Source organism: Trachemys scripta, chromosome 1 (assembly GCF_013100865.1).
Source record: "Trachemys scripta elegans isolate TJP31775 chromosome 1, CAS_Tse_1.0, whole genome shotgun sequence".
NCBI classification, from domain to species: domain Eukaryota; kingdom Metazoa; phylum Chordata; order Testudines; family Emydidae; genus Trachemys; species Trachemys scripta.
Window position 1 is genome coordinate 142,820,780 of NC_048298.1, and position 57,514 is coordinate 142,878,293.

Genomic DNA, 57,514 nt, shown 5'->3' on the forward strand with positions numbered 1-57,514 from the left:
TATAGTAAAGAACAAAATTGTCAGACACATAGATTAACATAATTTGTTGGAGAAAAGTCAACATGTTTTTTGTAAAGGGAAATCATGCCTCAGCAATCAATTAGAATTATTTGATGGGGTCAACAAGCATTTGGGCAAGGGGGATCCAGTGGATATAGTGTATTTAGATTTGCAGAAAGTCTTTGACAAGGTCCCTCATGAAAGGCTTTTAAGCAAAGTAAGCTGTCATGGGATAAGAGGGAAGATCCTCTCATAGATTGGTAACTAATTAAAAGATAGGAAACAAGTGGTAGGAGTAAATGGACAGTTTTCAGAATTGAGAGAGATAAACAGTGGTGTCCCCCAGGGGTCTGTACTGGGACCAGTCCTATTCAACATATTCATAAATGATCTGGAAAAAGGGATAAACAGTGAGGTGGCAAAATTTGGAGATGATACAAAAGTATGCAAGATAGTTAAGTCCCAAGCAGACTGCGAAGAGCTACAAAAGAATCTCTTAAAACTGGGTGACTGGGCAACAAAATGGCTGATGACATTCAATGTTGATAAATACAAAGTAAAGCACATTGGAAAACATAATCCCAACTATACTTATAAAGTGATGGGGTCTAAATTAGCTGTTACCGCTAAAGAAAGAGATCTTAGAGTCATTGTGGATAGTTCTCTGAAAACATCCACTCAATGTGCAGCGGCAGTCAAAAAAGCGAACGGAATGTTGGGAATCATTAAGAAAGGGATAGATAATATGACACAAAATATCATATTACCTCTATATAAATCCATGATACGCCCATATCTTGAATACTGTGTACAGATGTGGTTGCCCCATCTGAAAAAAAGATATATTGGACTTGGAAAAGGTTCAGAAAAGAGCAACAAAAATGATTAGGGATATGGAACGGCTTTCATATGAGGACCAATTAATAAGACTGAGACTTTTCACCTTGAAAAAGAGATGACTAAGGGGGGATATGATAGCAGTCTATAAAATCATGACTGGTGTGGAGAAAGTAAATAAGGAAGTGTTATTTACTCCTCATAACACAAGAACTAGGGGTCACTAAATGAAATTAATAGGCTGCAGGTTTAAAACAAACAAAAGGATGTATTTTTTCACACAACACACAGTCAACCTGTGGAATTCCTTGCCAGAGGATGTTATGAAGGCCAAGACTATAACAGAGTTAAAAAACGAACCAGATAAGTTCCTGGAAGATAGGTCTATCAATGGCTGTTAGCCAGGATAGGTGTCCCTAGCCTCTGTTTCCAGAAGCTGGGAATGTGTGACAGGGGATGGATCACTTGATGATTAGCTGTTCTGTTTATTCCCTGGGGCATCTGGCATTGGCCACCGTGAGAAGACAGGATATTGGGATAGATGGACAGTATGGCCATTCTTATGTTCATATGATCTGCTTTGGTAGCCTGGATACAAGCGGGGAAGAAATTTTCACAAAATCCCAGAGCCCCTTAAGGTGGGTTCTGAAAGGGAAGCAGCAGCATATCAAGGTATTGATCGTCAGACCTAGCTAAAGTACCTGCAATAAGGAGGGAAAACTCTGAGCCAGGACCAGCTGACTGTGAAATATGACAGTAAATATGTTAGAGAGACAAGCTGGGTGAGGTAGTATCTTTTATTGGACCAACTTCTGTTGCTGAGAGAGACAGAAGTGGGTCCAATAAAAGATATTACCTTACCCACCTTGTTTCTCTAATATCCTGGGATCAACACGGCTACAACACTGCATACAACAGTGAATGTGTTGTCTGTTTCTTGTAAAGATAGCTGCGTTGGGAACTTCCAACAACTTTACTTGTTAACTTACTTTAAAGGTGAGGTACAATGCATTTTGTCAGCACCAGTTCTGGGTTCCCAGAAAGGTTTTAGCTGAGATGCCTTTGCTAAGAATTAGGGATAATTTGTGAGGAAACTTCAAAGGTGTCCCGCAGAGATATATTTAAAAAAAAAAAAAAAAACAGGAGTTTTTTCTTGGTTCATTTGATTTGTTGCTAATGCAGATCTATTTTGGCTTGATTCAGGTCTAACCAACCCAGTTATTAGATTGTAATACAGTAAAAAGAACAGGAGTACTTGTGGCACCTTAGAGACTAACAAATTTATTAGAGCAAAAGCTTTCGTGGGCTACAGCCCACTTCTTCGGATGCAAGTACTCCTGTTCTTTTTGAGGATACAGATTAACACGGCTGCTACCCTGAAACCTGTAATACAGTAAGTGGCTGAATTTTCTTTTCAGAGTAAGACAAGCTCAAGCCTGCCCCCTGCTGAAATTTTTGTTATTTGCATGCTTGGAAAGCAAGTATGTGGACCAAGCACTCTGGGTGCTCTTATTCTCCCAAGACCTCCTCAGAACTTAGTTGCTGACCTCTGAGCACAGTGGGTGAGGAAAACTCTTCCTGAAAACAAAAAAGGACATTCTGTTCCCAAAGCCAGTCCCAGATGATGGAACACCCTATTTCCATGGTGTAAGGATCTGTGTACTCTTGCTTTGAAACAGCAGGAAGCCAGGTAGGAAGCGGATGGGGAAGGTAGGCAGATGCTCTGCATTGAAGAGGAGACAGGGCAATGTTAGGGGTAATACCGTTTTCCTTATTATAAAAAAAAAATCCCATTTTAGTGCTAGAAGAAAACAACTTTCAGGGATTCTTTAGTATTGACACAAGAGCGCTCCTGCTTCTTGGACCCACATGGAACATGTAGCTATTGGCAGCTCCAAGGGTGGAAAGAGTCTTCCTCCTTCTCCTGTGTAGAGTGTGGGCGTGACCACCACATGATCCCCCATACAGATCAGACTGACTCAGTTCTGGAATCTGACTCTTTTTCGTGTAGTCCCAGACCTTGCAAAATCTTTTTCTCAGAGCCCTGTCCCTGCCCAGCCACCCCAATCCTTTCCTGTTCCAATTTATTGCATCCCTCTATGTCAGTGGTTCTCAACCAGGGGTACGCGTACCGCTGGGGGTACGCAGAGGTCTTCCAGGGGATACATTAACTCATCTAGATATTTGCCTAGGTTTACAACAGGCTACATAAAAAGCACTAGCGAAGTCAGTACAAACTAAAATTTCATATGGACAAAATGAAAAAGGAAGTAATTTTTCAGTAATAGTGCGCTGTGACACTTTGTATTTTGATGTCTGATGTTGTAAGCAAGTAGTTTTTAAGTGAGGTGAAACTTGGGGTACGCAAGACAAATCAGACTCCTGAAAGGGGTACAGTAGTCTGGAAAGGTTGAGAATCATTGTTCTATTATGTCATATGTTTCCATGCAGGGCACTCATGCAGCTTGGTTTTGGTGTTGAGTCTACACATTTGTGTGTATGTATATGCAGGTCTCAAAGGTGGTGTGTGTGCCTGTGTGCTCAGGTATGGTGTGTCCACACAGCTCAGCTTTGGTGTTTGCAGGGCCGGCCTTAGCAAGAGCGGGGCCCGATTCCTGGGGGCAGGGCTGGGGTCGCGGGGCTGGGGTCGCGGGGTTTGGGTCCGGGCTGGAGCCGCTGGGGCCAGGGCCAGGCTGGGGTCGCGGGGTTTGGGTCCGGGCCGGAGCCGCTGGGGGCAGGGCCAGGCCGGAGTCGCTCGGCCCAGGCCGGGGGTGCTCGGACGGGTCCGGAGCCGTGGGGCCCGAGCCGGGCCGGGGTACTCGGCCGGCACCGCTCGGCTGGGGACGCGGCCGGCGCCCTGGGGCCCGTGCCGGGCTGGAGCCGCTCGTCCAGGGCCGGACTGGGCCGCCGCCTGCCCCTTTTCAGACTTACCGCGAACATCTGATTCACGGGAAGCAGGGGAGGGGGAGGAACAAGGGGAGGAGGGGGAAGTGAGCTGGGGGCGGAGTGAACAGCTGCGGGGCCCTCTTAGGCGCGGGGCCCAATTCAGCTGAATCGGCTGAATCGGCTTAAAGCCGGCCCTGGGTGTTTGTCTATATGTGTTTGTACATACAGTGTGAACACGCACAACTTGGCTGCGGGGGTGCATTTTGGTGTTTGTGCGCATGCTGTGTACACATCCATCCCAGTGCACAGGTGTGTGCGCAAACAACAACCAGAGGAGAAAAGGGTGGAAACTGCCCTATTGATGGCTGGGGACAGAGGCTCTTCCCAGCAGGGCCAGCTCCAGGAACCAGCTTCTCAAGCAGGTGCTTGGGATGGCCGCTCCGCAATTCGGCGGACAGTCCCTCACTCCGCCTGGGATTGCGGCTTTTTTGTTTTGTTTTTTGTTTTGGCTGCTTGGGGTGGCCAAAACCCTGGAGCCCGCCCTGCTTCCCAGGTACCAAGGGGGCAGTTTCCACTTTAGAACCAAGGACGTCTCGCTGTCGGCGCTGAACGAAGCACTGGGAGGCGGGAATCGGTGGCAAGGATGGGGAGGGGCCAGGTCGGCAGTCGCCATGTTGGTGGTGGCGGCAATGGTGGGGAGAAGGGGCCGTCCGGAAGCCGCCATGTTGGTGGTGGCACTGGTGGGGAGGCTCAGACCGGAAGAGGCGGTGTTGCTGGTGGCCGTGGGGGGAGGGGCAGACCGGAAGCCGGCAGCCCGGTGGCCGGGCCACGCCGCGCTCCGGGCGTTGACAGCGGGGCGCGAGGCAGGATGGTGCCGGTGCTCCCTGGCCTGTTCGTGGGCGGCGCGGCGGCCGGGGCCCTGCAGGCGGCGGGGGTGGTGGCGCTGCTCTCGGTGGACGCGGAGGAGCCGCCCCCGGTGGCGGGGATCCGGACCCTGCATATCCCGGCGCGGGACGAGCCCGGCACCGACCTGCTGAGCCACCTCGACTCCTGCGCCGCCTTCCTCAGCGCGGCCCGGGCGGGGGGCGGTGCCGCCCTGGTGCGATGGTGAGCCCGGGGGGGGGCCGGACCCCTGGTCTGTGCGGCCGGAGGCTGAGCTGTTGCTGCCGGGCTGGTCCGAGGCCCCTTTGCACGGGCCTTAGCACCGGGGCTGGCAGCGCCTTAGTCCTTTGTCCGGGGGGAAGTGCAGAGATGCTGGAACGGGGGGGGGGAGAGCTGCACCCTCTGGCTTGAAGTGGTTCTCATCACATACTGGGTTTACAGTTTGGGTCAATGGCTCTCAACTCCCCCACTGTGCAAATTTTTCCAGCGTCCCTGAAGAAGTGAGATGTGGTCGGACCCTTCCCCTCTCTCTCCCCCCCCCCCCCCGCACTGCCCCCAGTGACCTCGGTCTCAGGAACAGGCGATCCCGTTTTCACCTCCCCTGCCAGGCCGTGCTCACGTTCTCCGCAGCCAGAAGCGGAGCAAAAAGATTAATTTCTCCCAAAACAGATCAGTAAAAATGGAAGTGAGGCTTGAAGTGAATTAATTCCCCTAGTGTATTTTCCCCAGATTTGTTCATGATCTTATTCTAAAGAGTTCTTTGTCTTTCAGCCATGCTGGAGTCAGTCGAAGTGTTGCTTTAGTAACGGCGTATTTAATGAAAACCAACAATCTCACCTTCGAAGAGGCTTATGCCACTATCAAAGCCATCAAATCAGATGCCAAGTGAGTTCTTTGCCCTGTTAAGATTCCTTTCTGTCCCTGTGAGGACTAATGTGTACGTTTGCCATAGCCTAGGAAATGTGCCTCTGATTTTCACTATTGTTCCAGAATGAACGAAGGTTTTGAGTGGCAGCTGAAACTCTATGAAACAATGGGCTGTAAAGTTGATGTGAGCAGTGCCATTTACAAACAGTATCGCTTGCAAAAAGTTACAGAGAAATATCCTGGTGAGTGAAGATAATGTCTGAGGTGCTGTGTGTTCAGGGGAGCTAGAGCCATTGTAGCTAAGAGTTATTGAACTTGCAGAAGGATGGTATATTATATTTCTTCTAGGGTAGATACCAGTTCCAGGACTGAAATATTAGCACTATCTGAATCAGCCTTTCAGTTACACACTGCTAGCTCTAATCTAGCTTGGTTTGGCAAATCTAGTGATTTATACTAGTGCAATTGAGAGCAGCTAGTGCTCAAATATGGTGATTTGTGCATGTAAAAACCTCGATGGTCTGAAAATTCTGTATGTTGTGTGTATAAAGTTTTGTACACTGAGAGCTATCTGTACATCAGGACAAGATCAAGACATGCTATCTGTAGCTACAAAGCTTCTTGTAATTGGCGCAGTGGAACTCCCCTTTTTAGGCACTAAGTGGTGAGGCTCATCTCTTAGGAACTTCCTAGGGAAGGGGAAGGTAGGAAGTGTGAAGACTGGGGCAAAGGCATAGTGCTTTAATTATAAATAGGTCATTAAGTTTGAGTCCAGTTCACAGATTTGTATCATTCACTCTCTGCAGAGCTGCAAGACTTGCCACGAGAAGTCTTTGCAGTTGACCCAACCAGCGTTTGTCAAACTCTGAACAGTGAGGTTCTCTACAAGTGTAGAAAATGCCGGTATGGAGCCTTTCATTTCTCACAAAGTGTTGCTTTGAAATAAACTGTTGTAAGGAAAATAGCCTTTGTAGCTTATTGGGTTTGTCTCTTTCAGAACAGGAATAAATCTTTGAAAAACTTTGAATCAAAAGTACGCATGATACTTTCCTTTGCCTAATCTTTGTTTTGTGATCATGAAGAATAAAATGCCTCTCAGGCTCTGAAGTCCTTTTGAACCTCTGGGGCTAAGTGTACATCTTCTGTAAGTAGGTGCAACTTCACTTAAGTTGCTTCTGCTTACATCAAAACTAAAACTGAGTTTTCTAAGTTGAAACTGTTCAAAATCTGACCCCCCCCCTTCCCCTCCCGAAGAAGCCTCTTAAGTCCGTAGGTCAGTTGTCTGGTCTTGTTTCGGCCTCTTTTTCTTAATCATTGGAAATAAGAGAGATTCCTATTTTCTAGCTGTACAGTTCCCAGACACATGTACCTAGATGATCTCATGTTTCATTAGCTAGGAGTTTGCTAAAAGTACACTTCTACCCCGATATAACACGGGTTCGCATACAACACGGTAAAGCTCTGACATGCTGCTCTGAGCAGCGTGTAAGGGTGCAGGGCCGGGGCAGAGGGTCTCGGGGGCAGTCAGGGGCTCCCCCCCTACAGGTGGTGGGTCTAGGGAGGCAGGAGCTGTGTGTGTGGGGGGGCAATTTTGGGGGCCCCGCAGTCCCAGAGTGGCCTGGGGGATTAGCAGGGGACCGGGAGCAGCCTGCTCCACTTCCCTCGCCCCGGCCCCAGCTGTGTTGCTTGGGGAAGGGAGCTTGGGGGAAGGGATCCTCACCGGCAGTGGCGGAAGCAGAGCAGCCTGGCCCCAGCCCGCTCCACTCCGCTAGCTCCCAGCCGTGGCGTTCCGCTTCCTGCCGCAGGTGAGTGCGGGACCTTTCCCCAACACTCTCTCCCCCCCCCCCCCCAGCAAGGGGGCTGGGACAAGGAAAGTGGAGCAGGCTGGGACCGCGTCGGTCCGCTGCCGGTGAGTGCAGGGAGTGTTCTTTCCCCAACCTCCCCGCACTCACTGGCGGTGGGAAGCAGAGCGATGCGGCTGGGAGGTGGCGGAGTGGAGTGGAGCGGGCTGGGGCCACGTTGCTCTGCTGCTGGTGAGTGCCTGTCAGGGGGCATGGGGTGTGGATAGGGGTTGGAGCAGTCAGGGGACAGGGAGCAGGGGGGTTGAGTAGGGGGTGGGGTCCTGGGGGTGATTAGAGACAGGGGTCTCTGGAGGGGGCGGTCAGGGAACGGGGGGGGCCAAAGCAAGTTCGATATAACGTGGTCTCACCTATAACGCGGTGAGATTTTTTTGTCTCCCAAGGAACGCATTATATCAGAGTAGAGGTGTAACTACATAAGAAACAAAGTGTAACTGTGGGAAAGAGGCCCAGGGCTGCAGGCATGATAGGATTTGCTGAGGTCGGGAGGCAGTCTAAAAAGGGACAGCCTTCACTGACCTCTTCAAATGAAAAAAGAAAATCTATACTGTATAACCCCATCCATTTGCTGCTGCTACTATTGCCTTGTACTTCACTGTTGTCCAGTTATCTTCAGCCTTTTTCTTTCTCTCTTTTGTTCTGAAGAATAGACGTTCCCTATTTCGAAGTTCGAGCATTTTAGCCCATGGTGAAGGAAGTGGACCAGCAGCGTTTGCTCACAAGAGGATTACAGATCCTGCTCAGCTTCGTAATGACAGTCGAGTTAAATGTACCTCTTATTTCATTGAGCCTGTACAGTGGATGGAGCCAGTATTGTTAGGAGTGATGGAAGGACAGGTGAGGAGAGCAAGCACTTCACATTGTTTATCTATGAAACTCCCTTAAGAGACGTTCTCACTTTTTTTTTAATGATTCTGTGCATCTGACCAAACTCCTTAAATCTGGTTTTACTGCCCGTGCCACATTGCTGTTACAGCTACAGTCCTTTCAGTCTCCACCACCTCAGAAGCTCATTAATAAGCTGTAAATGTCGTCTTCTCCCACTTCTTACAGCTCTAGGGCTCCCACATGACAATGGTCACCAAATAGCCACTAGCTGATGGAGGATGATACCCAGAGTGGGATTCTGCTTCAGGTATCCTCCATGACAATAGCTTATTAAGCCATAGGACACCTTTTAATAGCTCTGTTGAGTAATATTGTGATTATGCAGCAGAGATGTTTTTAGCGAAATCTTGCAGAATTTCACTTACCCTGTTAGAGATTGTGTGTGTTGTCTTGCTGAACAAGCATATCTAGGTTTTTTCCGTTATCACCAAAATTAAGGACAGGTAAGTAGATTTGATGCCTGGACTGCTGGGTCTTCATGACAATACTGCAAAGCTGAGTTAAACTATATGTTTGCTGCTTTCTCAGCTCCAGTTCTGCCAGAAGATTCTTCCTAGCTCTCTTCTGCCCTCCCAAAAATCCCAACTTCACCATGTGTGCAGTTCTGCTGCCTCTTTCTTCCCACATTCCAGAAAAACTTGATTACTTTACATTTGTTGAAAATGGCTTCCAGAGAAACTTGAAAACAGGTGCTGTTTTCATCGCTCTAGCAGTGGCATACGGTACGGTACACTGGCTTGCGCGTGAAGGTATCACAGGTCCTGCTACCTTGGGTCACAGGTATCGTTGAACTGTTCCTCTGCGATAGTCAGTTCAGAGTCCACATGAGGGAGAAGACGGGTGCTTGGAGACGATAGAGCAATGGGTTACCCCAGGGCTCTGTGATTTCTCCAACCCTGTTCAACCTTTACATCAGTGACCTGCCAACAATGGAGTCATGAAAGTTCATTTATGCAGATGACATCTGTGGTGGTACTCAGGACCAGACGTTTCATGAGCTTGATGCCACCTTAAACTGGGACAAGATAAAGTTAGCTGACTACTGTAAGACTTGGTGCCTCCAGCCAAGCGTCATAAAAACAGTCTCCAGTTTGTTCCATCTTCATCACGCCAGTGCAACACAAGAACTGAATGGTCAGAAGGCGAAGCATGAAATAAAACTGATCTATCTAGGTGTGACCTTAGACCACACACTGAGTTACCATGCCCACCCAAAGAAGACAGCAGCTAAAGTTAAGATGCGCAACACTCTTAGCAAACTGGCAGGTTCGTCATGGGGTGCTCATGCTCAACTTTGCGGACAACAGCTCTTGCCACCTCGTATTCGGTGGCAGAATACTGCGCACCAGTTTGGAGTCGATCGTCACACACCAGACTGGCAGATACGCAGTTACGTGCTGCCACGAGTATCATCGCCGGCACCCTGCGTCCGACTCCACACCGATGGCTTCCAGTTCTGAGCAATATTGCTCCTCCTCGTATCAGATGAGAAGTTGCCACTGGAAAGTTACTGAAGAAAGTACGTGCCAACTCAAGCCTGCTGCTGCACAATGACCTTTTTAAACCACCAGCTGCACATTTGCCGTCACGTCACCCATTATGGTCTCATCCGCCACACCAGGATGTTAGGGCGGAAACACTCTGGCGAGAGGAATGGAATCTGTTATAATCCCCAACCAGTCCCTCGTCACCAACCCCACAATTTGCCCACTTGGTTTTGACCTGCCCCGTTGCCAATGGTCCCTTTTGAGCAGTTTTCGGACCAGGCAAGGTGTCTCTGCAGTCATCCGGTATCGCTGGGGCCTTCGTGACATCCCTTTGTGCAACTGCGGTGCAACACAGACGGTGACGCGTGTTGTCGATGAATGCCTGCTGACTAGGTTCAGCGGTGGCCTAGAAGAACTGCATCACGCCGCTGAAGAGACCATCGCTTGGCTAGACGACTATGCACACGCTAAATAAATAAATGAGCCACAAAGCGCTCCTGATCAATTTCTATAAAACTTTCCCTATTGTCTTCCAAACTTTCTGTGCACTTTCCCAGGCTTATCTAATGGACTCAGGTTCTCTCCCCACTAGTGTTCATATGCGACCTTCATCTCCCGGTCATTTCAAACAGTTTCACTTTTGTAGATGCAAAATTCTTCTTTGCTGTAGCTTCTGCCATCTGGAGTAGCCTTCTTCTGTCTCCCCAAATCCGTTAGAATCCCAGCTTTGCCTTTACTTAATTATTTTTGTTTCTCTATTTATGCAACTGCATTCTACTATGTAGAGCAGAGGTGGGCAAACTTTTTGGCCCGAGGGCCACATTGGGGTTGCAAAACAGTATGGAGGGCCGGGTAGGGAAGGCTGTGCCTCCCAAACAGCCTGCCCCCCGCGCCCTATCCTACCCCTCCCACTCCCCCCCCGACTGCTCCCCTCAGAACCCCTGACCCATCCAACCCTCCCTGTCCCCTGACCGCCCCCTCCTGGGACCCCCTGTCCCTAACCGCCCCCCGGGACCCAACCCCATCGAACCCCCCCTTCCCTGTCCCCTGACGGCCCCTGCCCCTAACTACTCCCCTGGAACCCTCCCCCCAGGCCCCTTTCGGAATGTGGCCCTGTGAACATGGGCAGAGGACTCAGGAGGAGCAGGGGCAGCTGCAGAGAAGTGGTGGTTTCCCCTTCAAAGCACCGCTTCTCTCAGGCCGGCTGCATGGCTGCCCGGTGCTCCTCCTGAGTCCTCCGGCCGTGTTCTCCGTGCTCCCGCCACCCGCACCGCCAGCCTGCCTCCCCCCCCCCCCGCCCCCGCAGTGCCCCCCCCCCCCCCCCCCCCCCTTCGCGGCGGGTGCACCGGTGCTGAGCTGCCGGAGTATTATTTAAGGTACCTACATGGGAACAAATATTTAATAGTGGGCTCTTTGGTCTAGCAGAGAAAGTTATAACATGATCCACTGGCTGGAAGTTGAAGCTAGACAAATTCAGACTAGAAATAAGGTGTAAATATTTAACAGTGAGGGTAATTAATCATTGGAACAACTTACCCCAAGGGTCATGGTGGATTCTCCATCCCTGATAATTTTTAATAAATATTGGATGTTTTCCTTAACAATATGCTCTGTTAATTATTTTGGGGAAGTTCTGTGGTCTGTGTTATACAGGAGATTAGACTAGATGATCACAATGGTCCCTTCTAGCCTTGGAATCTGAAACTGTTGATGTGGCCCCAGGCTCTGTAGCTGCTTCCTAGGAATTCTAGTCCTGAAGTCTGAGGAGTGAATTGTTTGAAAGAGCCTTATATATGGTTGCTTGTGTTTATTGCAGCTTCTGTGCCCCAAATGTACTTCGAAGTTGGGCTCCTTCAGTTGGCGTGGTGAACAGTGTTCGTGTGGCCGCTGGGTGACTCCTGCCTTCCAGATTCACAAGAGTCGGGTGGATGAAATGAAAGCGCTGCCAGTTTGTGGATTCCAAACTGCCAAAACGTGAATGCTGGTACTTGCTGGCTTTAGTGACTCCCCTGAGGTTCTCTGAGAACTGTTGCCTGTTATAGTGTATCGCTGTGGTCAGCAGTCACCTCTTTCTGTTAGCATGAGGGTAGTTTGGCACTACCGGAACATACAATTGTAGCACAAGCTTCTAGTGTTTATGAACACGTGCATCTGTGCAAGAGAGTTGTTTAAGATGAGCTGGATGACTCTTCTTGGGGCTTCTTATATTTCATAGATTTGGGGAGCCATATGAATTAATAGAAAAAATCCACTGACATCTTTTTAAAAAAACATTGGTGAAATATTGCTGATCGTATAGCCTGTAAGTGTGAAGTGCTAATAAACTCCATCTAGTCATACCTATGGTCTTGCAAAATATTTGGTAAAGTGTTGGAACACATTTAACATCGGTAAATACAGAGCAAGAAAGGCAAATTTTGAAACCAGAGTGGTGGTGTGAAGGCTCCTTAGTTTAGAAAGACGACTGCATGTGGCTTTTGCTTGTGGGCTATCATTTCATAGTCGTATTTCTGTAAGACCAGTTCCAAAGGTCCTATGTGAAGGCAGATGTTTATGAAGTGTTCTGAAAAGGGAATGCATGCTGTATGATATGGGCTTATGACCAGAACACAGCATTGGGGAAGAGGAGTTCTGTTCCACTCTTCTGTAAACTGTGTGTGCGGCTGTGGTAAGCTACTTCTCCTCTGCCCCAGTCTCTCCAGTTTCCTCAGCTGGAAAAGGGAGGTGATCATTTTTTGTAAATCACTTGAGATCTCTGGATAGAAGGTGCTGTATATGTACTGTTTAGTCGTGGTGATGGTCTCTTCTGAGGTTGGTTCTTCAACTTTTGTTTAATTTAGATCAAAGAACTCTTTCAAGTGAAGTTAGTAAATGGATGTTGAGACAATGTTCTATGAATGCCACGTTGCAACAGGAAACTAAACAAGTCACTGAACAATTTTTCACAGGCCTCATAGGTAGCAGGGGGAGAGCAGTACTGGGTTTACAATGGTTCTGGTGGCGCCAGGTCCACACTTGGAAGGAGCCCACAAAGGGTTGCCACAGCCCAGCAATGTGAAGAGACAGCACCTTCCCAGCACCAGTTGAAACGCTCAGCATCCTGGGGAGCGCAGTGCGCATGTGCAAAAGGGACTGGGTGTTGCAGGGTGTGCTGGGGGTTGTAGTTTGCACATCACTGTGTTCCGTTGGGGCCCTGGGACCTGCGCTGCCAGCTGCACTACTAGTCCCAGAATGCCCCGTACCATGCTACCAGCCACCCCAGCTGAAGTGGTTCGAGCAGACCTAAAAGAAACCCCAAGCAAGGAAATGGTCTGGTGCAGGGACTGGGTTCCTGGGGCTAATCCTGCTGCATTCCCCTCCCTCTTGGAGCTCCTGGCTTCCCCCATCCCTGAATCTCACTCTCCTGGGGCAGTGGGGAGCTGGGGGCAGCCCCCCACCAGTGAACATGATGCCCAGGGGCTCCTGGGCACTGTCTCGACCCTGCACTTCAGGGTGGGGAGTGGTTGTCTGTGGTGCCTGGGAGCAGGGGGCGCGGTGACAGTGGGGCTTGTCAGTGCTGGCTGCTGTGTCCCCTGCCAGTGGGAATGCCCAGAAACTGCCCCCCTGCACTCCAGGGAGGGGGCACAGCCCGGTTTTGGGGAGGCGGGGCAAGTTGGGGTGCGATGGGGGAGCTGCCGGTGACTCCGTGTGGGGGGGTGTAGGAGAAGCAGGGTGTTAAGGTGGGGTTGGTGTGATGGTGAGAGGGAGGGAGGGGAGAGACTGGGTTGAAGGTGGGGGTTGGCTCAGTGTGTGTGGGGGTAGTAGAAGAGGGAAGTGACAGCCCTGGGTGAAAGTGTGTGTGGGGGTGGGCAGTAGCAGGGAGATTGAGGAGAGCCTTTGTTAGAAGGTTAGTTGTGTGGGATGAGGACAATAAGAGGGACGGGGGGGGGGGGAAGAGCCCAGGTGTGAAGATTGGGGTAAGAGCTGGAGGCTGGATTGTGGTAGCCCAGGGGTCGGCAACCTTTCAGAAGTGGTGTGCCAAGTCTTCATTTATTCACTCTAATTTAAGGTTTCGTGTGCCAGTAATACATTTTAACATTTTTAGAAGGTCTCTTTCTATAAGTCTATAATATATAACTAAACTATTGTTGGCTGTAAAGTAAATAAGGTTTTTAAAATGTTTAAGAAGCTTCATTTAAAATTAAATTAAAATGCAGAGTCCCCCGGACCAGTGACCAGAACCCGGGCAGTGTGAGTGCCACTGAAAATCAGCTCGCATGCCATAGGTTGCCTATCCCTGTGGTAGCCTTTGTGGTAAAGTATGTGTTTTCTCTCAGTGGCCCTTTCTCCCTGCAAAAGATGGGCACCAGCAATTTTCCTCCCCACACTCCGCCCCAAAGATTTGTAAACATTATTGTACCAAAGTAGAAAATGCAGCTTTCAAAAAATGTATTTACAAAACACAACTTTGGGGTGCAGGAGGTGGTGGTGGGGAGATGCAAGTGTGACACCACTGACTGTTACATTCAGGCTTAATATGTCTCATACGTGTGCTAATTAAGGACTTGTGTTCAGGGCCCCAAGCAGGCCCTGAGTGTTTTAAAGAAAAAAGACAAAACTAACAAACAACCTTCTCCCACACAAACCAAATTCAATGGTATTCTGGGTACATTGATGTTATCCCAGTTTGCTCTCTATGGGCTGAGTGGAGGTCTCAGTGTGGCTTCAAATATCTTATTTTGTTTTTGAATAAATGTTTTCATCCCCATCCCGGCAATACTACATTTACTATGGTATCAATGGTGGTGTCACACCAGGCCCACACTTGGAAGGGGCCTATCACAATCACATGGGGGCCCACAAATGTGTTTGGTGCAGGGCCCACAAAAAGTTAATCCGGTCCTGGGGGAGTGTCTCAGTTGTCTTCCTCCCTGTAATGCTTCAGTCTCCAAGAAAGAGGCTGGATAATCTAACCGATCTTTACCATCTGTACTTTCCAATTCTATGACTTCTGCACTGTACTGAGAATAAAGTTTACCATGGGCTACTACTAAAGGAGATGAGTCCTTATAACACATTACTCTGCTGAAAGACAACTTCTCTTGCTTTTTTGAGGATGAAGGGCCAGATCCACAAAGGAACTTAATGCCTAACTTTTAGGCACCTAGAAAATCACTGGAACAACATTGGGATCCACAAAGCCAGAGTTAGGTGTCTAGGCAATGAATGGGGAGAGATGGATTTCTGCAAATATCATGCTGGCTTTTGTGGATTCCAGGTGGGGAGCTACCTAAACTGGTCAATAGGGGATGCTGAGGAGAGGGGTGTGTCCTAAGGCCTGCCCCACTCCTCTCATGGAGTTAGTTATCCATCTCTGCTTGTGATCTATAGCTGGAACCCCTTCTCCTGGTGTCAGGTGGACTAGGCACCTAAGCTGTTTCTTGCAGGTGGTGGTGATATATCCCTGTAGGGTATGAAATTAAAGAATTAAGGTTAGCTTAAGTTTGATTAAGGAGGGGTATGTGTATAGATCTATATGTAGATAGGCCTGACTACCAAGTAGAAGGAAAGGCCTTGAAAATAATGAGTTATGGTCAGAAGGAATAAAGTAGGGAGGAAGTCTGGTTCAAAGAATGAGATAATGGGAAGTTTCTAAAAAGAAGACCTATGATTGATAAGAATGATTGCAGATCGTTTTAAATAAGACAAAAAGAATGTTTTAAAATGAGCCAACATGGCCCATCCCAACCCACCTACCAGTGTTAAAGCCTATATGAACCCAGGTGCAAAGGGAAAAACTGTTGGTCAGCAAAAAGGAGGGGAGGAATGAGGGAGGAAAGGCCTTAGAAAGAAAGGAGGTTGTAAATCTTATCTGAATTAAGACTAGAAGTTGGTCTGAAATTGGTTTTAACTGAAGTCAGTAATTGGCAATGACAGCACTTGTTTGTTAACGGGTATAAAAAGTAATAGTTAAAGAGTGCTTTGCTAATACCTGCCTGACCGTGTTGAAACTGCCCAATATGGGTCTAGGTTTGGTGTGTTTGTAAGTATCTTGATTAAATGCTTATAAATGTTTTGTTAGTGTTTGGATGTATTAAATTGCTATTATTTAGGCTTTTTAAGCATGTTCAGAGCAATTGTATAAAATACCATTAGGCCTTTGGACTTAAAAGACTTTATGGTTTTATTAGCGTCTTCGTTGTACCCTGCATAATCATTCCAACTCTCCCTTAACTTTTTGCCTAGTGGTTAATGCACTCATCTGGGAGACCCAGGTTCACTTCCCCCATCTGCCTGATGGGGAAAAAGGTGGAAGACCCCTGTTCAAATCCTCTCTGGGGGGTGCTATGGGATAACTACAGGCCTATGGGATATTCTGTTGTGGGTCTCCCTTAGTCTCTCCCCTTGAAACTGTTCTACTGTAGAACATCAGGCCAGAAGAGAATGAGAATGACTCTACAGCAGTGCTCCTCAAACTTTTTCAATTGTGCTCCCCCTTACCCAGTTGCATGCCCCTGGGAGCTGGGGTGAGTGGGGCACGGTGGGAGAGAGGGAGCTGCACTCTGGGGTTTGGGAGGATGAATGGGGCAGACAGGGGAGGGGCAATTGCACTGGGGGCAGGAGGGGGGAGCTGCTGATACCTCCTTTGCTGGAGCCATTCCTGAGTGCTCCTCCACCAGCAACAGCAGCTGCTGCTCCTCCCACCTACTGGTGGCAGAGGCCAGTTAGTGCAGATAACTGGACTTTTAGTGTCTGGGTGGCTGGGACTGGGGCAGAACTGGGAGTAGAGTGGGGCTGGGACGTGCTCCCTCCCTGCCCTCTGGGGGGCAGGCCTAGGCCTGCTGTGTCCCATCCCCCCTGATGGGACATGCCCCACAATTTGGGGACCACTGCTCTACAGCTTGCTGGTTAGGGCACCCCTCCCCCTGCTCTAATGACTATTTAAAGGTCTGTCATTCTTTATAAGTTTCTCTTTCAGTAGCTATTGGTACAAGGCTGTCAAATATAAATTGCCATCTTTCAATATCTACCATCACCCACAGTTCAATGGGAGGGAGCCCATATCTGCCCTCACTTTTAAGATAGTCTCAAAATGGCCAAAGATTGCCCTTAGCAGAGGGCCTCTGCCTGTATTGTAAGTGATGCCAAGCTGCCCTTTGAGAATATGGCCCCTGTGGGGAGAGGAACAAGTGAATGGTGGTAGGACCATCTTTGTGAAGGGTAGCTAGTGACCTCACTCCCTTGCAGAACTGTAAGCTCTTGGAGACAGCACTGAGCACAAAAAAGTCCTGGTCTTAGGTCCTGCATGAATACCAATAAAAGGTGGCTGCCATTTTTGAAGGAACAGTTTTTTAGGGGATGTCATGTCAGTGTCTGAAGTAAAAATAATCCCATTTTTCAAAAATTATTCATTGCTCCAGATCTACAAGATTCATCTACCCATTTGTAGGAATGCCTGAGCTGAGAGATGAGGGATAAGTCAAATAATTTCTTAAAGGATCCATTATAAACTAATTTTTACTCCCATACTAGCTAATGGCTTTACATGTAAATTTTCAAACGGTTCATTTATAGGTAGGGTATTCTTCAGCCATGCTGAATCTTCCTGCTTTAAGTGCAAAGCTTAGTAATATAGAGCCCCAACAACTGCTTCCATAGTATGAGGGTTGGGAAAGGTGAGATGTGATGGGCTGACAAGCTCCTGTTGCAGAAGTAGAGCCCAGTTTGTTATGCATGGACCCAGCACGTTTCCCTGTTTAAGAAGGGATCAATTGTCCAAATAAGCCAGGGTCCTCCTGATCAACCTGCATGGCTTATATTAAGGCAAGTATCACTATGCCCATTTCATAGCTATAGAAACAAAGGCAGAAAGGTACATGATGTGAGTAATAGGACAGGGTACACAGTCTCTTAACCTGGGAGTGTGGTTTTCTGATGCTAAAAGGCCAAGCTGGTGGCTGTAAAGGTCACTAGTTACATCTTGTCTTTAGGAAAATACAGAGACAACCTTTCACCTGTAGCCATTGGATTTGCACTGATTCGCTTTTCAAAGGGAAAGGGCTAGATGCTTGGGAAGAAGTTAAACTACGTCTGCCAAGGTAGTTTTAGGAGGGAGGTCCTCCTCATCCCTTCCTGGGGGAGCTGGATGGAGCAGAAGTAAGTAGCCATTTGCACAATAGACAGTCTTGAGATTGTGCATTGAAGAAAAGCAAGACTTGACAGTTGGGTTCTTTTGTGTTAGTTGAAACTTGAAATGTCAAGCATTGATCTGCTAGGGCAAGCCTAAAACTGAATTCCTGAATAAGCTTTTCATTTCCTGGGTTTAAATGTTATAAGTTTAAATAATGGATTTTTTAAATATCAAATGCCTTTAATCGCTTAAGATTCAAAGTGTCTCTAGACCCCTAGCTTTTTCTTGCTCTTACAGCAATAGGTAATACTAGATTAGAATTGTCTAGTCCTCTTTTACATTCATTTTCTTGCGACAGGATGCTTTTCCTTTCTGAGAGACAGCTTTAAAACCTAATGTGATTCTGAAAGCAGTAGTGTAAGGGGGTAGTAGTTTACAGTTTGCTCAGACTTTATTGGTAGTATGCTCTCTCTAACTTCTTAGAAGTAGTTTTGATTTTACAGGGAGGCTATATAGACCATGAATAGGAAGAGCCCACAAATACTTTAAATCCACTTTATTCTCATTGACTTGAATAGTTCTGCACAACTTTCAGCAACATCCATTATGAAATACAAGGAAGAGCAGGTCTTGGTTTGTTTTTTTTACCCATTCTTTCATTCCTTCCACATGTGTGGAGAAAAAATTTGTAGCAACACAGTGAAACATCAGAATTTCAACACTGAAAACAGAGACAAGACAAAAATATATATGTATGCAACTTTGAACTGGTCACACTTTAGGGCTAGGAACTGCACAATAAATATTACAGCTGCATTATTTTAAACAAGTTTATAACATCCTCTCTTAATTTAGAGAAATAGAACATCTGTCCTCTAGCATGGAATGCTACAAACACAGTACACTTGTGATAGGTATGAACTGAGGATTTTTGTATAGCGACTACTCATTTATACATGACCATGCTTAATAGGCAGCATACACAGAAATTAAATGAACTGTAAACTGTCAGCCATTCACCACCAGAGCACTAGGTTGAATATCTTTAATTTGTTTACTTTGAGAGATCAAAGAGGTTAATATTTGAAGAGCCTTTTAAAGTTTCAGCTGGGCTCTGTGCCAGACAGTGAGTTGGCATAACACAGGAAGTAGCAGAAGTTGGTCCATTGCCATTCAAAGCTAAATGATAGCTGGAATAAGTCTGGGATTAATGTGTGGCCCCCCCTTCCCCCCCAAACGTGTTTAATTCCTCCTGAAATACAAGTTCAAAAAGGTTGCCAACTCCCTTACTAATTTCTCCCATTGTGAAGCAATATGGTAAGTTCTGGCTCTAGCAGGTTAATGACAAAAGGCTGCTCTGTATTTAGTCCTCATCCCATATTGGCTCTGCCATTATTAAACAAGTCCAAGAAGCAGTAGCTCTGACGGCTTTGAAGACACCAAACACCTCCAGAGTGCAGTGCAAGAAAGAGTCACCAGCTCCTCGGGATCGCAATGAACCTTCCAACAAGGAAGATTAGCATTGAACATCCCCTCTAAAGAGGCTCTTGCATACCACAATTGGACAAACAAATTAAATCAAATTCAGGTATCTGAAGGGAAAGTTTTGGAAGCATGTGGTGACCTCAACATTGTACTAGAAGGCAAATGTTATGGCATGCAACGTGCCACTGAGGCAGGCTGGATTCCTGCTCCATATAAATGGGATCACCACATCTTGTCTGGTCCTGTAGTACAAAGTAGCTACACCGAAGCAGGCGAGTGTCATGCCATTTTCTGTTGGGAGTAGGAAGCAAGAGGATAAAATTCTTGCTGCCGATAGTTGAGCAGCTATGGCTTTGATTTTTTAATTAAAAGTGTAGTCCAACAGTCTTATTTAAATATTAGGTAGGAAAATAAATGCTATTTCTCAAATGCAGACTGACACATGGCTGCTTTCACATGTTTCTTTTAGTTAACACCTTGCAGAGTTCCACAACTACTGTGTTGTAATACACTTGCTTTAATACAGGCTCAATTGGAGGTTTAGAAGGGAAACTGTACCAAAGAATATGCTCTATATTGGTAGTAGCAGCTCATTGGAAAAATTGAATAAATCCTATTTCAAAGCAGGGGAAATGCCCATTCTTTGCATGATAGTCACTGGCTAAAAACTAGGCCCGTATGCCCTTATCACCACCACCTCAGAATGTACCATATCACTGCACTAAGAGTCTCACCTCCTCTGCTACTACAACTTACTTGGTTTACTTCCTCCAAGAAGCAAAAGCCTGTCTGTTAAGAGAGCACATCTATTTGGAAGTGGGAGGGGGGGAGAAAGAATCCCCCACCCTACAAGTTTACAATTGCAGTTCCTCACTTTCTCTCAGGCCCATTCACGCTAACTCCACCCACCATTTCAGACACACAGTGAGGCCAAACAAACTAAGAGGAATGTTTTACAAAGACTTACTGAGTATGAACTAGGACATGTAGGACTGTTATAAACTCAGGCCTTGGCTACACTGGGGCTGTACAGTGCTGCAACTTGCTGCGCTCAGGGGTGTGAAAATGCCCCCCCCAAGCGCAGCGCTGCAAGCTACTCCCCTCGGAGAGGTGGAGTACTTACAATGCTGCGAGAGAGCTCTTGCAGCGCTGGCGGCGCGACTACACTCGCGCTTCACAGTGCTGCTGCGGCAGCGCTGTGAATTGCCAAGTGTAGCCAAGGCCTCAGGTTCTCTCATTTCAGTCTTGCACAGTAGGGAAGCAGAGGGGCTGAGATGAGAAATTTAAATTGAAGGGGATCATTGGAATGGGGGCAAAGCCTAGTCTTCCAGACTACGGAATGCATTCTGCATGTCCTCAAAGAGCTGAGCATAGTCTGCCTTGATATTCGCCTCGCCGTCTTTCACTGGGTCCTGAAAACACATCAAGTGAAAAAGTTAGTCTTGAAAAACATTTGCTCCCTCATACAGTCTGACAATCCTTTACCACTGGCTTAACTCCTTACTGACCTCTGGGTTTATATCTACTCACTACACTCTGGAGAAAGCAGATGTTTATAGCCTCTTTAAATGACAGCTGGGTTTATGTCTCTCCCACATACCACACAATTAATAGGATAATGGAGAGTTTTCTTAGCCATTATCTAGGAAATTGGACCTATGGTTTGTAGAAACTTCTCAGATGAAAACTAAGTTTAAAAGGATTTAGGTAATGCTCATACTGGCAGTGATTCTATGTGATACAAGTGTTACAATGATTAAATACCATCTCCCCTCTAGCTAGAGCCAAATGGCATATGGAACTGTGGCATAAAAAAAAAAAAAAAATCAATCAAGCACATTAAGATTTATCTTCCTCACTGCGCAGAGGCCAAATTAAAACAAAATCCTTTCCACTGAAATTGAGCTAGTACAAGTCTGCAAGAACATGTCATGACACCTTCACTTTATACCAGAGAACTCTAATGCCCCAGCCACCCTCCATTTGTAGTGAGAAATGGAACTTGCAGCTACTCTCCTACTGAACACAGGCTATAAGGCCTCTACTTCAGAGAAGCCATTTAATGGACAGGATCGGACAATGGTATTATTGTGAGGGAGACCACAGATGTGTCTAGACAGATGGATCATACTTTTAAATCTATTCCCTCAACCTCTCTTTAAAGCTCATGTCAAACTGTGGGATGTGGACCATGTAAATGCTAATAGAACAGTTTGTGCCTCTCTTGAATCAGATTCCTTTTCATAATGTACTTTTATTTTCATGGGTGCTGCTTTTCCATTCCCGATTAGATGTGTGTTGTATGGACAATGCCCATCATTTATTGAATGTTTACTTGAAAAATGTGTTTTTAATGAGTCTGTTTTTAATGTTTTTAACACATTTCTTGTCAGAGACTTAAAATACAATACTATCTAATTTTGGACCTAAGCCACCTAGCAGTGCCCAAGGCCATTTGGTTGGGTTTGACCCCATTAACATAGCTGCTTTCTCTGTGGTCATCCATTAAGGCAGTTCTCAGCTGAAAGAACCAGGGCCATGTATTTGATTACAGCTTAGGTTTAGAGTCATAAACAGAGAGGCATTTTACATCAACCAAAAAAAGTAGAGCAAGTGTCTCAGTTTTTGGAACCATTTCTCCTCATATAAGAAAAATGTTTACAGGCAACCCAGGATAACGGCTTTGTAGATGCACTGAAGGCTTCCATAGGACTTTTTGTCTCCTTAGCAAAGCAGTGTCAATATCCCTATTCCAATGCAGCAGGTGGCCGTACAGAGAAGCCAGGGAGCCAATGCCCTGCTGCCCACAAACATACCTTGAATTTCATGGAAACGAGTCTCTGAAGGATTTCAGACATATTTTCTCGGATGATGGACCATGTGATCTTATTGTCACTCTGGGCTGTGGTCTCTACAGCTCGGCGCGCCATGTCGTAGAATGCAATCATGTTGGAAAGCATCCCCACTGTCTTATAAAAAGGGCAGAACCTGATGGAAACAAGATAGAACCTAGTATGAACAACTAATGACTTTCCCAGGCTGTAGAGCAGTTGAGAATATCTTTAATGAAGTGAGAGCTCTGGTGCCTTCATGACTAACATAACCCTCTCATTGAGGCTGGATTCTTTTGGTGGACGGAAATAAGAGTGCTGGCCTATTTCATCCCATAAAGCAACAATACAAAGCCCTGGATACACTCACTGCCAAGTGGCATAAACTGCCTATTGCAGGCCAAAATTTTTTTCAGAAGTATGACCCAGTGGCAATGGATCTTCAACTTCAGCCATGAGCAGAGTTGAAATCTTAAAATAGTGGCTTGGCATGATGGTGTGATCCTTGCATTACAATTCCAAGCTGTAGTGACACATTGTCACCACATATTGACACCACTGCAGCAAGTCACGTCATCTCCATTATTGTGGCTGACTCCATTTGGATACAGTGCATTTCTGAGTGTTTCCCTTCCCACCTCCCATCTGTTTGGAGGAATGATGGCAGCTCCAGTGTGTTTCCTAGCATGGCCTGGTGGCACAGGGAGTGCTCCTATGGCACCAGCACTCCACTCAAAACAGAGACCGGCAAAGCAAGTGGTGGTCTTGACAGATACCACAGAAATGCCATGTTATTTATGCAGTGCATTGTTGTACTATACGACAGGTGAGCATAGCAAACAGAATCCGTTCCCAAAACTTGGTCTAAAGGCACAAGCAGCTACAACAGACCACCACAAGCAAGTTGCCATTGGAGGGGGAATGCTTCACAGCACAGGTAGGTCTGGAGTTTGGGGAGGGGAGGGAAGGCTGAAGAACTCCATGGAAGGCTATTCCAGACACAAGGGATAGCATGGAAACAGGGTACAAAGTAGATAAGAGGAGCCATTGAGAGGGAAGATTGAGTGGAGCACCAGGGTGAGTAGGGGCTGTAAGAGGAAGTTAAGAGTTGTAGATGGGCTAGAGTTGTGCAGTGATAGTGGAGAAGAAGTAGCTTGAACCAGATTCTTGTGACACTCCTGAGTATCACTGGGGCCTATTGGAAGAAAGAAAGATTCTGATTGGGGGGGGGGGGGGGGAGAGAGAAATATCAGTTCAGACTAAATGATCCTCTTCTCCCTTTCTAGAGGGAGGGAGTTTATTCAGGCAAGGGGCTTGTTCATAGCACTGGTTTATTAGCAGTGTTCATTTCAATGGACAGACTGCTGGGGAAACTGTATTAATATAGCCAAGACCCTACCATGGGGCCAGAAGGGGTCTGCATACTGTGCCTCTGACAACATGGAGCCAATGGCCCAATGGACCACCACAGGTCCTATGAGCAGCTCTCAGATCACCTTGAGAACAGGTCCTGGTTGCCACATCAAACTGGATCCTATTCCCAAATAGGATTTCCATCTGAACATAATACACGGAAGAATGAATGGGGAGCACACAGCTCTCGGCCCTCACCTGTCATAAGGGCTGTAGCCATTCTGCTGCAGGAAGTCATCTTTGATCAGTTTGGCAACCTCCAGGGTAATTTTATCTGTTTCTGCCAAGGAAGCCTAGAAGGCAAAGTCCAAATTTAGTTTGGTGTCAAGTTCTGTGTATGGGAGCGCTAGGTGTTGGCTCCCTAACTCTGCTAAGGCCCATAACGCCAGTTACTTGTTTACACCATCACCTTTATCTACAGGCATGTGGCTTGCCTCCCGCTCTTTTCAGATCACTATAAATACAAATTATTTTGTTGCGTATTTCCCATTCACTGATACAAAGCCAATTATTCAATCAGCCACCAGTAGTTTACAAGCAGCATTAAACACAACTATTAAGTTTCCAACCTAGGTTGGGATTCCTGCAGATGCTAAGTAATGAGTTAAGTGAGAGATTCCTTCAAGATGTTAATTGCTTGCCTGCAGAGCAGCACGCACTAGACAATGCTTGCTAAGAGGCAGCTGTAGCTGTGATGTCAGCTTGCAGCTGATCAGGGAGCCAGCACTTCTGCTTTCCCTTCCCGGCTCTAGCATGTCCACACAAGGAAAACCAGACTCCAACAATGCATCTGAGGGTATTTCAGACCAGACCAAAAAAAAAAAAAAAAAAAGTCTGCTGCTAAGAGGCTGCAGCTAATCCCTGAAGCCAGTAGTTGCTTTTCCCCAGTGTGCCAAATGAAGTCAGTGATAAGAAAATTCTTAATAGCATGCTGTGCAGAGCCATCTATCCCCCTCCTCCTGAGCGATTATCTTGCACTGTTGGTCACTTCATCTTTGCCTCAATTTTATCCTCTCAAAAGGGGGTGACTGAGGCTTGAATGTTTGGGAAGTGCTTTCAGAGAGCCATGTGAGAGGCACCACAGAAAGTTACAATATAAAAGATAATTAAAATAGTGCCCAAGTAGCATGTTTAAGCACTCAAAAAAAGAAAAGAAATGCCAAAGCTGAAGACAAACATATGACCTAAATTACCCCTTGTGCAGGTGCACTATAGCAGTCTTATTCCATTTTCACAGGACCTCAGCCTTATTCAATATGCAGGTTGAATGGTGCTTAGTGAATGAAGCAGGGGTATGATACTTCTTTCCAAAATAACCTGTTATAACCACAGCAAAGAGCAAGGCTGCACCCATAACATGTTAAACTGCTTCCATTTTAACAATAAAAAAATAATTTTACTCTTATCTGGTTGTGAGTGCTGCCTTGCCTCACCCACCAAGCACAACCTGAACTGTGATCTTGTAACTGAAGACTACATACATTACAAAAAGGCAACCTCCTCCCCCCCCCACCCCTCCTACACACACACACACACACACACACACACTTTTTCCTCTTTTCCAGGACACACAGAAGCAGAGCTTAGAGCTCTGGTGGGCAGGCACCTTCTAGTGCAAGTGGCCCCTTCTGTGGCTGCTGGAGCCCTTCTTCCTGTCCATTACTTTCCTCCCCCAATTTCTTCCAATTAAAGTTAATACATGTAGGCTGGCTTGGCTCATGTGTACTATGCACATGTGAGCTACAATTTTTATATCAACTGAGATAGATGCAACAAAGTCAGTTTTCACTGGGACCCTGATGACACCTCTCCTCAAGAGCAGTTTCTCTGGCTAGGTTTAGCTTTCTACCCCAAATGCTGAGGTGCACTGAGAAACTGAAAGAAGCCTGTAGAATCGGAGGTCACTGCACACACCAGCTAATAGGTCTCCAACACTAGGCATGATGACTACACAGCCACTTTGTAGAGAACAGACAACACTCATCTAATTCTTTGTATCGTCATGCCACTGTTTTGTGTTAAACTCTAATGGGACAAAATTTAAATGCAACCCACTCTTCAGGCCTATACTTTGAGCACAGATTTTGGCGTGTCAGTGCAGTGCTTTGAAAATAGCCTTGTCAGGGTGCTGCAGGAGAAGGGGCCTCAGGATACTGTACTGCTGCATGGCTGTGAACTGGCATGTTACCAGAGGAGAGGGGCACTGAAAGAAGGGACCGTGAAACTTTCCAACATGTTTATTAAATTAGAGACTCAGCCTGCAGGTCTAGTTCAAAAACAGGGGAAACAAATATCAGGTCAGAATCACTGCATCCAGAGCATTTTCCTTAACAAGAAGTGCACTGCAGTTGGCTGCAGAGTTGTTTTGCAAGTGTACTCACGGGCTGCTGGCGTGGGGATTTCTCCTATTTCTAGACTATTCCGAGGGCTGCTTTTTGGTTCCAGCACCAGAGCAGTAGAAAAGACTGAATTAAGTACAGCTAGTGGCAGACAAATCTACTGTTTTTCAGAAACACTTCTGTCTGAAGCATCTGACAACAGCCACTGTCAGAAGACAGGATACTGGGCTAGATAGACCACTGGTCTGACCCAGTATGGCCATTCTTATGTTCTTAAAAACTCTTATTACCTTCCCTCCAGCTCTCAGTGCCTGCACACACACTCTGGCTAACAGTAGCCCCATCTCCCCATGGATAGTGTCTACAGTCTATGCCAGGAGCAGTGAAGTGGAGGCAGACCAGTTCTTTGGAAAGCCTCGCTAAGACACCATACTCCTCCCCACTCAGAGTGATCATTGCTCACTTTCCCCACAAGCTGCACAATCTCCGCCAGGTCCTCCTCTTCCTGCAGGATCTCCTTGGCCTTTGTCCTCAGAGGGACAAACTCTGTGAAGTGCTTGTCATAATATTCATCCAGGGCCCGTGTGTACTTGCTGTAGCTGATCAGCCAGTTGACAGATGGGAAGTGCTTGCGCTGAGCCAGCTTCTTATCCAAGCCCCAAAACACCTGCCAAATCCAAACAGATTCATAAGTTTCCCTCCCAGCAGAAGCCAAGTTATTAACGGAAGATGGTCAATCTCCCACACATTTCTGTATAATGAATACAGCAAAGACCATCCAGATCCTCCAGACAGGCTTGAAAGAGAATCTTTCCTCCCCACACTAACTGGAGGCCCTTAGATACCAAGATCCTCCCCCACTAGAATGTCTAGCATGCATTGAGTTGATCATTTCATGATGGTGGATCCCAGCTCCAAACAGAATACTTATCCTAGGGTCAGGCTGGAGGGATTGCCTTGCACAGGACAGATTCCAGCCCCGCTGCCTGCAGAATTAAGTGGGGCCCTACTAACTGCCAATACCTAAAATCAACCTCTCTTCCCAAAACACAGCTGTGCTGTAGGTTCACCCCTCTAGAAAACAGTCCAAGTCTCTATGCTCCTTCATTTAGGGATGCAGCCTCCTCTCTCTCCATCTTAGTACAAGGCTGCCATCCTTGCATTTGCCCTCTGTTTGAGGGACATGAATACTCCTGGGGAATCAGCCAACAGTGCGTGTCCGGAGTAGGGAGGACACGACACGGGGATGGGGTGGGCTTCCTCCCCACTTCCTGATGAATCCTGGCTGCATCAGGTCTGAGAGAACATCTTACACAGGGGCAGGCCTTGATACTGCCAGAACATTTCAAACCACCCTTACAAAACCCCCTTTCTGCAAACCAAGCCATTCACACCATGGCCATTAGGGCACAATGGCTGTCACTGTACATGCAAGCACTTCTGATGCAGTGCATTCATTTCAAACCCTAGTGGAGTAACTAGGAGAATACAGCTTCAACACAGACTGCAGTAAGGTGGCACGTACCTGAACAATGCCCAGAGTGGCAGATGTGACAGGATCTGAGAAGTCACCACCAGGGGGAGATACACTGAGCAGGAAGAGAGAGAAAGGAAAGCAGTGATCAGCAGCACTGGTGCAGGGCTAAGCTGAAGCTCCAAACCCAGCACCATAACTCAATACCAGTAGCAGCCAGATTTGCCAGCCTCCATGTCTTCCTTGCAACAAAATGCCCCACTCATTTGAAACCAAAGTCAGAGGATGCAGGAAGAGGAAGGATCCTGACTGGTTTTACTCTTGGTGAACAGTCACATTTTCCTGATCCAGCATTAGCAGCATCAGGCCTTCCCAATTCTTGGTACAAAATAGTATTCATCAATCAAGAGTCAAGGTTTCAGAGCAGACAGCAGGACATCAGGATTCTGAACTCTGATCCAAACAGTGTGTTTAGAATTCAAAAACTAAATCTGAGGAGAAACAACACCTTTCCTGAGCACAAAGTCCACATTTGGGACCAATTACAACTTTCCACTGCAGGTAACATTGCCCTGCCACGTATTGATATCCATTCATTTCCAAACCCTAGGCCATACAATACAGTTACAGGATCTAGTTATTTGTCGAGATGATCCAATTGACATCTGACCCCAGCCTCATGACTCAAGGCTGTGACCCAGGGCTCATTGCTGAGGATAAGGTGTTGGAGGGGAAAAGAGAGGATTCTCTCAAGACAGCCTGGGGTCCAGAAATTTAAAGTGTTTGGGGGGAGACAGTTTGACACAGAATAAGAGGTCCATTCTTGTAGTGGTTAATATCACTTCTATAAATTGTAGCACCAAGTCATTATACAGATGGATGATTAAGGCTGAGAGTTTGTCATAGAGGTCACGGATTCCATGACTTTCCGTGACTTCTGCAGTGGCTGGTGCTCCTGGCTCAGGGAAAGTTCCTGTCCCAGTTGCACCGGCCGCTGCTGGGGCAGTCTCGGGCCACCGTGCCCCCTATACTTCCAGCAGCAGAGTTTGGGTGTGGGAGGGGGCAAGGGGTTGGGGCATGGGATGGGGAGAGGTGGGCTCTGGGCAGTGCTTACCTGGGGGGGTTCCTCAGAAGTGGCAACATCCCCCTTGCTCAGCTACTAGGTGAAGGCGTGGCCATTGGCCAGGAACCACGGCCAATGGGAGCTGCGAGGGCGGTGCCTGCAGGCGGAGGCTGTGCTCAGAGCTGCCTGGCCACACCTCTGCCTAGCAGTTGAGCGAGAGGGATGTTGCCACTTCTGGGGAGCCCCCCAGCTAGGGTGACCAGACGTCCCGATTTTATCAGGACTGTCCCGATATTTGCTGATTTATCCCGTGTCCCGACCTACCTTTGGTCGGGACGTCCGGCACAGGCGGAGCCCAGAGGGGGCTCATGCCCCCCCCGCCCAGACTCCGTGGAAGAGACAGAGCGGAGACAAGCTTGCCACCCGGCTGCAGGCAGCGCTGGGGTCAGGCAGGCTGAGCTGCGCCCCAATCCGCAGGGCAGCGTGAGCCAGCTACTCTGTCTCGCAGGGCTCAGCTGCCGCTGCGGGAGGTGCTGCAAGGCGCAGAGGTGTTAAACTCCCCACCCTCTGGTTACCTGGTGGGCTGGGGACAACGTGCTCTGCTCTCCAGCCAGGTAACAGCTGTTCTCACAGCCTCTGCCTCTTCCCCCTTCTGTGTATGGGGTCAGCGAGAGAGACACGAAGTGAAGATCTGTGTCCGTCAGCGGACGAGAGCGGTTACGTGGGAGAGTGTTTGTCCCATTTGCAGTGTGGACCCAGCTGCTGCAGGGCTCTCCAAGTCACCCGCTTATTGCTGGCACCTTGAAAGACTCAAGTTGGCAACATGATAAGCTGGTGCTGGGGGAGCCCACCCCGCTCCTGTAGGGACTGACTGTTGTGGAGATGAGCCTCCCCCTCAGACAAGCAGTGCTCTCCCTTAAAGAGGCCCGCTTGGCTTCGCAGCGTCCCCTCCCCTTCCTGCAACGCCTGCGAGTGCGGTTCGGACGCAGAGTCGCCGCCAGAGCCTGGGCTGGCCTGGCACAATGGGCAGCTGGGACTAGGCTGCGGCGCCGGGAGGCTACTCGCCGGGACTCCAGGCTCGCCAGGGCCCGGGACTATGGGATAGCGAGTGCGACGGAGCTGGCCAGGGACAAGCTGCAGCCCTACTGCCCGCGCCCAGCGGGGCCTGGGAGGAGAGAGCGAGGGGAGTGGAGCTCTGGTGGCCTTTTTTTTGCTCCAACCAGTAGAACCATCTACCACTTTCAGATAAGCAAGTGAAGTTGCTTTTAAATTTAAAGGTTTCCAGCTCCTCAGACAGGTATACAGATGTCTAAGTTATTAGGACATTGAGCACAGAAGAAAATCAGAGACATTCCTGCAAGTCTAAGGCAAGTTACCTTCCTAATGCCACATTGAAACTGCTGTCAGCCCATCTCCCTCCTCCCTTTCACCAGCGAACTGGCTACAACTGTTGCCTCACTCTACAGAAACTGCTCTCACAAAGGTCTCCACCATCTCTTCCCTGTCCAAGTCTCAAGAGCCTATACTTTCATCCTGCTCAGCCTCTCTGCTGCAGAGAGCATCAGAATGACAGGCAGGGAAGCTGATCAGGTCACTCCCCTCCCTCAGCTTGATGCCATAGTGGTAGAGAGTCTGTGGAGGGATTTTCAAGCAGTGTGTCACCACTATCAAAGCTCTCCATAACTCTGCCCCTCCCTACTTATACAAGCTTCTCTTACATCACAATGAGTTCCTGTCCAACCCACACTGGCTTCTCTGCTCTGCCTGTGTTCCCACTCTCAATCACTCATGTGCCAGCTTCTCACATAATCATCTACATACCATCTTCCATCCATGCTGCCCCTTGAGCATGGTACAGTCTCCTTGAGCTCACCCACAGGCCTCTTATCCTCTCCACATTTCAATCCCTCTTGCATACTGTTGACAGGCATGTTATTCCCTCCCTGCCCAAACTCTGCTTCCTGTCACTCTGTCCTTAGACTGGGAGTTCCTCAGGGAAGGGGCCATTTCTGCTTGCCTGTCTGGGAAGCATCAAGCCACTGCTCCCATCACCCACCCCCGAGAAGAGCTGCAATCCAGGGAATGCGGAAAGGTTCAGTACTTACGCCCCGACGATGCTGACACTTCCTTCTCGCTCGGGGTTCCCCAGACACTTCACTCTGCCAGCTCGCTCATAGAATGAGGCCAGACGGGCACCGAGGTAGGCTGGATAGCCACTGTCTGCAAGCATCACAGAGAAACTACATCATGCGAAGGCTCAGCATCTACAGGAAGGCTTCCTGTGGCTGAACACCAAGAACAAAGTCTACTCACCAGCTGGCATTTCAGCTAAACGCCCTGAAATTTCCCTAAGGGCCTCAGCCCATCGGGAAGTGGAGTCAGCCATCATACTGACATTGTAGCCCATGTCCCGGAAATACTCAGACAGGGTGATTCCTAGAACAAAGAGAAGAGCACACTGCAGGTTACAGTTCAGACAAGTACTCTGGCTCATACACCTTTCCTAGAAGGGCAAGAAGCCTTTTCAGGGGACATTGAAATACTCATTTAGATTTTGATGACAAGGGAGGCTGAAAGTTATTCCTTTTGGATTCCCAAGAGTTTTCTCACTGCTTTGGTACCTTCTCCCTCTCTGCTCCTATTCTCTGAACACAGATTTGCTCCCCCTTGGTGAGCCACGTGGACTGTGCCCCCATTCTTGTTCTTCTGGTCCATGAGATTCAAGAGCTATGCCATTAGTTAACTTGTGCTTCTTTTGAAAGGTTGCCTCCGAGGCAGTGTAACAGACAGGGAGGCTATTCCCAAAGTGTGGCTTTAAAACAGTCCTTTACAGCAGAGAAGGGGATTTAAAGCTAATGGGACGCATCCTTTGGTTTCCAATCTGGCAGACTACAATAACTTTAAGGGAGGTCAGGTTTTGTCTCAAGTATTTGACAGCATTCAGTAAACAGCTTGTATTTTAAGATGAAGGGCATAACCCTCATCCCACCAATTTATGGGGGAATGTAAAGAGAGATAAAAAGGTCATAGCTGTATTCTCCACAGTCAAGAAACCATACTCTTTCCAGAATGAGCTAAGCTTTACAGAGTTGATACCAAACAACTACAGGATCAGAGCTGACAAAAAATCCACACTAGTAGCAAGGATTAAAACGGCAAATGCAATTCCTTGGCAGCCTATGTCTAAGAGAAGATCAAACTACTACACAAAACCTATTGGGTAAGTAAGGTTTAGAAAGATCAGTTTCTGAAACTAAGCAAAGTTAGTAAGCAGAGAATACATTGGAATCTGGATATACCAGAGGGCAAGATGACACCCATCCCGGGTAGCTTTTACTTCTCTTGTAACTCTTACCGGTATAAATAGAGGCTTCTCTGGCAGCGACGGGCATGTTGGAGGTATTTGCTACTAAGGCTGTTCTCTTCATAATACTTTCTACCTTCCCATCAACTTCCATTGTGAGCTAAAAAGGCAAAAAAAAAAGCAGCACATGAATCTGTATAACCCTACAGTGATTATCCCCCCCACTCCTGTGCCAGCAAAAGACCCAGTACAAGAGTATTTGCCCTCACAAGTGGTCTAACAATGAGAGCAGGGGATTGGACTTTGGGCTCGTGAGTTCTATATGCTGTTCTGTTACCGAAACCCCAAGTGACTTTGGGTAAATCCCTTAATTTACATGCCTCGGTTTGCCCACCAGTGAAAGGGTGAGGACAGATTTACTAGAGGTAAAGCTTGTTCAGATAATTGGATCAATACCACTTAGAACAGATATAAATGCTTTCACCTTCAAAATGGTGTACAAACAATTGTACTTTGGAACCTTTGTGGACAATATGTAGATAGGGAAACGGAGGCAGAAAAGGTAAATGACTTTCTAGAGCAGGAGGTGGGATTAGAACTCACAGCCTCACTCCTGTGCTCAGACCATGTCCTGTAAATATGCTAGATGAGCAGTATTGCTATATTAATGCTCTCTGGTTCTTACGTTTGCCATTTTGTTGGCTTATTTTAGTATTAGCAGTGTTACTGTTCAGTAAACTTGTGAGGGAAATGCGGAGCATGTTGTCTTTGTGAATTTAATTATAGTCTTCCTCAGCCTCCCCGTGAGACCAGAAAAGAATCTATTTACATGTTTGTGCATTGTGCTCTGTAATTTCTAGAAGAAGCTAGCTCTCCCAGGAGACACATCTGTCCCCCCTACTATTGCATCCCCATAAAGGGACGACTCAACTCTCCCAATGACAACGAAGGTGGATTTTTTTGGGGGGGGGTAGGGAGGTGGAGAGGGAAGAACAGGGAACTGCACAGATATTGCTTTGAAAACGTAGGCTATAGGAAGGAACCACAGTAGTCAAGTTAATAAATTGATGTGCAAAACAGTCTTAATGCTACATTAGGGTTTTGATTTAAAAATAAATCAATCACACATGAGTTTTCAATTCCATAAATTACACCCCAGGCAATGAGACCCACCATTAGGCAACCGCAGTCAGAGACAGGGATTCCCTTTCCCCTTATAAAGGAGCACTGAAGAGCACATTGTCACATTGTCTGTATTATCTCGCAATAACACCCCTAGGATCTGATTTGCAGAGGTGCTGAGCATCTACATTCTCAGTTACTTCAACACTAGTGTATACATACAAAGGGGCAGAACTCAACCAGCTTTTGAAAAGATTTTCTTCATGGGTGCAACTAAAACCTCAACATTTATGTAATGTTGCCTATTATTTTGGGGGGTTTTTTTTGTTTTGTTTTTTTAAATGTTTATCCCAACGTTAGTTCAAATGTTGTGTTGAGAGCTCCCAAAACTGACATCCTTCCCTAGATGGGACAATGACAGCTCTTACTATAGCACAACAGATTACCACGCCACATTGTGTCTGGAGGGACATGAAATGAGGCCTGCAACAGCTGAGGGTCTGACAGTATCCAGTGGTTCAAAGCCACCATATCAACAAGACACATGCAACACCTCTGTTCCCAGGAACATTTGGAAAGAATCCTTGCATCCCATACTGACCTCTGGGAAATCTCTGAGTACTTCAGACATCTCATTTCCTCGTTCTCCACAGCCTACATAGATGATAACATCACTGTTGGAGTACTTGGAGAGAGACTGGGAGATCACAGTCTTTCCACAGCCAAAGGCCCCGGGGATAGCAGTAGTACCCCCTTGTACACACCTGAGGAAAGAAGAGCCAGACTGGTTTATACTGAACTCAGACAAAGACAAGCAATGTCCTGTTTGCATATTGGAGTAAGTTTTCTTCTCAGACCTCTGAGGCTCTCTCAATTCACTTGCCTAAGACGGCAAAGATGGCACATGGAATCAGGTTTACCCCATGTCATGAGTACATGCGATATTTCAACAAGCCAGAACAAAGGGAACAGGCAGTCCCTCCCCTACACCAACAGCACCTACCACTGTTCCCAGAGTAACTAGCTAGTGCTGGGACAACAGCTGGAACAGGTTCAGTACAAAAAAGTGTTTCACTAATGGAGATGTCTGAGGAATGAGCAGGCTGAACATCCAACTTAGAAGCATCACTGAGAGAAGAAGTGACATGAGACATTAGGCCAATGTTGTCAAGCATAGATGCCTAAAGTTAGGCACTTAAATCCATATGCAGGCACCTAAATAAGTGGTATATTTTCACAGGTGCCAAGCCTCTGAAGTCACTGGGAGTTGCAGGTGCCTAACTTTAGGCCTCCAATCTGGAAAATGTAGGCCCTTGTACAAGCTGCTTTCTCAGTGATAAGATAAGTGATAACTGACTATATCTGGAGACTCCCCAGTTATAGCATTTACTAGGCCTGTTTTATTATGACATTTTCCTCCTCCTTTTGGTGCACAGGGAAATTTTGGTTTTGCCAGGGATTCCTCTGAAGTACTTGCATCACCATTTTTGGGATGTTGCTCTGGGGCATAGGAGATTTATATACATTTTCCACTCCTCTTAAAGGAATTCTTGTACAAAGATCAGACCAAGCCCCACGGAACCCCAGGTGGTACTTACGGGAAGAGGGCATCAAGGACCCGTTGGCCAGTTAGTAAGGGATGGTTGGCTGGTAATTTTTCAGTGACGGGACGGATTTGACGTACAGGCCAGACCTGTACCATAGTGAACTTCTCCTTCACACCTTCAAATTCCAGCTCCAAGACAACATCCTACCAGAAGGCAGCAGACACCCGGAGTAAGCAGACAGCTAGATGCTGGGGGAATGTGCAAGTTCTCATTCTCACAAGTCTATACAGAATCCCACCAGCAATGCACACCATTAATGACTAGTTATTCTTTAGAGCCATAGGCCTTCCAGTCACCCCAGTTACTACCCCAGCCTGCAGGAAACCCACTTCCCATATTTACAATGTCAGGGAAATTACTCCTGGGGGAATTCTGCACCACTGTGCATGCGCAGAATTTATGCCCCCTGCAGATTTCTTTGTTTCCCAGCAGAAAAATGACTTTCTGATGGGGAAACAAAGGGGAGCCACAAGAGCTGTCACGTGACCCTCCACAGCAGTATGTTTTGGGTTCCCAGAGCAGCCAGCAGAGAAGTAAATCACTGTGGGGCAGAGGGTGGGACAGGGTGGCCCCTACCCTGCGCCGGGCTCAGCTGCCAATCCCAGCTGGCAGGACAGGACTTCCTCTTCCCCTGCATGGCATCCAGGGCCATGTCAGACCAACCTCCAGATTTCTCCCCTAGCTGTAGGAAGCTCTGCAAATTCCCCTCACCCCATGCTTCCTGCACCCATTGCTCCTCAGCTGCTGGGGGAGCGATCACAGTACAGTGAGCTGCTCCATCTGCCCAACCCCCATGCATCCAGACCCCCCTCACACCCAGACCCTCCCACCAAGCCTCAGCCCCCCCCTGCACCCAGAACCCCCTCCAGACCCACTCTCCCTGCACCACCCCAATGAGTATCCTGCACCTGGATCCCCACCCCACTGAGCCCCACTCCCCCAGCATCTGAATCCCCCTGCCAAGCTCTATCCCCCCCCCCACCCCCACTGAGTCCCAATCACCTTTACCTGGACCCACCGGCAGAGTCCCATTACTGTTGCACCCAGAACCACCACCCCCAACAAGCCCACGTGCATCAAGATCCCCCCTGCACCCAGATCCCCTACTGAGCCACCCGCACCCAGACTGTCCCACACAGAACCCTCTCCATCCACACCTGGACCCCCCCCACACTTGGATCCTGCCTTGCTGAGCCTGCCTGCCCACACCTGGTGCACCTGGCATAGAGGGGCAGGGCCCCGGGGTCTTTCTGGGGCTGCCCCAGTCCTTGCACTGTGTCGGAGTTGGGTGCAGTCTCACCGCTGAGTCTGTGTCAGGGGAATGTGGTGGTGGGGGGGGGGGGGTGCGGCACAGTGATCTCATGTCTGTGCAGCCAGTGGCCTGTGCTCCCCAATGCCATGCTGGGGCTTCCACATTTATTTGACAAATAAAATGTGCAGAATTTTAAAATATTGTGCGCAGAATTTTTAATTTTTTGGCACAGAATGCCAAAGGAGTAGGAAATCAAGTGTAAGCACAAAGCCTCAGCTTCAAATAATCGTGACACACAGTAGCTAAAGAAAAGGCCATTGTTGATTCTGCATGTACTTGGGACACTGCAGGACCACCCACAGTGGAGTGGCAAACATGGTGTATTTAAATGGCATCCGCTCCCGCACATGAGCAAGGCTGAGTTTTCACCATATGGAGCAGCTTGATTTCACAAGGTATTAGAGTGATCACTGTTGGCAAGTTGGCAGCAGGTGACCTGCATCTCCAAAACCCAGCTGCAAGAGTGTGGAAAGCACTAGCCAGCACCATCTGGAAAACTTACTGATGTGTCGTAGTTCCCTGGTGGAGCAATATATGTTACCGTCCCCCTGTTCCGTGGGGGCAACATGATTTTGTGTTTGATAAGGGAATTTTCATTCACCAGTCCATAAATATCTCCCCCAGTGATGTGACTGCCAACCTAGGATCAGGAGAAGAAAGTATTCCTTTAGTCATACAAATGAAAGCTTCAGGTTTAGAGAGAGAAGCACAAGGCTTTATAAAACAGTCCTTAAATCTAGCACCCTGACTGTCTTCTGTGTAAGGCACTGTAACAGCCCAATAGCCTGTTTGCATCTTTTACTAGCACTGTGACAGCCCTGCTAGAAATGTGCTATCAGCCTACACAAGAACCGCAACCATTATATGCAATGAGGCTTGCAAGGCTCAGACAGCTGTGTGATTATGGATGAGTAGTGGAGATTCCCTGGCCTCCTTTCTACCCATCAGCCAGACTAACTTGAGTACAGCAAAGATGGAATGCGCCAATTTGTAGACAATGGAAAGTGAGGTACTAGAAGAAGGCAATCAGATCAAAGGTCTCACGTTTCAGCAGCGAGGCGGTCTTCAGGGTTGACAAAATAACTTGGCCAGAGCTACACCACCCTCTCCCAGAAAACGGATGCGTTAGAGAGCTATAGCTATCCTATTTGCTATGCCCAGCGTGTTCCCATTAATTATCTTTATTGTACTGTAAAGACATCCAGTTTAATAGGTACCACTGTATTTACCAACTGTGCCACCTAGCATCACATTAGTGGTACAGGCATTCACTGCCTGCTCTTTCATAGCCACTTTGCCTTAATCCACCAGTATGCCCACCCTCAAGCTCACTGGACTTCTGTTTCACAGACACAATGTATCTGAAAATGTGACTCACAATTCATCACTCTGCACATTCTTCCCCCACACTGCAATGTGCCTGGGGGATTTTTGGCAGCTTTGTCATAGCCTACCCGCAGGTTTTTGGAAGGTGAAAAGTCCCATTTGAGGTCTTTGCTCAGGGCTGACACGTTGACACCTCTGGGGATGTAGATACTTTGGGTCTGAGTGCTGATGTCTGTCAGAGGCCTCTGGATACCATCAAAAATGGCCCCCATAATGCCAGGGCCAAGTTCCACTGAGAGGGGTTTGCCAGTACGGAGTACAGGATCTCCTACAGAGACACCAGCTAAAGAGGTCGGTTCAGGAAAAGCTCATCCACGCATTTACCAAAAGACATTTTATCTCACTAATTCAACTGCTCAGATTGTGCAATGCAATGTATCGTAAAGGAGATAAGCATTCAGCCTCTATTCTCATATCTCAGCCTGGAATAATTCAGATTGATGTTTTCACTCTCCAGAGGAGACACTAAATATTTTCCTTTATGACCATTAGTCCTGAGCCACAAAATGGAAAAGTTTACTGGAAACCCACAACCATATTTAGAGATCCAAAGAGGACAGATAAAAGCTAGTTCATCTCTAAAGAGCCTCATGTGACTTACGCCTCCTGGGGAGGGTAAGAGAATGAGTCACAGGTGACAGTTGCCATTTAATGTGCTATAGGAAGGTGCTCACATACCCTGGTGATGAGGGCTATATAAGGGCTCTTCCCGTGTGAAATTAACCCGTGGAGTCAGTAAGGCAAGAAGTCTATTCTCCATTTAAGCCCTCAAAATAGAACTTCAGCGAGACTTCATGACCCACATAATACTTTTGCACAGAGATGGAGATGATGTAGCCAACTCCAAGTTTAATGGCTCCCTCCCTGATGTTCTCCCTCCTTCAACATCATTATCTATTACCAAAACTGGATGGTACATTTTTGTAGCAAGCAAGTTTGGATCAACAGTATGGATTTCCCAAGGATACATGTGCAATATGCTTATGTTTAGCAGAGAAATCAATCCACCCAAAGGATGAATCCTTCCCAATTTTAAAGCTGTATTAGGATATTTTAACAGTACACACTTTTTGAAACCAAAGCAAAAACCGCCACCAAAAACTGAATTTGCTTGGTAGCTCTGGTGTTTGTCATTTGTATTTGCCAATGAACAAATACAGTCCAGTTACCAAGTTCAAGTGTAACTGAAGTTAGACATTAAATCAGGATTGAGGTTTAAGGAGACGTGAGAATGATGGAAATTCTCTTCAATATCCTCAAAAAACCTTATTGGGCTTGTACATAACCTCTCTAGCGGGGGGGGATGTGATGTGTGGGAGTTCAAAGGACTATACTGAGAAAGGCAGGAATGAACGTGGGACCCCAAATAGGTTTCCGGGGAAATATCTACAGATAGGTTTATACAAATTCCCCACCTCCAGTCATGCCAAATCCCAGCCTTTTGACGGTACATCTGAGGAGAGGATGACATTCTGCTGATTACCTGTTCCAGGAGTTGGTGATCAAAGGCCTGAGCTATAAAAGAAACAGACTGATCTGTCCAGTCTGCGTTCTGGTTCTGTCTGAGATAGTTACAAACTTGTAATGATGGGGAAAGTCCAGTGGGTTTTGAAAGATGGACTCCTACTAAAGCCCGAGACTGGAGTTGGGGTGACCCTGGTGAGCTTTTTAGCATGTGTATAGATGCTTTTATTGTTTTTAATGTTTTCTCTGGTATTGCTTTTACTTTTAGAATAAAGGTGCTGGTTTATATAGAGCTGTATGGTAACTTGTAACTGCTGGCCATTTCTCTGTTCATAGCCTCTGGAAAGGAAGCAAAGCCCAAACACTGGCCTGTATAGGCAGCCTGGATTGCTGGGAATATCACAGTGTAGGCAGGGAACTGTGTAGCCTGGAAATACTCTGGTCAGAAGGGAGTGAAACACAGGTCTCTGTCCAAGAGAAATGATGGCTGAGGAACCAGGAGCCTAGAGTGGGTGCCCTTCTTGGGCCAGAGGGTGAATACAGGTGCAGTTGCCTTCAACTGTAACAATAGATACAGGATATATTATGCAAGTCTTATAGAAGCAGCGGTGTACTTTGAAGACGGTCTCATTACCAGGGTTGTGCAATTATAACAATGTAATCATGCACTTTTTACACACGCTCCATCAAAACCTATGTAAGGGATAAGGAACAGAGATGGCTTCTGCCTATGACCACTGCAATCTAGTCCCACTGAGGTTTGTTTATTTGCTCTACTCTACTCATCATCCTACCTGTTAGGATTACTTAGTTTGACAGGCCTCAAAGACACCAATGAGAAGGATACAGGTTTCTTCATACACCTGGATAGTAGCCATATCACCCTCCAGCCGGATAATTTCTCCCACCAGCTCACAGTGGCCAACTCGTACCAACTCGTACATAGCTGCACCTGCCATGTTGCAAGCAGTGACCACTGAAAAAGAAAAACACCTGGGTGAAACTATTTCACATCTTGTCTGAAGAAGTCAGCTAACCCAGCAAAGAATGTAGAGTGCTGGAAAGCAGAGGTCTGGTACCCAATCAGTCCATGTAAGTAGTAAGCGGGTCCTGGAGGGACAGCTGCAGAACTTATGAGCCAAAACAAAAATGTCCTGTGCTTATTACCCCTGTTCCCTGGGTCCTATGGCCAGCCGCCATTAGACCTTAGTAATCTATAGACAGCTGCAATTCATATCCAGGATATGCCCTGTACTCACCACGAGACTAAGAAGATTTAAGATTCTAAATGACAATCCTCCCAAATCCCTGCTAAAAAGACACTCCTTCCCCAAAGCCCATCATGAGCACATTCACCCCTGGGAAAAGTAAAAAAGACACGACACTCCCACTATTCTGACATCAGACCATCTAGTATATTGTCCATTTAACTTATGGAGTGTGCTGGGGCAGGGACTGTGCCATTTTATTACTACTATTTGTATTTGATAGGTTTGATTTTGCAGGAAAGTGACAGATGATTTTTAAACAGATCTTTGAAGTTGATAAAGCCTTTGCCACCTGATTAGAACTATTTTAAAGTGGATAATATTTTGGCCCTAAGCTACCTCACTATCCTAAATGACCAGAAACTAACTACAATAATTTAATACATTGGCTTATGAATGAAATGTGACTGTTATGTTGAAGAGATTCCTAAAGTTGTCCTGCTTTCTTCAATACAATGCCCTCTAATACACAGGGTTTGACACACAGGAAGACACGCATTCACAGTGGTTGATTTATAATAAATAAAACTAATACATAGTAACACCTTACTGACATTTCCCATGCTGGTGACTCTCAATTTCGTACATGCATGTAAAGCAGCCGACAGCTCTTTGAGGGCTTTGTGCTAGGTAGAGTATGTGTGAGTGTGGGGGGGGGGGGGGGGGGAAACAATTAATCACTTGGAAAAGCTTCACTGTGCTTCCTCCAAGAGGACAAAGATCCATGAAACAGTTTTCATAATACAATGTTGAACCCACGCCTTCCCCAACCGAACAGCACCTACCGGGTCCTGAGACTCCATGGACGTAGCCAAACACGCTTTCCCTATCTTCATCTCGGATTTTGGGTAGCTTGGAAAAGTTCATCTTGCCCGTTTACCTGCCCAATAAGAAGACAATCAACAGTTCATTCTCTACAGAGCAGGAACAGACCTAACCCAGTGAGCAGCAGACTCCCCTTTTCAGCTCCCCTCTCCCATTGCTTCCAATTAACAGAAAACCCAGTGCAGGAGCCTCAAAATTCACGTGGTCCGATGCACCTTAATTCCCACCCCTTCCACCACTATGGATTCATGGCCAGCTATAGTGAATAGCAGTTTGCTTATTTTTTTACTTCAGCAAGACATACCAGTAGAACAAGCCTTATTACTAACAACATTGTGACACTGGCAATACAGGGCCCCAGGTGCTTATTGTGGAACTATTTCCACCCTGATTTTAACACCACTAAGTACAGCAAACTATGCTCTGAATGTATTATTTTAAGCCCAAAGTTCATCTCCCACTCCTCTCCCCCTTGCTGTAAGGCTCACTTCAATCTGCAACATTTACAAGAATGATAAGTGATTTCACAACTTTCAAACCAGCATTTCTGAGCCGCATAAGTACTGTATGCAGCCTAAAGTACCACTATGCCTGGAATCCCCCCAGTGCATTTTTACAGCGTCACAGTTTAGTGTTTGTTATGTCTCTGAGATTGCTACGTCAAATGTATTCCTTCTACAAGTCAAGTGATGCCAACACCACAGCATCCAGCTGCTATACGCTCCGTTGTTAGACAGCTGGATAGATTCTGCAGGGTTAACAGGAGGCCTTACACTTACGGATTGGGAAAGACTTCAAAATAGATTTAGAGCTTAAACACAAGGATTTGCAAAACTCCTCACTGACAGGCCACAAACAGACTGCAGATCCATGTCCTTTCTGTAATAACTGGCAGTTGGGCTGCTCTGTGCTTGAGGTCTTGATAACAGCGTTTAAACAGCTCTTTGCTTTGTCACCCATCATCCTGCTGGTTGTGTGTTACCTTGGAAACTCATGGCAATGTTACTGATCTAAGTGGGCATCACTTGCTACCCGTATGTTAATTCATTCCTAGAACAAATCCAAATAAAGTGTTGGGAAAAGCCCTGGAGATTGACTGCTCTGTGTACCCAGAGTGCAGAACGGATACAGCCAAGAGCAGTTCATCCCCACCATCAAACCAACCCTGGAGAGCTGAGTTTAGGCTCAGAGCATACCCTATGCCCAGTGTCTCTGCTTAGACAGTTAACAAAGGGGTTCATCAGGGCTTGAAAAACTTGCCCCCAAACCTACTAGACCTGGTGAAAGATACATGTGCTGCTATTCCATCTGCACATACACAACACCTATCCCACCCTCCTTGCAGGGCTCCCCTTCCCAGTCTGCTCTCTAGGGATAGTAGGGAGAAGACTGCTGCTCTCCAGGGCACATAGGGCTCAGTCTCCCAGTTCTTCCATTGTACGTGGGCCCTCTGCTTCTCCCTAGTCTCACTCAGCCAGAATTCCTACTCACCCTCAACAAGCAGGTTTTCCCAAGCCCAAGTGCTCGCTCACAATAGTGGGTTGTGTGATGTGGATACCCATTTATTCATTTCCCAGGCCACTGAAGAGATGATCATGACTCAGTCCCTACCAACTTGAATGGGAACTGGTAACCTAGAGATGAAAGGCTGGGTGTTCCATTTCTAATTCCTAGAGCTATCTAATCCTTCTGGCACAAAGTGTCCTGTGACCATGCAGTAGCTCAGGAACAGAGTGGAGTCCTCAGCACTATGAGGCTATACTGTGTAGCTTAGCATTAGAAGCCAATTTTAAAAAGTTTGTTGAGAATTCCATCAGCTATTTCACAACTTTAAGAGGGCGTCGGCACCAAAAGGCCACCTGAAGCTCAGGAGTCACAGGCAAGGGAGTCAGTGCAGCAGTGGCTCCAGCTGTGCTATTCCACATGCCCCACTGAAAAAGCAGCAGGACTTAAAATCCCACCCAGAACATTCACTCCAAGAGATCGTTCACCGACGGAAGCTCCAGAGCCATTAACACTACTGCAGGGTTAGTTCCTACCTACACAATCCTTAAATCCGTGTGCTGAACCAAAGACCAATCTACATTCTGATGTGACTGAACCATGAGAGGTAAAAAGTTGTTGCTCCTCATCCATGCTCCCACCTAGGTTAACAGAGGCATAAAGGGACTTGGATCAGGTCACACCATTCTACGTCGGCTCCTTCTGGAGCTCAAACACAAACTGTTCAGATCAGGAAAGTCAGTTGTGAGCCACAGCCAGTGATGTTATTTGAAAGGGTTTAACTCATCTTCAGTCAGAGCTTTTGAAGAGCCCACAGCATGAGGCAAAAGCAATCATTCCAAGGACAGAAACACATTCATTTAGACCTGCAGCAAAAGCCTTCTGGGAGGGATAGCTCAGTGGTTTGAGCATTGGCCTGCTAACCCCAGGGTTGTGAGTTCAATCCTTGAGTGGGCCACTTAGGATTTGGGGCAAAATCAGTACTTGGTCCTGCTAGTGAAGGCAGGGGGCTAGACTAGATGACCTTTCAAGGTCCCTTCCAGTTCTAGGAGATAGGATAGGAAAAACACCCTACCTAGATCTTGTCCATCTTTCAGACAGAGAGACAATCTCCTCCCCTTCTCTTGCATCCCCACTCCCCCCTTGCTTCCCTGTACTTTGTCCAGAAGGCTACCAAAGTCATCTTCCTCACTCACCACTCTCTCCATGTCAAAGGTTTTGGAATCATTCCATTAGATTGCCCTTGACCCAAACATTTCAAGTGCCTCATCCTGACCTCTAAGGATACACCTACACTGCAGCTGGGAGGTACGACTCCCAGCCCAGGTACACAGACTCGCACTTGCACACCTCGAGCTAGCATGCTAAAAACAGCAGTGGGGACATTGTGGCACAGGCTGTGGCTCAGGCTAGCCACCCAAGTTCAAACCCATGGGGTTGGATGGGCTTGAACTTGGGTGACTAGTCCAAATGGCTGCCCATGCTGCACTATTTTTGGCATGCTGACATAGCGTGGTCTGTCTGGGCTGGGAATCACACCTCCCAGCTGCAGTGTAGACATGCCCAATGTCTGCACAACACTGGTCTGGCTTACCTCTCCAAAACCAACATCCACTGCTAAGGCTTCCAATACCCTGGCAACGAAACCTGCTTCAATACTCCCTTCGGATCCTTCTCCCATGTGGTCAGAACCACCTCCACATCCTGGTGCACCAAGCCACAAGGCCCAGAAGCACGGACACCTTTCTCAAGGGGCTACAATCCTTGAAATACTGAACACTATTCAGAAACCACTGCTCTCCATCCCCCCCAGCTGAGCTTCCTGGTAGCTGGTGGTCAGGTTGGTTCTGTAGGTTTTCATCTTAGACCATACGGTCATCTCCTTAGGGGGCAAGGATTGTGTCACTATATTCTGTACTGTGCCCCCCACATGGGAGGCTGCTATCTGCCGGCCAGCACTGCACTACAAGCGCAGATACTGATTGTGTTTAGCATTTAGCCACCACCATCACCACACTACCGACCTTAATCAGCCAAGACCACCTTACTATGTTAACAGAGCTGGACACGCAAGGATTTTACTAAATTCTTTTAGTCCCTTAAGAGGACTCCCCCAGCCCCTGGGGTTAAACACTACACACAATTCACTCTTCCTTGGTTACCCGCATTGTGAGCAGAGCAGTTACTTTTTAGTCTGTTACTTATGGATCTGTTACACAGAATGTAACAGACAGAAAAGCCCCAAACCCAGTAGTTTTCAACCTAGATTCCCCCCAGTAAAGTCACTTGGCTGCAGAGCTGTCCCCCAAGAAGTGAAAGGTTTTCTGCTGCCAGTGTAAGAAAGCACCCAATATTCTCTGTCATGATTACTATCTTTTGCCTTTTAAATTTGGCATGTAATCACTGATGGAGAGACATTCAATGCTGTTCAAAATTTGAGCCCTATACCCTGGGACAAAAATCTGTCTTAGAAATTAAGACCCTGATGAGATGATCATAAAATGCCTTTTTGTAGCAGGAAACAAATGACTAGATTTATCATACCATAAATATCAAAGGATTTCTTACCTTGCTTTGTAAGGGAAAAGGACAGGCAAAAAGTCCACAGGCCAGATGAAGCAACCCCAGATTTCAGCACTAAAGTAGCAGCATTTAGTAGCAAATGACTGTCCTTCCCAAAAGGCCCCCCAAGCCTCCTACATAGAAGGATGCAAAAAGCCTGCTGCAGAGGGGGAAGAAATTCCATACACACAGCAAAGACAGTCACCTGACTTGATGACTCATCAGTCTCTCCCCAACAGCACTGAGAATGCTGCAATAGCAAATCAAGCTGCCCGAGGCCCATCTGAGCTCTTGTTCCTAAATACAGCTTCATTTTATTAACAGTCAGGAGGTAAAAGGAACATCACCATTGGTAGCAAGTTCCTCCTGCAATGGTCTCTAGGGGAAAAGCCAGTACATTCAGCTTTGGAAATTAACATCCATAAACAAAACCCTTAAAGGATGCATAATTTTACGACATTTTCTACTATCTAAGTCAGTCTATACAATCAGTGAATTCACTTTCAGATTCCATACATCAGTTCCAGTGCAAAGTTCTATCTAGCTATTTCTTGGTGGTTTTACATAGCTATGCTTGCACATCAAGCAGCACAACAGTAATTAGCTGAACACGAGATGCTAATTCTAACGTAGTTTTAAAGGACTGTTTCTTAATGCTCAACAACAATCAGCAGCCTGTGAATGGAACACAGCTGATACAGTGAAGAAACAGGAGAGAAACTGCAATACTACTTATTGCTTAAGTGCTTAAAATAGGGAATGAACTCATGGTAAGATAAGGAATAAGTCCATATGGTGCTTTAGTGCTGTTAAAATTAAAAGCTCTCTCTTGCTTAGCAAACAGAAGAAGGGTATTAGCTATGGAGACCAATGTTCTTCTTGGAGTAACAACTGCTAGAATTTGCTGTGGAAAACAGTTACATGACAACAGCATGCTCTGCACTGCACAAAAGATGGGAGGACGTGAGCCCTGTCCCAAGGAGCCAGTAGGTCTTTGAAGAAGTCTCCACCTTAAAATAGTTGCCTCAAAAACAACAAAATAAGTGTAGTTACTAACCCTTCTCATTAGGACAACAGCACAGATGCTGCCACTCCACCATGCACATAGCATGGGACTGACATGAAGAATCCTGCTGGCCCAGTGGTTTTGCCTTAGTAAGTTACATGCTGGGATTCAACCTACCATGGTCATTTCACCAAACTGAGAAGGCAGAGGTTTGTTTCAAATGCAGTGAAACTGTCTGATCAGTTTTGATTCCCACCAGGAGACAAGCTTACAGGATCACAATCCAGGAACCCTTACTGAATTGGCACCACAGCACACATTTGCTGAACTAAGAACAAAAAAGTTTTCCACAGAAGTTTCTTCAGGCTGAAGAGGTTCTCACCTTGTACTGAGTTACTATAGCTCCCAACCCATCAGCCAGACTCAGCTGAGAGTGTTTTGTTCACACAGGCCTATGGATTCTGTTGTAAACAGAGTGCCCCTATAAAATGTGTCTCCCTATGCTCATTTAGCCCATTAGGAGAGTGGAGCGTAGCATGCTGTGCAAATCCAACTGTTCAGCAACTTCAGGGTGTGTGGTCAGGGCCCTGAAATTAGTAACAAAAACTATACAGTCATCATTGCAATTAGTTTCCCATCACTTGGCCAGTTAATACTTCCCTTTCCAATAGAGGGAAACTTTACAGGAGGGTGGAAGGGGGGAGAGGGGGAACATAATGGCTGAATCACTGTAAGCAAATACACAAGTTAAACCGACAACATTTCTGCTTCCTAGCTAGAATAAAGGGTCATTCTCCTTGGGGAATGGAAGTAGAGCCCCCAGAACTCTGTACAAACCATTTCAGATGTGAGCTAAGGAAGGCTTACAGTAACCCCACCTGCATGCTACACAGGATTGACATGTTCTAGAATTACAGGCACCAAGGGGGATTAATGCTGATTTTGCAAGCCTTTAAGAAAGTTTACTAGCCCAGAGATATAATCATTATCATAAGAATGATATTGGAAGATAGAAAGTCACTGCTGTAGACACTGCCTTAGCTTTCCCACGGAGGCACATCACACAATAACTGTCCCAGCCATCTTGCCATCTAAACTCTGACTAGAGATCTTTCTAGCTCTATCAGTTGGCCATTGTTTTGAAAGCTACCAACAGAAAAACAGACACCTTGGTTCTATTTAGGTGTTTATGTGGCCTATTTCCACAGTAACAGAGATACTGAAGCTTTGCTTCAAAGTGGCTCCTAGTTCTTCACTGGCTTAGAACCTACATCTATGTTCAAAGACTCAGATTCTTATTCAAAGTTGGTAGATTTCAGCAGTAACCCAAGAGCTTGACTTCAGTAGAAAACTGTACTGTGTTTGACCACGACTGAAAAAACGGACCAATCTCCAGTATCATTCCAGCTAACCTCAGGGTTTAGTTACAATTTAGCTGACTTGACACAGAAGACAGTCTGTCCTGATCTACACTAACCAGGGTCAGACATAATCAGCATCATGTAGGCTAACTTAAATCTTGACAGTCATGTTCAAACATGCTGAAGTTTTCTTGTGAAGACAAATCCTAAGTGCTTTAGTACCAAATAACTGTGGAGCAGCCAGCGTGGCAACAAACCAAACTGCTAAAATGGCTAGAAATTCTGGAGGCTTTACAAGGCTTACCAACACCTACATGGATCTAAATAAAAACAATGAGGAGCTAAATCTGTATTCAAGTCATGTTTTCTTTGTTCTAGAGAATCAGAGAATTTGACATTTCAATGAACTATTGTAATGAGAATGAACATTATATGTAAAATTGTTTCATTAAATTTGTTAAAGCGTTTGGGATCCAAAAATAATTAGCAAATTACCGGTACTTATGGAGAGTTAAGTTGCAAGAAAACAAACCTCTAAGAGAGAAAAGATAAGGGTTTTCTAGCTACCAAAAGCCAAGTTTGGGCTTGTGTCTTTCAACAACTGATGATAGCCTCTTCTCAGAGGGAGGAAAGAGAGGGTAGCTGTTGCAAAAGATAGAAAAGACCCAGTTCAGGGTTCTGTATCACATGTGGGGGATGAATGGCTTTATAATCATATGCCTCACGCAACAGCCAGTCTCTGTTCCTCCAAAAGAGAAAGGTTTTCATCAACCTTACTCATTTCAAGCTAAACTCTGCCCTTCCTTACAATCCAGTTAAAGTTAATTGGGTGCAAAGCTATGTTAAAATTTAACATATCTTGTTGCTGAGATACCATATTCAACTTTCCGACCCATAAAAAATGAGAACAAACAATAGTCCTATGCTAGAAGCACACAATTCTGGCCTATATTACTATTTTATAAGAGATAAAGGTTGTACAAGACCGCTGGAAAGAGATTTTGCCATTAGCACTTTAGCAAGGACCAAGATTTCACATACATTAATTAATTAAATATACCTGCACCTGGAATACGCCTATCCACTAGAAAATATATTTCCTGGACTAATAGATGCAGCAATGAAAGGACAAACTAAACTTGCTAATGACATTTGTGCTCAAGTTCTCAAACAATTTAGAACGTGGTGATTAGATCTCTTCTAAAAGAAAGAATTCCCTGTTCATTTAACATTACATGCAAGAATGTTTAAGATACTGTGATGCTAACGATTCCTTTGTTAAGGGACACTTGCCTTTAAAGAAAGATGAACGTTACCAAATCTTCAGTTTAAGACAAGGGAGATTTGAAAGCCAATTGGTTTTGAAAGCAGTATCTGAATTAATTTCATATAAAGAGGCCTTTATGAGAAACTGGTCTAATACTATAGGTAAGCACAATAGGACAATTCATGAGTTCCTCTAGGAGAGGTTATGATGAATTCTGAATTTGGTTGAATTTGTGAGGTAATGTTGTAAAGGGAGAAAAGGGATACTAAGTTATGGCTGAATTTTCAAGGTAGAGGGAGAAAGGGGGAGGAAAACTAGCTAACTTTTAACTGAGTTGTAGAAATAAGATCAGATTACAGCACCTTAAAAAACCAGCCAGCAGCACTTGGAGAATTCCTAAAATGGTGTTAATAATTTTGTGTGCTGCCAAAGTGGTGGTGTATTTTTTAAAATGACATTTTAATTGTGATGTAGTGTAACTAAGCGTTAAGGATCTAGAAGACAGACACTTTTAGGTTCCCCGACTGCATCCGAAGAAGTGGGCTGTAGTCCACGAAAGCTTATGCTCTAATAAATTTGTTAGTCTCTAAGGTGCCACAAGTACTCCTGTTCTTCTTTTTGCGGATACAGACTAACACGGCTGCTACTCTGAAACCTGAAATATAAGAAATGTGCCCCTTCTCCCAAATCATTTGCAGCTGGCTACTTTTTGCATTTCACCAGAGAAGTGAAGTGTTTTACTTTCCTTCTCACTCACTGACAGTTATGGTTGCCAACCCTCCAGGATTGTCCTGGAGATCAATCTTGAATTAAAGATCATGTCATGTGATCAAACCTCCAGGAATACACCCAACCAAAATTGGCAACCCTACTGAAAGTGTATTGTGTTCAGGCTCTCAACACTGGAGGGAGAGGGAATGTTTTTAAATTTCACAGAAACTTGCTTTCATAAGTACTATTCCTATTTAGGGCACAGAAATGTTGACAAGCCCTGTATTTAAGGTCTCTCAGTAGATGATGTGGCTTTAAGGGAAGTTGTCACATGAGCATGGTTTATGGTGGTGTAATGTTTGAAAGCAGAAGCCCAGTCTCAATTCAACACCCCCCACCCCAAATATGCTGAATTTTGCATTGAAAGACAGACTGTGATCAAATTTCAGCTCAGCTTGCCCAGCGCATTGTAAGTTTTTCACATGCACAATGAGACTTTGGAAGTCTCTCTCAGTTGCCAATTACTTCATTTCAAAACCAGACAGATTTCATGTTGCAGAGGCTCTGAGAACCAATCACTAGAACAGGGGTGGGCAAATTTTGGCCTGAGGGCCGCATCGGGTTTTGGAAATTGTATGAAGGACCGGTTAGGGGAGGGGAGGGGGTCGTGGCCCGACCCACCCCCACAGACTCCTGCCCGATCCAACCCACCCCTCCCCCATGTTCCCTGATGGCCCCCCCAGAACTCCTGCCTCATCCACACACACACCTGCTCCCGGTCCCCTGATTGCCCCGGGGAACCCCTGCCCTTGATCTCCCCCTGCCAGCCCATCCAATCCCCCCTCTCATTCCTGACTGCCCCCCCAGGATCCCTGCCCCATCCAACCATCCCTTCTCCCTGTCCCTTGACTGCCCCAGGGAACCCCTGACCGCCCTCCGCTGCCCCATCCAACCCCTCCTCTCATTCCTGACTGCCCCCCCCCAGCACCCCGCCCCCATTAAACCCCCCGTTCCCCGCCCTCTGACCGCCCCAACCCCCATCCACCCCCCATCCCCTGACCACCCCCCTGAACTCCCCTGCCCTCTATCCAACCCCCCCGCTCCCTGCCCCCTTACCGCGCTGCCTGGAGCGCCGGTGGCTGGCAGTGCTACAGCCGCGCCGCCCGGTGGGAGCCAACCACGCTGTCGCCACCGCACAGCACATAGCATCAGGTCAGGCTGGGCTCTGCAGCTGCGCTGCCCCAGAAGCTCGCAGCCCCATCACCCAGAGCATTGTGCCGGTGGCAGCGCAAGCTGCAGGGGAACAGCAGGGGAGGGACCGGGGGCTAGCCTCCTGGGCCAGGACCTCAGGGGCCGGGCAGGGGCCCACAGCCCATAGTTTGCCCACCTCTGCACTAGAAGCAGCACTGGAGGATAAAAATAGAATTATTTTTAATCTGAAGGAGGCAAAGATTTTTCTCCTTCCTGCTTGTTTTTTCTTCAAAAATATCAAGAATGTGAAGTCTTGTGATCCTTTTGTCTGAGAACTTCTTGGCTGACTCACAAAAGTTGCCTGGGAGAGGTTTGAGCCCTTAATTAAAGGTGCAATGGCGTTGAATCGTAGAGATCATGCCTCCCAACCGTTTGTCAGTAATTTGCATTTAATAGTTGTATAAAACTGTTTTTAAAAATAGCTTCCTCTGTTAGATTTCACTTCCTTACTACTTGAGATTTCATAATTCCAAGAGGTCTGCAGACATCCATAGAGTTTCAGGGTGGCGAAGACAATGCAAAGTAAAAATGGTCAGGGCAAAAAAAAAAAAAAAAAAAAAAAAAAAAAATCTGCACTAGGATCACTGTTACAGATATTAATTATCTCAAAATGGGGCAAACAGTGAAGCTAAACATGACAAAACTATTTCAATTAGTCAAAACCAGAGAAAAATTTGCAAGTTTGGAGAGATTTAAAACAGGTAGGTCAATAGGCAACATGATAGCAGATGAAATTAAGTGTTTACAAATGCAAAGTAGTTCCCTCTAATGTGGATTATCTGAACTACTCAGACTTCTTACAAGGTTTTTAATGAACTGTATTAACTCAGGAAAAAGACAAGGGCATTTCTTTACACAGCTCAGCATGCAGCAGCAGTCAAAAGAACAAATATACTGGGTTTGATAACAGATAGGGTAGATACTACAGAAATTATAATGCCACTATATAAGCCAACAGTAGACCCTCACCTGGAATACTGTACCAGTTCAAGTCACCATAGCTCAAAGGGCACAACAAAATTACAGGGGTTTCAGAAACGGGCGACAAGAATAATTAGGAGCCTGAAAAAGCTTTCATGAAAAGAGATTTAAAAGATTGGGACTACATATCTTAAAGAGAAGGTATAAGAAAGGATGTGATACAATAAATGGTATAGGTAAGGTAAGTTGGGAACTTCTGCTAACTATGTCTCATAACACAAGAGCAAAGGGACATTCAAAGAAATTGAAAGTGGCAAATTCAAATTGTGGAACTCATTGCCAAAAGATATTACTAGGCTGAGAGTTTAGAATTAGACATAGAAACATACAGACGTACAGCTTAAAAAAAAAAAAAAAAAAAAGTTTTTGGAAGGCCATTGTGAGAGAAGACAACAATATCCTAGACAAACTTTACTAAGTTTTATACCGTTGGGGTTAATTGAACATAAGAACAGCCATACTAGATCAGACCAAAGGTCCATCTAGACCAGTATCCCGTCTTCTGACAGTGGTCAATGCCAGGTGCCCCAGAGGGAATGAACAGAACAGGTAATCATCAAGTGATCCATCCCCAGTTGTCCATTCCCAGCTTCTGGCAAACAGAGGCTAGGGCCTCTATATATTTTTTATTTGCATTCAAAATACAAATGTTTGAGTACTACTGTAGGATTGTATAAAACTTCCTTAGGAGGAAGGCAGGATTAATGCATCCTCTGGGAGATATTAGGAACGTCAAAGGACCTTTGGGGGATAATACATGTGAAGTGGATTTCCTAGGAAATACTAAGGGGGAGGAGAATGCAAATGACTCACCTGGAATCCATCTTTTTGAAGCTGCACTTTGAGCAGACACCCATTGTCTGGCTGATTACCTATTTAGGGTCTCTTCAAAGAGACCAACTGGATAAATGAGTGACATGAAGGATAAACATGAGTGGGGGCCGAAAGACTATTCCTGCCAGAATCCACATTGCAAGTGGGGTGATCACTGTTAAGCTTTTTGGCACGTGTGCGTGTGAGGGTTCTTTGTTTGAAAGTGTTTCCTTTGTATTCCTTTTAACTTAAGAATAAAATGTGCTTGCTTAGAAAGAACTGCGTGGCAACTTAGACTGTGGCAATTACACGGTGTACTCGTGGGACAGCGAGTGGAGCGGAGCTGAACAGAGCAGTTTGTGGGATGGCTGGAGTGGTTCATGGGACGGCTGGAGGAGCAGAGCGGCTGGTGGAGTGGAGCGGCTCGTGGTGAAGGCTGCAGCAGAACCCCATGGAGAGGCGGGGCAATCGGCCTCGGACCACGTAAGGTGCCCCTTAACACCCTGTGCGCCCCTTTCTCTCCCCTCCCCCCATTTCCACCCAGTCTGGGGGGGGAGAGGGAAGACTCTGCAGATAAACTTTTGTACTCTGGGGCAGCACTGACCAGGGACAGAGACTTTTGGGGTGTTGGACTTTTGGGGTGATCTTTTGGGTTGTTGGATTTAAGACCCTGAGGGGAAAAGGATACTGCCAAACTTACTTGGGGGTGGGTCTTTTGCTCATGGTTTGTGTTATGAATCCTGTTTGTGGTGTTTCCTCAACATAATGCTGCATTGTTTCCCTCCTTTATTAAAAGGATTTGCTACACTCAGACTCCGTGCTTGCGAGAGGGGAAGTATTGCCTCTTAGAGGCGCGCAGGGGGTGGTATGTAATTGTCCCAGGTCACTGGGTGGGAGCTCGAGCCGGTTTTGCATTGTGTTATTGAAACAGAACCCCTAGATACTAAACCCGGCCCTCATTGCTGCCAACTCAGATGGGCAGAAGGGTTACATTTACATGCCTCCAGCTTCCATCCAGGACACACCACACAATCCATTGTCTACAGCCAAGCTCTAAGATACAACCGAATTTGCTCCAATCCCTCAGACAGAGGCAAACATCTACAAGATCTCTATCAAGCATTCTTAAAACTACAATACCCACCTGCTGAAGTGAAGAAACAGATTGACAGAGCCAGAAGAGTACCCAGAAGTCACCTACTACAGGACAGGCCCAACAAAGAAAATAACAGAACGCCACTAGTTGTCACCTTCAGCCCCCAACTAAAACCTCTCCAGTGCATCATCAAGGATCTACAACCTATCCTGAAAGATGATCCCTCACTCTCAGATCTTGGGAGACACACCAGTCCTCGCTTACAGACAGCCCCCTCAACCTGAAGCAAATACTCACCAGCAACCACACACCATACAACAAACACTAACTCAGGAACCTATCCTTGTAACAAAGCCCGATGCCAACTCTGTCCACATATCTATTCAAGTGACACCATCATAGGACCTAACCACATCAGCCACGCCATCAGTTCACCGGCACATCTACCAACGTGATATATGCCATCATGTGCCAGCAATGCCCCTCTGCCATATACATTGGCTAAACCGGACAGTCTCTATGCAAAAGAATAAATGGACACAAATCTGACATCAGGAATCATAACATTCCAAAACCAGTGGGAGAACACTTCAATCTCTCTAACCACACAGTGACAGACTTGAAAGTGGCAATTTTGCAACAAAAAAAAAAAACCTTCAAAAACAGACTCCAAAGAGAGACTGCTGAACTTGAATTAATATGCAAATTAGATACAATTAACTTAGGTCTAAACAGAGACTGGGAATGGTTGGGTCATTACACTAACTGAATCTATTTTCCATGTTAAGTATCCGCACATCTTCTATGGGTCATCTCGATTATCACTACAAAGGTTGTTGTTTTTTTCTCCTGCTGACGATAGCTCATCTCAATTGATTGGCCTCTTACAGTTGGTATGGCTACTTCCACCTTTTCATGTTCTCTGTAGGTATAAATATCTTCTTCCTGTGTGTTCCATTCTATGCATCCGAAGAAGTGGGCTGTAGCCCACGAAAGCTTATGCTCAAATAAATTTGTTAGTCTCTAAGGTGCCACAAGTACTCCTGTTCTTTTCACACTGTACTGTCTCTGAAGAGAAGACAAAAGAAGCCTGCTTACGCAGCCTGTCATTTGCTGGGGATTTCACAGTATCGTCAAGGGACCATGCGACCTGGAAATATCTCAGGCAGAAGAAAGAGAGATGCTTAACTCCACCGAGGAGAGGCAACAGCTAGGGACCCAGAAACCTAGAGTGGGTGCCCTTGCTGAACCATTGAGGGGGAACCCAGGTGCAGTTGCCCTGAAGAAATCAAAAAAGTATTAGACATTTAAACAAAGTTACAATAAAAAAAGTTTTAGGAAGGATATAAACCGTTAAACCTCAGGACATTTTTAATAACTGGGGGTTAGGACCCCTAAGGGCAGGATATATCCTTTTTGCCTCTATTACAGAGTGGCTCTTCTGAAGCAGTTGGTATGAGCCACTGTCAGACATGATATTGGACTAAAAGACCACTGCTCTGATTCAGCGTGTCAGTTCCTTTTTTTTCCCCTACTTTCTAAAAAAAAAAAAAAAAAAAAAAAAAAAAAAAAGAAAAAAAAAAAAAAAAAAGGGGGGGGGGGGGTACACTATAAAAAAAAAAAAAAAAAACAAAANGGGGGGGCAGAAAAAAGTTTCAGGACTTGGCTTTTCACTATGAAGAAACAAAAATAATGCAGATAAGGCCAATTTTCTTTCCTTGGTAGATCACTTTTAAGTCCAATGCACACATAGTGACTGATCACCTCTAGGAAAAGAGGATTAAGAAGTTCTGGATCCACTGTTTCCCTGGAATACAACATTAGGAGTTGATGGCTGTACCACAAAGGAAGAGGACTGTTCTGTTTTCCCCTGTCTACTCTACCCCTCTGAAGTAGTCACACGTATCAAAATACAGTGAGTAAGGGTGAAACACACAGGCATGATATTCCAGCTCAGTCCATTGTCTGGTTTTCTTGATGCTGTTCCCCTCCAATGGGTCATGTGGACTTAACTGCTCAGGAAAAAAAAAGTCAGCACTATTTTCAAGTCAAAAGAAAATTTTGGAGTCCTGTTGAAGGGAAAAAAAAATATTTTTGTTCTTCCCCTCCAACAGGAGCTCACACCTAACATGGTCAGACTTGTTTTAATAGAGGCAAAACAGTAGGCGGGATATTGTGTGATCCCTTTTCTACTTTAAAAATGGAATCTTTACCTTCCACCCAAAGAGACCGACTTTCTTCATAGACTTCTGGCCTTAGTCTGATTTCCTGTATAACAGAGCTCATAGGATTTTCCTTGTATTATTTCCTGCTTCAAGTCCAGTAGCTGTACTTAAACTACAGCATATCTGCTAGGAAAACATTTACTTTTGATTTAAATATGTCCAATGATGGAGAATCCACCATAATCCTTGGTAAATTGTTCCAGTGGTTAATTACCCTCACTGTTAAAATCTGACATCTTATTTCCACTCTGAATTCATCTAGTGTCAACTTCCCGCCACTGGATTTTGTTATTTTTTTGTCAGCTAGATTAAAGAGCCCTCTATTATCAAAATTCTGTTCCTCTTGTAGGTACCCATGAACTGTGATCAAATCATCCACTGAATCTTCTCTTTGATAAGATAAATAGATTGAGTTTCTTGCATCTTCTTGCTATACAGCACATTTTCCAAGCTTTTAGACATTCTCCTAGCCCTTCTCTGAACCCTCTAAAATTTATCAACATCTTTCTTGAATTGTGGATACTAGAACTGGACACTATTCCAGCAAAGGTTGCACCAGTGCCAAACAAGGAAGTAATATAACCTTCCTACTCTATATTTTCCCATTTAGACATCCAAGCATCAAATTAGCCTTTTGACCAGTGTCATACTGGTAGCTAACATTCAGCTAATTATCCATCATGATATCAGTGACCTGTTCTCTTGACAAAAGATTGGGGGAATGGTATATAATCATTTGTAAATTTTAAATCACTATTCATTTTTATATTTTTCCTCTAATAAAAAACTAAAAAAATTATACAGCACAGGGCTAAGAACTGATACCTGTGGGACACATCCACTTGATGATTCTCCATTTACAATTACACGTTGAGACCTATTAATCAGTTTTTAATCCACCTAATGTGTGCCATGTTGATTTTGTATTGTTATAGTTTATTAATCAAGATGTCATGAGTACCAAGTCAAATGCCTTACATAAGACTATTACATCAACACTACTACTTTTATCAATTAAACTTGTATTCTCATCAAAAATATCAAGTTTAGCAATTTAGCCAAGATCTACTTTTGATAAATCCATGCAGATTGGCATTAATCACCCTCCTTTAACTCTTTATTTGTTGAGTACCCTATCAGCTTTCCATTATTTCATCTGAGATCGATCTCAGGCTCATGGGCCTATCTGTGTCTGTGCAAGCAAAAGGGGAGCAGGAGGAGAACACAATGAAAATTAATAAGAGCCTTAGATGCGGTGTCTGAGAGTTCTGGAAGAAGTCAGGACTTGGTCTACACATGGAGCTCTTCAGGCACAGAGCCACACGTGAAGACACTTATTCCAGAATAAGACAGTCTAAAGCTGCTGGAGCTAAGAAAATTAGAGAACCACTCCTATGGTCTCACACCACCAGATCATGCCAAGACAGAGATGTAGTGGGGACACTGGATAGGGAGCCATAAAGAGACTCTCCCTATAGGACTGAGTCACCTTATCAGCTGATCTACAGTGGCTTCAAATGACAACGTTCAACGCCAACAAAAACATCCGAACCCCCTTCCCTTAGTTAAGAGCTGTGTTTGGACGAGGTAAGTACAAGAGATTGGAAAGGGGAGACAATAAAGAGATACTTCAGCTCTCCTATCAAAGTAGTTGGAAGCATACAGCCAATGTAGCCAAGAACCATTTTACGTTCTCTTACTTTCCAACTGCTGAAATAAAAGTTCTCTGGGGTCATCGAAATTGCTGCGCTAATTCCTTCACGGGAGACCCACTCAATAGTAGGATCAGCCTTCGCAGCAGCATAATCACATTGATAGGCGTTATTTGTGCAACACCAGACACCGCAATGGATCCGCTGCTAAACGCTGCCACCTTCCCGCCTCATGTTAGCCACCCCTGTTCTGCATTTCAGGGGAGAGGTTTCGTTGCTTTGATTTGCCAGGCTTTGCCCCCGGACCGCAGCAACCGGTGCACATCTTCGTCAGTCCAGCAACCGGCAGGGTGCCCAGGCCGCCGGCTCACGCGTCA

At 46.2% G+C, this 57,514-nt stretch overlaps 2 protein-coding genes across 2 annotated transcripts; one reads left to right on the forward strand and one right to left on the reverse strand.

Moving 5' to 3' along the window:
* The first annotated feature begins 4,526 nt into the window (after positions 1–4,526).
* Positions 4,527–12,045, forward strand: DUSP12 (dual specificity phosphatase 12). Its single transcript, XM_034788099.1, has 6 exons — positions 4,527–4,830; positions 5,377–5,490; positions 5,596–5,714; positions 6,279–6,375; positions 7,982–8,168; positions 11,523–12,045. The coding sequence occupies exons 1-6, from the start codon at positions 4,592–4,594 to the stop codon at positions 11,682–11,684; spliced, it is 918 nt and encodes a 305-aa protein (XP_034643990.1). The 5' UTR covers positions 4,527–4,591; the 3' UTR covers positions 11,685–12,045.
* A 6,312-nt stretch (positions 12,046–18,357) lies between these two features.
* ATP6V1A (ATPase H+ transporting V1 subunit A) lies at positions 18,358–44,938 on the reverse strand. Its single transcript, XM_034788112.1, has 15 exons — positions 44,781–44,938; positions 40,670–40,764; positions 39,464–39,592; positions 37,221–37,435; positions 36,269–36,406; positions 34,446–34,597; positions 33,449–33,611; positions 31,777–31,885; positions 30,735–30,857; positions 30,527–30,641; positions 27,410–27,473; positions 26,348–26,551; positions 23,744–23,838; positions 22,118–22,289; positions 18,358–20,713 (listed from the first exon to the last, which is right to left on the reverse strand). Exons 2-15 carry the CDS (start codon positions 40,749–40,751, stop codon positions 20,621–20,623), a joined length of 1,854 nt encoding a protein of 617 aa, XP_034644003.1. The 5' UTR covers positions 40,752–40,764; positions 44,781–44,938; the 3' UTR covers positions 18,358–20,620.
* Between the last annotated feature and the right edge of the window lie 12,576 nt (positions 44,939–57,514).

Coding starts and splice junctions, on each gene's coding strand:
- DUSP12 (XM_034788099.1), top strand. CDS start 4,592: ATGGTGCCGGTGCTCCCTGGCCTGTTCGTGGGCGGCGCGGCGGCCGGG. Junction 4,831..5,376: donor GGTGCCGCCCTGGTGCGATG/GTGAGCCCGGGG, acceptor TTTGTCTTTCAG/CCATGCTGGAGTCAGTCGAA. Junction 5,715..6,278: donor AGTTACAGAGAAATATCCTG/GTGAGTGAAGAT, acceptor CACTCTCTGCAG/AGCTGCAAGACTTGCCACGA.
- ATP6V1A (XM_034788112.1), bottom strand. CDS start 40,751: ATGAACTTTTCCAAGCTACCCAAAATCCGAGATGAAGATAGGGAAAGC. Junction 23,839..26,347: donor TTGTGCAGCTTGTGGGGAAA/GTGAGCAATGAT, acceptor TTTGCCTTCTAG/GCTTCCTTGGCAGAAACAGA. Junction 22,290..23,743: donor GGCTACAGCCCTTATGACAG/GTGAGGGCCGAG, acceptor TGTTTCCATCAG/GTTCTGCCCTTTTTATAAGA.